We start from the raw sequence: 53,034 nt of genomic DNA on the forward strand, positions 1-53,034 counted from the left end.
AACACTGTTTTTCCCGCTCAATATCGGCATTTTCAGGAAAATCTGGCCCAGGGTGTACTGTCTAGCCACCAGCTGTTAGGAAAGATTCCCTGAAGTGCCAAATTTTGTAGCCAACTCCAGCAGCCATTTTACCAGCCATCAAACAGGATGTTGGGTTCTGCACATCCACAAAAACTAGTCTCTTTAATCAGGGCTTACCATATTTAACTCTTAACATTCATTCATAGACTGACTAAACAGTCTACATTTCTTGTTAGGCTTCTGCAATGTGAATAATTATTAAAATGCCTTTGTTGCTGGTGACATCTGCCCTAGGAGCTGATAGCCTAAACATAAGTTTGAAAACAAAGTTTGTCCTCTGCTGCATTTCAGTCAATTGCTTGTGAATACTACCGTAAGATATAGGAGCAGAATTAGGTCACTGGGTCCATCGAGTCTACTCCGTCATTCAATCATGGCTGATATTTTTCTCATCCCCATTCTCCTGCCTTTTTCCCATAACTCCCGATCCCCTTATTAATCAAGCACCTATCTATTTCTGTCTTAAAGACACTCAATGAACTGCCCTCTGCAGCTTTCCGCAGCAAAGAATTCCGCAGATTCGCCACTCTCTGGCCGAAGAAATTCCTCCTCATTTCTGTTTTAAAGGATCGTCCCTTTAACCTGAGGTTGCATCCTCTGGTTCTAGTCTATAGTAATAGCCTGACTCAGAAAAACTTTTGTATCTGACATTGCCTGTAAAATTTATAAACTTTTACAAAGCTTTATTATGAAACAAGTAAAATTATTTTAACATGCATTCTTCATTTTTTATTAATTTCATCCCAACTATTCACATACAGAAAGCCAAATATTTTGAAATACTGCAGTCCTGATATGCAGTATTCTAATCAATCTAAACAGGTTAACTTCCAGTTGGTTTTCGATAGGTCCGATTAAGACTTTGATACACACACAATTGTTATTTATTGAAACCGATATTGGTTAAATTTAGTTTATAGTTATGAGAAGTTGAGAGACTCCTAAAGATGATTGCTTTCATCAATGTACTGCTCTGATTTTTGAAGATTTTCCTTAAGCTGAAGAATTTCGTGTTTGCTTTCAAGAAGCTGGTATTTTGCTTTGATCATATTTTCTTCCTTGGTGATGAGCTGATGTCCCAAAGCAATCATTCCTTTTAAAAGTTTGGTGAAGAAGATATTGCTGCAGGAAGAATTGAAAACTATTATTTGCAGTTTTTATTTAAATGTACACAGATGGATTTTGCTCTTAAGAGTGTAGTCATGGACATTCGCAATGACTATTCTGCTCTGCATTGGTAAGTATATTCACAGTAACCTGCAGATTAGTCAACTAATCATTGTGGTAATAAAGAGAGAGCCACTTGGTGTGAACAAAATCTTTCTTGAAGTTGTTTCAGCTGTACACATGGCTGCAACATAAAAGTACAATTTCCACCACTGAGCTTTTGGCGCAGACCATAAGAAAAATGGGCACCCAAGCTATGAATTTTTAAAACAGACCTATTTTTAAGGGGGCAGAAAAGGAAAATTCGTCTTCTGGCTCAGCTGAGGTTAGGTCTTCAGCCTTATCATGATGGAATGGACTTTTGCTTCTCAAAACAAAAGGCTGGTGATAAGGCCGCCCCACTGATTTGTTTTCTACGTAAAATGAAGCCGTACAGTGCCTTACGTAATTAGCCAGTTCTCATGTGTGAATGTTGACAATGAACATAAAATTACTATTTGAAGGCTTGGAATTTTATAGTCAAGCCTGATCTTGATACGTATACATCGGTTCAGTTCACAGAATTACATCTTTGTAATTGTGTTGATGCACTCAGCAAATGCTAGTCTGTATTGATGCAAAACATTCATTTGAAGGTAACTGAGTTTTTGTTTTGTCATCACCAAGTGTTTCACATGGGCTGATCAGGGATTAAGAATTATGCTATTATTTTCACCTTCCTATTGATTCCAGAAATGAAAATTTGTAAGAATAAAGTTCAGGCCATTAATAGCAGTTTAGCTACTCCAGATGAAGGGAAGACTAACGTTATGGCAATAATTATACCAGGATTGATACACAAGACACATACTGAGTTAAATCATGTCACTAAGGGAAAATGGACAAATTAGGATTTCTTCCAAAATATATACAAATGCACAGACTGTACAAAATAAAGTGAGTGTAGAATTAATCATTATTGAGACATGATTGTGAGTTAAATATTCTAGGGAAAGTGGAAGAAGGGGTAGCCTTATTGATTAAATATACTATTAACAAATCAGTAAGAAGGCTGTTGGCAGACTCAATAGTACAGTACAGAAGGTGACCATTTGGCTCATAGAGCCTGTGTAAGTTCCATTGAAGAGCAATACATTAAGACCCTTCCATTATCCCCTGGCCCTGCATTTTTAAAATTTTAATCCAGTTCCCTTTCAAGGGCTACTATTGAATCTGCATCCACCATCCTATTACAAATCCTAGCAATTTATGTAAGAAAATGTTTTTTCTCATGCCACCTTTCATTTTTTTCCCAATCACCTTATATGTCCCACCAGCCCTTATACAAACACTTCATGATTTTAAATACACTTTGTCGAATGTGCTCCATGATTTCAAACCATCTTTATTGAATCTTCTCCAGATTTCTCTGCTCTAAGGGGAATGATTCCAATTTGTTCAGTTTGTGCATGGAATTCTCCCATTTTGGACGAAGTTTCACATGCCAAACTTTCCATCTCTGACCTCATGAATCATGTAAATAGGAGTTGTGCACTGTATTCCACACAGGCAACCCTGATGGCATGTTGTCTGCCATCATATCCTGGTGCCTTATTGAAAAGGTGTCCAACGTCACTGACCCACAACTGAGGAAAGAAGACAGACTTCCTGAAAATAAAGATGGAACCGTGTCTTACAGTGTTCGCCCTTTCTTTGGACTGGAAACAATGCTGCAGGAAAATACCTTGAATGCATTCCAAGAACTCTTGTCCCGCTTTTTGTACTACACCCCAGTCTAATTCAGATAATCAAAGTCCCCCATCATATTTACTATTTAATTCTTGCAGCTCTTTAAATTCTTTGCGATTTTGTTTCTCTATATCCCTTCCAATAGTTAGTGGTCTAAAGACTGCATCAACCAATGTTATTGCACCTTTTTCATTACTTACCTCTAACCAGAAAGATTCTGTACTTCTTCCCTCTAACATTCTCTCTGTCCAGTACTGTAATGTCATCTTTAATCAATAATGCTACTCCCTGCCCCACCCCCCTCCACCCGCAATGATACTTTTTTTTTCTTTTCCTGTCTCTTCAGAACACCTTGTACCCAGGAATATTTAACTCCCTTCTTTGAGCCAGATCTCTGTTATAGTAATAATACCTTAATTCCATTCATCAACCTGTCTCTGTAGCTCACCAATTTAATAACCACATTCCGTGTATTCACGTTAGTGTGAGGATAAGGTGTTTCACTCCAGGTGTGATTCTATTAACTCACTATGAAGCTTTTATTAAAACAAACTTTATACATTTTAACTATAACAAAAAGAATTAGTACAACTTTTACCAGTTGAAATACTTAAACATGACAAGATATAATTCTTAACCGCTAGTCTGTCTCTATTAGTTCCAATTTAAGAAATATTCCTCACAGACATAGACTCCTCTTCAAAATCAATTATCAAACAGGCTTACCATGACCATGACTACATCTGCAAGAAGTGTCACCATTTTCAGAAACATAAGCTGCGGGTTGGAAAAGCTGAACGGCAGCTAGAGGCGCTGTGGTACTTTTGCAGACTGAGGATTACCTGGATAGCATGTTTAGCGAGGTGGCCCCACATCAGCTGAGGGGGAATGGAGGTGCACTCAAATACTAAGAGAAGCAGGCAATGAGTGCAGGAATCCCCTGAGGCTATATTGCTCTCTAATAACTTTTTCATTTTTGATAATGCAGAGCAAGATGGTTCCTTAGAGTACTGGAGCAAGAGCAAAGCTTATGGTCGGACAAATGAACAAGATAACCTATGGGGAATTCCTGCATTCATTGCCTGTTTCTCTTACAAACTGTGATGGTCATGTCACTTCAACATGTGTTGTAAAGATTAAGTTATATTTTAGACTATTTATTTCTATTGAACTTAGAGATAATTTGGTATATTTTACATAGTGGAAAATTCTAAAGCATGTCCTCTTAGCTTTTAGAACCAGTGCAATTTTTATTTTATTTGCTAATTATCATGAGCTCAAAGAGGGCAATGAAGCTGAGTAGAAAATGAGCTGAGCTTTCTGCCAGTATCATAAGAAAAACTATCGAAATAACATGTTTTATATCAAAGAAATAATAAATCTCATTTAAGAAATGACCACACTGTTACTCATTAGGTTATTAATTACTACGAAGCTTAAACTTTAAAACTATTTAGATAGTTGGGGCTGGGATTTTGCAGTTAGTGATGAAAAAAGCAGGCTTGCCAATGACCACATTGCAAGGCTTGTTGCAAGGTCAACAATAATCTGGGTCGATACTGCAACAGATTGTCATGTTTGCTGTGGAACTGGAGTGTGATGTCATCAGGCTGTCCAAGCAGCCAACCACATTAAAACATTTTCAGGGACTACCCCCTCCCTCACACAAACAAGAAGCTAAAAGAAAATAAAACTTGTACTTATTTTAACAGGAAGTAATTTTAAGTTGGGACATTACATGGGAAGAAAATAAAAGCCAAGAAAAAAACATTAGCTTGAAAATCTATTATTTAAAGCATTCCCAAAATTATATTTTTTTTAAGTACACATTTTTTTCAAACTTTATTGATCACTTTGCCATTAAAAACCCAGTTTACACCTGACATAACATTTTGATTGTGTTTGAAATAGCATGTGAAGGAAGGAAAATTGAAATTCTGATTGGCTCCCCTGAGCTATGAGGAGAGGCTGAATAAACTAGGCTTGTACTCGTTAGAGTTTACAAGAATGAGGGGAGATCTCATTGAGACATATAAGATGATGAATGGGATGGATAGGATAGAGGTGGAGAGACTCTTCCCGCTCAGAAAGGACAGTAGGACTAGGGGGCACAGCCTCAAGATAAAGGGGGGGGCGGTTTAGAACGGAGTTGAGGAGGAACTTCTTCACTCAAAGGGTGGTGAATCTCTGGAATTCTCTGCCCATTGAGGTGGTGGAGGCTGTCTCGCTAAATATTTTTAAGACGCGGGTTGATGGGTTTTTGATAAGCGAGGGGATTAAGGGTTATGGGGCGAGGGCGGGAATGTGGAACTGAGCCACGACAGATCAGCCATGACCTTACTGAATGGCGGGGCAGGCTCGAAGGGCTAGATGGCCTACTCCTGCTCCTATTTCTTATGTTCTTATAAATACTGAAATCAGTGTAGCCTACGAGTGAAAGACCACAACTTCAGGATTTCTACATTAACCTGAACATGCTGGTCAGAGGGAAAGCGAGAGTGAACACTGAAGCAGCTCACTAATAATCTGCCTCCCACCCCCACCAAAGAACTTGGCCTATTGTTTAAACAGACATTACAGAATTCAATACAGAATTAATTCAAATTTAAGAGTTGGTTACTCACGTAATTTGCAAATAGGTGGCGGTGGTACAAATATGTTATTCTCATTGCATTCACTAAAGCCACGGCCAACCATGACATAACCTGATTTACAACTGTAGATGATGTTGTCCCGATATTTGTATGTTGGTCCAAATCCAGACACGATAAAGACATTTTCAGATAGTGGAGGACGCTGACAACTAACAACTGGAAAAGAACAGCATTAGATAACTTAAAGACAGCACAATTGAATATTATGAACTCCTAATAACCAGCAAAAAAAAACCAAGTTCATTCTGAAGGCCACAAGCACTGCCTTTCAAAGTATGAACTGTGCGACATAACCAAAAACTTTTGAATTCAACAAAATGCCAAATAAGATCATCCAGTATTTGAACCACCCTCAACTTTACTGATTAGTCCAAAAAGCTTTCTTTTTACAAGATGAGCAATTATTTATACTAGCTGCAATTTTTGACTTTTCATCCTTGAGGTTTGAGACAATAATTGGAACTGACCACATCTATAACATAAAACATTTCACATAAACTTTACTGAGGTATCCCCAAGCATGTTTTATCTAAACTAAAGAATTTAAGTTTCTCTAACACTTAACATTCACACCACCCTCCTCCAATGCTTCTTCATTAGCATCTAGCTTGGTGGGATTGCACTGCAATTGCCTGGTTTCATTCTTATCTGTATAGTTATTGCCTAAGTAGCACTTGCAATAACTTTGCTTCCAACCTGGCCATCATTAGATCTGGTGTCCTTCAAGAAGTGGAGATGCTGGTGTTGGGCTGGGGTAAGCACAGCAAGAAGTCTCAGAACATCAGGTTAAAGTCCAACAGGTTTATTTGGTAGCACAAGCCACAGGCTTTCGGAGCACTTCCCCTTCATCAGGTGAGTGGGAGTTGTGGTCACAAACAGGGTATATATAGACAAACTCAGTTTACAAAATAATGGTCGGAATGTGTGTCTTTACAGGTAATCAAGTCTTAAAGGTACAGGCAGTGTGAGTGGAGAGGTTAAGCACAGGTTAAAGAGGTGTATATTGTCTCCACCTAGGACAGTTAGTGAGATTTTGCAAGCCCAGGCAAATCATAGGGGCTACAGATAGTGTGACATGAACCCCAGATCCTGGTTGAGGCTGTCCTCGTGTGCGGAACTTGGCTATCAGTTCCTGCTCAGCGATTCTGTGTTGTTGTGAGTCATGAAGGCTGCCTTGGAGAACACTTACCCAAAGATCAGAGGCTGAATACCCATGATTGCTGAAGTGTTCCCCAACAGGAAGGGAACATTCCTGCCTGGTGTTTGCCGAGCGGTCTTCGTAGCATATGAGTAGAGCCCAAACCTATTTAACCTTTCCTCATTAAGACAATCCCTCTGCACAGGGAATCATCCTAGTGAACCCTCTGTATTGCTGCCAATTAAATATCTTTCCTTAACTAAGTGAACTAAAACTGCTCACAGTCCTCCGATGTGGTCTCCCTAGTACTTTGTACATTGCAGCAAGACTTCCCTGCACTGATACTCCAACAACCTTGAAATAAGGGCCAATAATCCATTCGGCTTCGTGATTATCTGCTGCAGCTGTATGCCAGCTTTGTGTTTTGTGCACAAGTACTCCCAGATTCCCTTTGTGTTGCAGCTTTCCTCAATTTAAATAATATGGTTTTGTTCTCCCCATCTAAAATGAACTTCACATATTCCCACATTAGCTTCCATTTGCCATTTTGTCTGCTTACTTAACCAATCAACACTTCTTCGTAAACTGTTTCCCTCTCAACTTGCCTTTCCACCTTTGTCTCATCTCAAATTTGGCTTTGGTACATTCACTTCCTTCCTCCAAGTCACTCATCTATATTGTAAACAGTTGCAGTTCCAACACTGATCCTTGTGGAATTCTGCTGGTTACAGGTTGCCAACCTAAGAACCCCTTTATCCCCACTCACTGTTTCCTGCCCATCAGTCAATTCGCTATCCATGCCAACAGACAACCTCTCACACCATGGGCTCTTATGATTTAACCTTTTGTGAGGTATCTTGCTGAATGCTTTCTGGAAGTCCACATACATCTACTAGTTCCCCTCTATCCACTCTGCTTGAAGACTTCCTTGAAAAGCACTAATAAATTAGTCGTTAGGTATTTTAATTGCTTTCTGTTTCAACTAGTACTTGAAGAAAGGCAATGGCATTAAATATTAGTCTGCTTTTGCATCCTAAGAACTGGAAGACTTATGGATCACAGCTTGGTGAGGGACTTGGTATGTCAGGACATTACAAACAAGTAAATTTATATGAGACAATGATAACAGCAGAGCCACAGGTTTAGATTGCCCTTAATTTCCTACATAATAAAAAATGTATTGAAATGCTAAAACACCAAGCAGTAACCTTTGTAACTCTTGGTGAAAAGAGCAATTGAAACTGATTCAGATTATGTACTTGAATACCTTTGCATGATGGTGGCTTCTTGTTCCACTTCCCAGAAGAAGTGCAATCAATATCTTTATCACCAATCAATGTGTACCCATCAAGACACGAATATGTTGCTATCATTCCATATTGCCATACATCTCCGGTGGTGGGTGATGAAATTATCCCATTACTGATGGGTTCAGGATCATCACATGTGACAACTGGAGATAAAAATGAAAATCAGTTAATATTCTCACTGTCAGATCGAAACTTCACTGAGGGATTAACATCTGTCAAATACAGTGACAGTATATATGTGAACGAATGCACTGCCACACAATGTAGAATATTTTTTCAATTCTCTCCTGTATGTGTTCAATCACGAGCAATTAAGTCCATCCAGCCTGTTCCAGACCGAGAATAACGCCAAAAGTGTTATCTCCAGTAAGGACAGAAAAAAACTAAGGGGAAATCCCTCTCCATCACATCTCTGGTTAAAACTCGTTCAGAACACCACGCACCCTGAATTGCAAGTACCACCTAGTGTAAGAGGGGATGCCCACCCTGAAAAGAAATGTATTTTACTCTCGTTTGAAGAAATTTAGCAAATCAGCATCCACAACATGAGTCTGCAGACTATTCCAAAGGTCCAGTGTTCTCTAGAAGAAGTACCATCCCTTGACATTTGTTCCCCTAACCATACCCACAGCAAAGACCCAATCATAAATGGTAACAGAATCTGACCAGGGCGCAGAGGGAGGAGAGTGTAGCCTCCTTACTTTTGTCCTGCATTCCCTTACACTAAAAAAAATTCTATTAGCTTACCTAATTACTTGCTCTGCCTGTGTACTAACTTTTTGAGATTCATGCACTGGGACACCCAGATCCTTCTGCATCAGAGCTCTGCAATCCTTAACTATTTGGATATTTTTTATTCTCCCTGCCAAAGTGAACATTTTTGCATTTGCCCACATAGTCCATCATTTGCCAGATCTTTGCCCATTCACTAATATAAATAACCTGTTTTAGAGATGTTGGTTGAGGGATCAATACTGCACAGGGAACATATTTGTAACGCCTTGGGACCTTTCACACTCATCTGAGGACAATTGGGGCCATAGTGTAATGCTACATCTGAATGACGACATCTCAGACAGTGCTCCCTCAGTACTGCACTGGAGGTTTTTGTGTAAGTGGGTCTTGTACCACACATCCTTTGTTTCAAACAAGGACATTACCAACAGAAACATGGTTCATTTGCTTTCGGTTTTGCTTCCATGAAAATTCCTTTGGAATGGTAGGATCATTAGCTTGCTCAGACAAGCGTGGGTATTGATGGGGGGACATGGCGTGAATGCTTGGTTACAGATTAGGGCATTAGTGCAGCCCCTTATGTTCCTGTTGGAGAGAGCAAACTGTGCACTGCATCATGGAACACTGTCCAATCCATACAGTCAGTGGAGGCCTTTCTGCACTAGAAACACAACCAGAAAATGCTGCTTGCCTTATGGGCTTTGCATTTCCTAAACAAAATGAGTATGGCTCACTTTGCACTATTCTTCAAACAATATTTCAGTCTCCTGCAAAGAAAATCACTATTCAAATAAAATTCTAGCTGTGAAAGCCGCCTAAAAGACATTGGTGACACAATGCCCTGCAAGTCTCTGCAGAATGCTTCTTGTTGGACACCTCTTCATACTTGGGATGGAAAGCAATAGAATAGAAATGGCAATAAGACCCCTTAGACACCAAGAACATGTGCCTTACCCCACCTCCTTCCGAAGTGGGGAGATGGTAATATTGTGACAATGTCACTGAGCCAGTAATACAGAGGTTAAGATTAATGACCTGCGGACTCAGGTTCAAATCCCAACATATTAAGGCAGCACTTTGGCACAGAGGTTAGCACTGCTGCCTCACAGCACCAGAGACCTGGGTTCAATTCTGGCCTTGTGTCAATGTCTTTGTAGAGTTTGCACATTCATCCCCGTGTCTGTAAGGGTTTCCTTTGGATGCTCCAGTTTCTTCCCACAGGCCAAAGATGTGTGGGTTAGGTTGAATGGCCATGATAAATTGCCTCTTACTGTGAGGGGGATGGGCTGAGTAAATACATGGGGTTACAGAGATAGAGCCTGGGTGGGATTGTTGTAGGTGCAGGTTTGATGAGTCAAATGGCCTCCTTCTGCACTGTAGGGATTCTATGAAGTATGGACGGTGCGATATACCAAAAACCTTTAAGTTCAATAAAATGCCAAATAAGATCATCCAGTATTTGAACCACCCTCAACTTTACACAGGTTAGTTCAAAAAACTTTATTTTCACAAGATGAGCAATGATTTATACTTGCTGCAATTTTTGACTTTTCATCCTTGAGGTTTGAGACAATAATTGGAATTGACCACATCTATAACATGAAACACTTCACATAAACCTTACTGAGGTATCCCCAAGCATGTTTTATTTAAACTAAAGAATTTAAGTTTCTCTAATACTTAACATTCACCCACCCTCCTCCAATGTCTCGTCATTAGCATCTAGCCAAGTAAAAATATAATTTGATATAATTTACATTTTGCAAAATTCTAAAGCATGTTCTCTTAGCCTTTAGAACGAGTGCAATTTTTATTTTATTTGCTAGTATCATGAGCTCACAGAGGACAGCAAAGCTGAGTAGAAAATGAGTTCAGCTTTCTGCCAGTATCATAAGTATAAGCAATCGAAATGACATGTTTTATATCAAAGAAATAATAAACCTTATTTAAGAAATGACCACACTGTTACTCATTAGGTTATTAATAACTATGAAGCTTAAACTTTCAAACTATTTTTATAAAAGAAGCAGAAGAGAAAATACCCACATCAAAGTATATACTTTTTTAAAATTTATTTACAGGTTATGGTATTGTTGCCTGGGCCAACAATTATTGCCCATCCCGCGATGCCCTTGAGAAGGTGGTGGCGAGCTGCCTTTTTTAACCGGTGCATTCTCTGAGGCGTAGGTACAGCCACAGTTCTTTTAGAATGTGAATTCCACGATTTTGAACCAGTGACAATAAAACTACGTTGATGCATTTCCAAGTCAGGAAGGAGTGGGGCTGGGATTAAAATATATATATAAATTTTTTTTTTAAATTAATTTACGGGTTCTGGGGGTTGCAGGCTGTGTCAGTTTTTATTGCCCATCCCTAGCTGCCCTTGAGAAGATGGTGGTGAGCTGCCTTCTTGAACTGCTGCAGTCCTTTAGGTGTGGTTACACACACAGTGAATTTAGGGAGGGAATTCCATGATGTTGAACTAGTGACAATAAAAATAAGTCGATGCGTTTCCAAGTCAGGAAGGTGTGGCGCCAGGAGTTTGATGTGATGAAACAAGCATGCTTGCCTCTGACCACGTACCAAGGCTTGTTGCAGGGTCAACAGTAGCCTGGTGATAATTTCACCTGGGTCGATACTGCAACAGATTGTCATGTTTGCTGTGGAACTGGAGTGTGATGTTATCGGGCTGTCCAAGCAGCCAACCACATTAAAACATTTTCAGGGATCACCCCCTCCCTCACACAAGGAAGAAGCTAAGACAAAACTAAAACCTGTACTTGCATTTACAGGGAGTAATTTTCAGTTGGGACATTACATGGGTTGAAAATGAAAGCCAAGAAAAAAACATTAGCTTGAAAATCTATTATTTAAAGAATTCTTAAAATTATAATTTTTTAAGGACACATTTTGTTCAAACTTTATTGATCACTTTGCTATTAAAAACCCAGTTTACACCTGACATAACATTTTGATTGTGTTTGAAATAGCATGTGGAGGAAGGAAAATTGAAATTCTGATTGGCTCCTCCTAAATACTGAAATCAGTGTAGCCTACGAGTGAAAGACCACAACTTCAGGATTTGCACATTAACCTGAACATGCTGGTCAGCCTCAGAAGGAAGGCGAATGAACACTGAAGCAGTTCACTAATAATCTGCCTCCCACCCCCACCAAAGAACTTGGCCCATTATTTAAACAGACATTACAGAATTCAATTCAGAACTAATTCAACCCTCAAATTTAAGAGATGGTTACTCACCTAATTTGCAAATAGGTGGCGGTGGTACACATGTGTTATTCTCACTGCATTCACTAAAGCTACGGCCAACCATGACATAACCTGATTTACAACTGTAGGTGATGGTGTCCCGATATTTGTATGTTGGTCCAAATCCAGACACGATAAGGACATTTTCAGACAATGGAGGACGCTGACAACTAACAACTGAGAAAAGAACAGCATTAGATAACTTAAAGACAGCACAATTGAATATTAACTCCTAATAACCAGCAAAATAACAACCAAGTTCATTCTGAAGGCCACAAGCACTTCCTTTCGAAGTATGAACAGTGCGACATAACCAAAAACTTTTAAATTCAACAAAATGCCAAATAAGATCATCCAGTATTTGAACCACCCTCAACTTTACTGAGATTAGTCCAAAAAGCTTTCTTTTTACAAGATGAGCAATTATTTATACTTGCTGCAATTTTTGACTTTTCATCCTTGAGGTTTGAGACAATAATTGGAACTGACCACATCTATAACATGAAACACTTCACATAAACCTTACTGAGGTATCCCCAAGCATGTTTTATCTAAACTAAAGAATTTAAGTTTCTCTAACACTTAACATTCACATCACCCTCCTCCAATGCTTCTTTATTAGCACCTAGCTTGCTGGGATTGCACTGCAATTGCCTGGTTTCATTCTTATCTATACAGTTATTGCCTAAGCAGCACTTGCAATAACTTTGCTTCCAACCTGGCCATCATTAGATCTGGTGTCCTTCAAGAAGTGGAGATGCTGGTGTTGGGCTGGGGTAAGCACAGTAAGAAGTCTCAGAACATCAGGTTAAAGTCCAACAGGTTTATTTCGTAGCACAAGCCACAAGCTTTTGGAGCACTTCCCCTTCATCAGGTGAGTGGGAGTTGTGGTCACAAACAGGGTATATATAGACAAACTCAGTTTACAAAATAATGGTCGGAATGTGTGTCTTTACAGGTAATCAAGTCTTAAAGGTACAGGCAGTGTGAGTGGAGAGGTTAAGCACAGGTTAAAGAGGTGTATATTGTCTCCAGCTAGGACAGTTAGTGAGATTTTGCAAGCCCAGGCAAATCGTAGGGGCTACAGATAGTGTGACATGAACCCCAGATCCTGGTTGAGGCTGTCCTCGTGTGCGGAACTTGGCTATCAGTTCCTGCTCAGCGATTCTGTGTTGTTGTGAGTCATGAAGGCTGCCTTGGAGAACACTTACCCAAAGATCAGAGGCTGAATACCTATGATTGCTGAAGTGTTCCCCAACAGGAAGGGAACATTCCTGCCTGGTGTTTGCCGAGCGGTGTTCGTAGCATATGAGTAGAGCCCAAACCTATTTAACCTTTCCTCATTAAGACAATCCCTCTGCACAGGGAATCATCCTAGTGAACCCTCTGTACTGCTGCCAATTAAATATCTTTCCTTAACTAAGTGAACTAAAACTGCTCACAGTCCTCCGATGTGGTCTCCCTAGTACTTTGTGCATTGCAGCAAGACTTCCCTGCACTGATACTCCAACAACCTTGAAATAAGGGCCAATAATCCATTCGGCTTCCTGATTATCTGCTGCAGCTGTATGCCAGCTTTGTGTTTTGTGCACAAGTACTCCCAAATTCCCTTTGTGTTGCAGCTTTCCTCAATTTAAATAATATGGTTTTGTTCTCCCCATCTAAAATGAACTTCACATATTCCCACATTAGCTTCCATTTGCCATTTTGTCTGCTTACTTAACCAATCAACACTTCTTCGTAAACTGTTTCCCTCTCAACTTGCCTTTCCACCTTTGTCTCATCTCAAATTTGGCTTTGGTACATTCACTTCCTTCCTCCAAGTCACTCATCTATATTGTAAACAGTTGCAGTTCCAACACTGATCCTTGTGGAATCCTGCTGGTTACAGGTTGCCAACCTAAGAACCCCTTTATCCCCACTCACTGTTTCCTGCCCATCAGTCAATTCGCTATCCATGCCAACAGACAACCTCTCACACCATGGGCTCTTATGATTTAACCTTTTGTGAGGTATCTTGCTGAATGCTTTCTGGAAGTCCACATACATCTACTAGTTCCCCTCTATCCACTCTGCTTGAAGACTTCCTTGAAAAGCACTAATAAATTAGTCGTTAGGTATTTTAATTGCTTTCTGTTTCAACTAGTACTTGAAGAAAGGCAACGGCATTAAATATTAGTCTGCTTTTGCATCCTAAGAACTGGAAGACTTATGGATCACAGCTTGGTGAGGGACTTGGTATGTCAGGACATTACAAACAAGTAAATTTATAGGAGACAATGATAACAGCAGAGCCACAGGTTTAGATTGCCCTTAATTTCCTACATAATAAAAAATGTATTGAAATGCTAAAACACCAAGCAGTAACCTTTGTAACTCTTGGTGAAAAGAGCAATTGATTTAGATTATGTACTTGAGTACCTTTGCATGATGGTGGCTTCTTGTTCCACTTCCCAGAAGAAGTGCAATCAATATCTTTATCACCAATCAATGTGTACCCATCAAGAACGAATATGTTGCTATCATTCCATATTGCCATACATCTCCGGTGGTGGGTGATGAAATTATCCCATTACTGATGGGTTCAGGATCATCACATGTGACAACTGGAGATAAAAATGAAAATCAGTTAATATTCTCACTGTCAGATCGAAACTTCACTGAGGGATTAACATCTGTCAAATACAGTGACAGTATACATGTGAACGAATGCACTGCCACACAATGTAGAATATTTTTTCAATTCTCTCCTGTATGTGTTCAATCACGAGCAATTAAGTCCATCCAGCCTGTTCCAGACCGAGGATAACGCCAAAAGTGTTATCTCCAGTTTGTTACTCACTGTTACTCATTAGGTTATTAATAACTATGAAGCTTAAACTTTCAAACTATTTTTATAAAAGAAGCAGAGGAGAAAATACCCACATCAAAATATAAACTTTTTTAAAATTTATTTACGGGTTATGGTATTGTTGCCTGGGCCAACAATTATTGCAAATCCCACAATGCCCTTGAGAAGGTGGTGGCGAGCTGCCTTCTTTAACCGGTGCATTCTCTGAGGCGTGGGTACAGCCACAGTGCTTTTAGAAAGTGAATTCCACGATTTTGAACCAGTGACAATAAAACTACGTTGATGCATTTCCAAGTCAGGAAGGAGTGGGGCTGGGATTAAAATATATATAAAAATATTTTTTTTAAATTAATTTACGGGTTCTGGGGGTTGCAGGCTGCGTCAGTTTTTATTGCCCCTCCCTAGCTGCCCTTGAGAAGATGGTGGTGAGCTGCCTTCTTGAACTGCTGCAGTCCTTTAGGTGTGGTTACACACACAGTGAATTTAGGGAGGGAATTCCATGATGTTGAACTAGTGACAATAAAAATAAGTCGATGCGTTTCCAAGTCAGGAAGGTGTGGCGCCAGGAGTTTGATGTGATGAAACAAGCATGCTTGCCTCTGACCACGTACCAAGGCTTGTTGCAGGGTCAACAGTAGCCTGGTGATAATTTCACCTGGGTCGATACTGCAACAGATTGTCATGTTTGCTGTGGAACTGGAGTGTGATGTTATCAGGCTGTCCAAGCAGCCAACCACATTAAAATATTTTCAGGGATCACCCCCTCCCTCACACAAGGAAGAAGCTAAATCAAAACTAAAACCTGTACTTGTATTTACAGGGAGTAATTTTCAGTTGGGACATTACATGGGTTGAAAATGAAAGCCAAGAAAAAAACATTAGCTTGAAAATCTATTATTTAAAGAATTCTTAAAATTATAATTTTTTAAGGACACATTTTGTTCAAACTTTATTGATCACTTTGCTATTAAAAACCCAGTTTACACCTGACATAACATTTTGATTGTGTTTGAAATAGCACGTGGAGGAAGGAAAATTGAAATTCTGATTGGCTCCTCCTAAATACTGAAATCAGTGTACCCTACGAGTGAAAGACCACAACTTCAGGATTTGCACATTAACCTGAACATGCTGGTCAGCCTCAGAAGGAAGGCGAGTGAACACTGAAGCAGTTCACTAATAATCTGCCTCCCACCCCCACCAAAGAACTTGGCCCATTATTTAAACAGACATTACAGAATTCAATTCAGAACTAATTCAACCCTCAAATTTAAGAGACGGTTACTCACCTAATTTGCAAATAGGTGGTGGTGGTACAAATGTGTTATTCTCACTGCATTCACTAAAGCTACGGCCAACCATGACATAACCTGATTTACAACTGTAGGTGATGGTGTCCTGATATTTGTATGTTGGTCCAAATCCAGACACGATAAGGACATTTTCAGACAGTGGAGGACGCTGACAACTAACAACTGAGAAAAGAACAGCATTAGATAACTTAAAGACAGCACAATTGAATATTAACTCCTAATAACCAGCAAAATAAAAACCAAGTTCATTCTGAAGGCCACAAGCACTTCCTTTCGAAGTATGAACAGTGCGACATAACCAAAAACTTTTAAATTCAACAAAATGCCAAATAAGATCATCCAGTATTTGAACCACCCTCAACTTTACTGAGATTAGTCCAAAAAGCTTTCTTTTTACAAGATGAGCAATTATTTATACTTGCTGCAATTTTTGACTTTTCATCCTTGAGGTTTGAGACAATAATTGGAACTGACCACATCTATAACATGAAACACTTCACATAAACCTTACTGAGGTATCCCCAAGCATGTTTTATCTAAACTAAAGAATTTAAGTTTCTCTAACACTTAACATTCACACCACCTCCCCCAATGCTTCTTCATTAGCATCAGACTGGGTGGGACTGCACTGCAATTGCCTGGTTTCATTTTTATCTATATAGTTATTGCCTGAGTAGCACTTGCAATAACTTTGCTTCCAACCTGGCCATCATTAGATCTGGTGTCCTTCAAGAAGTGGAGATGCTGGTGTTGGGCTGGGGTAAGCACAGTAAGAAGTCTTAGAACATCAGGTTAAAGTCCAACAGGTTTATTTGGTAGCACAAGCCACAGGCTTTTGGAGCACTTCCCCTTCATCAGGTGAGTGGGAGTTGTGGTCACAAACAGGGTATACATAGACAAATGCAGTGTACAAAATAATGGTTGGAGTGCGAGTCTTTACAGGTAATCAAGTCTTAAAGGTACAAGCAATGTGAGTGGAGAGGTTAAGCACAGGTTAAAGAGATGTATATTGTCTCTGGCCAGGACAGTTAGTGAGATTTTGCAAGCCCAGGCAAATCGTAGGGGTTACAGATAGTGTGACATGAACCCAAGATCCGGGTTGAGGCTGTCCTCATGTGTGTGGAAATTGGCTATCAGTTCCTGCTCAGCAATTCTGCGTTGTTGTGAATCATGAAGGCCGCCTTGGAGAACACATCCAAAGATCAGAGGCTGAATGCCCGTGATTGCTGAAGTGTTCCCCCAACAGGAAGAGAACATTCCTGCCTGATGATTGCCGAGTGGTGTTCGTTCATCCGTTACCGTAGCATATGAGTAGAGCCCAAACCTATTTAACCTTTCCTCATTAAGACAATCCCTCTGTACAGGGAATCATCCTAGTGAACCCTCTGAACTGCTGCCAATTAAATATCTTTCCTTAACTAAGTGAACTAAAACTGCTCACAGTACTCCAGATGTGGTCTCCCTAGTACTTTGTACATTGCAGCAAGACTTCCCTGCACTGATACTCCAACAACCTTGAAATAAGGGCCAACAATCCATTCGGCTTCCTGATTATCTGCTGCACCTGTATGTCAGCTTTGTGTTTCATGCACAAGTACTCCCAAGTTCCCTTTGTGTTGCAGCTTTCCTCCATTTAAATAATATGGTTTTGTTCTCCCATCTAAAATGAACTTCACATATTCCCACATTAGCTTCCATTTGCCATTTTGTCTGCTTACTTAACCCAACACTTCTTCGTAAACTTTTTCCCTCTCAACTTGCCTTTCCACCTTTGTCTCATCTCAAATTTGACTTTGGTACATTCACTTCCTTCCTCCAAGTCATTAATATATGTTGTAAACAGTTGCAGTTCCAAGACTGATCCTTGTGGAATTCTGCTGGTTACAAGTTGCCAATCCAAGAACCCCTTTATCCCTATTCACTGTTTCCTGCCCATCAGTCAATTTGCTGTCCATGCCAACAGACAACCTGTCACACCACGGGCTCTTATGATTTAACCCTGAGGCTGTTCCTCTCCAAAATAAGTACTCTGTTTTGGATGCTGTTCGGGAGGTAGACTCAACCGGGGTAAGCCATGGAGTACAGGTCTGGGAAGTAGAGCCTGTCCTTGATGCTCAGGTGGGAAGGGGGAAGAAAAGAACAGGATTAGTGATTGGGGATTCCATAGTTAAGGGGACAGATAGGAGAGTCTGTGGGAATGAACGAGACTCACGGTTGGTATGTTGCCTCCCAGGTCCCAGGGTCCATGATATCGCTGATTGAGTGTTCGAGATCTCAAGGGGGAGGGGAACCAGCCCCAAGTTGCGGTTCATGTAGGCACCCGTTACATAGGTAGGAAAAGGGACGGGGATATAAAACAGAAATTCAGAGAGTTAGGGTGGAAGCTTAGGGCTAAAACAGAGTGGTTATCTCTGGTTTGTTACCTGTGCCACGGGATAGCATGGAGAAGAAGAGAGAGAGAGAACATTTGAACTCGTGGCTAAAGGGAGGGTGCAGGAGGGAAGGGTTCAGATACTTGGACAACTGGGGCTCATTCTGGGGTAGGTGGGACGTCTACAAGAGGGATGGTCTGCACCTGAACCAGAGGGGTACTAATATCTTGGGGGGGAAATTTGCCAATGCCATTTGGGGGGGTTTAAACTGATTCAGAAGGGGGTTGGGAACCTGAATTGTAGCTCCAATGTACAGGAGGATGAGAATAGGGAGGTCATGGATAAGGTTTCCAGGTCACAGCAGTGTATTGGCAGGCGGGAGGGTGGTATGAAGTGTGTATACTTTAATGCGAGGAGTATACGCAACAAGGTGGGCGAGCTTGCAGCCTGGATTGGTGCCTGGGACTTTGGTGTTGTGGCCATTTCAGAGACATGGATAGAGCAGGGACAGGAATGGTTGTTGCAGGTTCCGGGGTTCAGATGTTTCAGTCAGAGCAGAGAAGAGGGGGAGGCGTGGCATTGTTAGTCAAGGACAGTATTACAGTGGCAGAAAGGACGTTTGATGTGGACCTGTCTATTGAGGTAGTATGGGCTGAGATTAGAAACAGGAAAGGAGAGGTCACACTGTTGGGAGTTTTTTATAGGCCTCCAAAAAGTTCCGGAGATGTCGAGGAAAGGATTGCAAAGATGATCCTGGATAGGTGCGAAAGTAACAGGGTGGCTGTAATGGGGGGCTTTAACTTTACAAATATCGATTGGAAAAGCTACAGTTCAAGCACGTTAGAGGGGTCAATTTTTGTACAATATGTGCAGGAAGGTTTCATGACACAGTATGTAGATAGGCCAACAAGAGGTGAGGCTACATTGGATTTGGTACTGGGTAATGAACCAGACCAGGTGTTAGACTTGGAGGTAGGTGAGCACTTTGGTGATAGTGACCACAATTTGGTTACATTTACCTTAGTGATGGAAAGGGACAGGCATATACCGAAGGGCAGAAGTTATAGCTGGGGGAAAGGTAATTATGAGGCTATTAGGAGAGATTTAGGATACATAGGGTGGAGTAGGAAATTGCAGGGGCTGGGAACATCTGAAATGTGGAGCTTATTCAAGGAGCAACTACTGCAAGTCCTTGATAAATATGATAAATATGTAACTGTCAGGCAGGGAGGAAGTGGTTGAGCGAGGGAACCGTGGTGTACTAAGGAAGTTGAATCTCTGGTGAAGGGTAAGAAGGAGGCGTATGTAAAGATGAGACATGAAGGCTCAGTTAGGGCACTGGAGAGTTATAAATTAGCCAGGAAGGAGCTAAAGAGAGAGTTAAGAAGAGCTAGAAGAGGACATGAGAAGACTTTGGCGGATAGGATCAAGGAAAATCCTAAAGCTTTCTACAGGTATGTCAAGAATAAAAGATTGGTTAGGGCAAGATTAGGGCCAGTCAGAGATAGCAGTGGGAAGTTGTGCGTGGAGCCTGAAGAGATAAGAGAGGCACTGAATGAGTATTTTTCATCCGTATTCACGCAGGAAAACGTCAGTGTAATCGAGGAGAATACTGCAATACCAGGTAGTAGACTAGACGGGATTGAGGTACATAAGGAGGAGGTGTTAGCAATTCTTGAGAGTATGAAAATAGATAAGTCCCCTGGACCGGATGGGATTTACCCTAGGATTCTCTGGGAGGCTAGGGAGGAGATTGCAGAGCCTTTGGCTTTGATCTTCATGTCGTCATTGGCTACAGGGATAGTGCCGGAAGACTGGAGGATAGCAAATGTTGTCCCCTTGTTCAAGAAGGGGAGTAGAGACCATCCTGGGAATTATAGACTGGTGAGCCTTACTTCTGTTGTGGGCAAAGTTTTGGAAAGAATTATAAGGGATAGGATTTATAATCATCTAGAGGGAAATAAATTGATTAGGGATAGTCAACACGGTTTTGTGAAGGGTAGGTCGTGCCTCACAAACCTTATCGAGTTTTTTGAAAAGGTGACCAAGGAGGTGGATAAGGCTAAGGCAGTTGATGTGGTGTATATGGATTTTAGCAGTGTTTGATAAGGTTCCCCATGGTAGGGTACTGCAGAAAATGCAGATGCATGGGATTGAGGGTGATTTAGCAGTTTGGATCAGGAATTGGCTCGCTGATAGAAGACAGAGAGTGGTGGTTGATGGGAAATATTCAACCTGGAGTTCAGTTACAACTGGTATACCTCAAGGATCTGTTTTGGGGCTACTGCTGTTTGTCATTTTTATAAATGACCTAGATGAGGGTGTAGAAGGATGGAGTAGTAAATTTGCTGACGACACCAAAGTTGGAGGAATTGTAGACAGTGAGGATGGATGTTACAATTTGCAGAGGGACATAAATAAGCTGCAGAGCTGGGCTGAGAGGTGGCAAATGGAGTTTAATATGGAAAAGTGTGAGGTGATTCACTTTGTTAAGAGTAACAGGAGTACAGAATATAGGGCTAATGGAAGGACTCTTAGTGTTAATGAGCAGAGAGATCTCGGGGTACATGTGCATAGCTCCTTGAAAGTTGGCACCCAGGTTGTTGAGGTTGTTAAGAAGGCGTACGGTGTGTTAGCTTTTATTGGTAGAGGGATTGAATTTTGGAGCCATGAGGTCATGTTACAACTGTACAAAACTCTGGTGCGGCCGCACTTGGAGTATTATGTACCGTTCTGGTCGCCTCATTATAAGAAAGATGTGGAGGCATTGGAAAGGGTGCAGAGGAGGTTTACCAGGGTGTTGCCTGGTATGGTGGGAAAGTCTTATGAGGAAAGGCTGAGGGACTTGAGGTTATTTTCATTAGAGAGAAGAAGGTTACGAGGTGACCTAATTGAGGCATACAAGATGATCAAAGGATTGGATAGGGTGGACAGTGAGAGCCTTTTCCCTCGGATGGTGATGGCTAACACGAGGGGACATAGCTTTAAATTAAGGGGTGGTAGTGCTAGGACGGATGTCAGAGGTAGGTTCTTTACTCAGAGGGTAGTAAGAGCGTGGAATGCCCTGCCTGCAGCAGTTGTGGACTCGCCAACTTTAAGGGCATTCAAATGGTCAGTGAATAGGCATATGGATAATGTTGGAATAGTTTAGGTTAGAGGGTCATTAGATTGGTTCCACTGGTCGACGCAACATGGAGGGCCAAAGGGCCTGTACTGCACTGTAATGTTCTATGTTCTATGTTCTTAACCTTTTGTGAGGTAGCTTGCTGAATGCCTTCTGGAAGTCCAAATACATCTACTAGTTCCCCGCTATCCACTCTGCTTGAAGACTTCCTTGAAGAGCACTAATAAATTAGTCATTAGGTATTTTAATTGCTTTTTGTTTCAGCTTAAAACTAGTACTTGAATAAAGGCAATGGCATTAAATATTAGTCTGCTTTTGCATCCTAAGAACTGGAAGACTTATGGATCACAACTTGGTGAGGGACTTGGCATGTCAGGACATTACATACAAGTAAATTTATCGGAGACAATGATAACAGCAGAGCCACAGGTTTAGATTGTCCCTAATTTCCTACATAATAAAAAATGTATTGAAATACTAAAACACCTTTGTAACTCTTGGTGAAAAGAGCAATTGAAACTGATTCAGATTATGTACTTAAATACCTTTGCACAATGGTGGCTTCTTGTTCCACTTCCCAGAAGAAGTGCAATCAATATCTTTATCACCAATCAATGTGTACCCATCAAGACACGAATATGTTGCTATCATTCCATATTGCCATACATCTCCGGTGGTGGGTGATGAAATTATCCCATTACTGATGGGTTCAGGATCATCACATGTGACAACTGGAGATAAAAATGAAAATCAGTTAATATTCTCACTGTCAGATCGAAACTTCACTGAGGGATTAACATCTGTCAAATACAGTGACGGTATATATGTGAACGAATGCACTGCCACACAATGTAGCATATTTTTTCAATTCTCTCCTGTATGTGTTCAATCACGAGCAATTAAGTCCATCCAGCCTGTTCCAGACCGAGGATACTGTAACACAATGTATATTCTCCAACTTAACCAAAAGTGTTATCTCCAGTAAGGACGGAAAAAAAACCAAGGGGAAATCCCTCTCCATCACATCTCTGGTTAAAACTAGTTCAGAACACCACACACCCTTAATTGCAAGTATCATCTTGTGTAAGAGGGGATGCCCACCCTGATAAGAAATGTATCTTACTCTCGTTTGAAGAAAATTTGCAAATCAGCATCCACAACATGAGTCTGCAGACTATTCCAAAGGTCTAGTGTTCTCTGGAAGAAGTACCATCCCTTGACATTTGTTCCCCTAACCATACCCACAGCAAAGACCCAATCACAAATGGTAACAGAATCCTGCAAGGGCGCAGAGGGAGGGAAGAGAGTGTAGCCTCCTTACTTTTGTCCTGCATTCCCTTACACTGAAAAAAACATTATTCTTTTAGCTTACCTAATTACTTGCTCTGCCTGTGTACTAACCTTTTGAGATTCATGCACTGGGACACCCAGATCCCTCTGCATCAGAGCTCTGCAATCCTTAACTATTTGAATATTTTTTATTCTCCCTGCCAAAGTGAACATTTTTACATTTGCCCACATAGTCCATCATTTGCCAAATCTTTGCCCATTCACTAATATAAATAACCTGTTTTAGAGATGTTGGTTGAGGGATCAATACTGCACAGGAAACATATTTGTAACGCCTTGGGACCTTTCACACTCATCTGAGGACAGATAGGACCATGGTGTAATGCTACATCTGAATGACGACATCTCAGACAATGCTCCCTCAGTACTGCACTGGAAGTTTTTGTGTAAGTGGGTCTTGTAGCGCACATCCTTTGTCTCAAACAAGGACATTACCAATAGAACCATGGTTCATTTGCTTTCAGTTTCGTTTCCATGAAAATTCCTTTGGAATGGTAGGATCATTAGCTTGCTCAGACAAGCATGGGTATTGATGGGGGAGCATGGCGTGAATGCTTGTTTACAGATTAGGGCATTAGTGCAGCCCCCTATGTTCCTGTTGGAGAGAGCAAACTGTGCACTGCATCATGGAACACTGTCCAATCCATAGAGTCAGTGGAGGCCTATCCGCACTCGAAACACAACCAGAAAATGCTGCTTGCCTTATGGGCTTTGCATTTTCTGAACAAAATAAGTATGGCTCACTTTGCATCACTCTTCAAACAATATTTCAGTCTCCTTCAAAAAAAATCACCATTAGAATAAAATCCTAGCTATGAAAGGTACCCAAAAGACATTGGTGACACTATGCCCTGCAAGCCTCTGCAGGATGCTTCTTGTTGGACACCTCTTCATACTTGGGATGGAAAACAATAGAAGGGAAATGGCAATAAGACCCCTAGAACATGTGCCTTACCCCACCTCCTTTCGAAGTGGGGAGATGGTAGTATTGTGACAATGTCACTGAGCCAGTAATACAGAGGTTAAGATTAATGACCTGCGGACTCAGGTTCAATCCCAACATATTAAGGCAGCACTTTGGCACAGAGGTTAGCACTGCTGCCTCACAGCACCAGAGACCCGGGTTCAATTCTGGCCTTGTGTCAATGTCTTTGTAGAGTTTGCACATTCGTCCCCGTGTCTGTGTGGGTTTCCTTTGGATGCTCCAGTTTCTTCCCACAGGCCAAAGATGTGTGGGTTAGGTTGAATGGCCATGATAAATTACCCCTTACTGTGAGGGGGATGGGCAGAGTTAATACATGGGGTTACAGAGATAGAGATTGCTGTCGCTGCAGGTTTGATGGGCCAAATGGCCTCCTGTACTGTAGGGATTCTGTGACGCATGGAGAGTGCGATATACCAAAAACCTTTAAATTCAATAAAATGGCAAATAAGATCATCCAGTATTTGAACCATCCTCAACTCCCCAACCTTACTAAGCAGATTAGTTCAAATAGTTTTCTTTTTTGCAAGATGAGTAATTATTTACAATGACTGCAATTTTTGACCTTTTATCTTTGAGGTTTGAAGCAATAATCAGAACTGATCACATTGCTGCCATGTAACATTTCACATAAACCGTATTGAGGTATCTATCCCTAAGCATCCTTAAGTAAGGGGAAGAATGATTGACAGGTTTGGTGGTATCTTGGAATGGTTTTTTTCCATAGGAAAACCCAAGAGTTAGTTTCAGTTTGTTAGAAGCTGTTTGGACTGCAGACTGGAAGCAGTCTCTCTCGCCTCTCTGGAATTGAAATTTTGCTGTCACTAGTTTGCTAGCTGGAAGCTAGAGGCAAGCAGTAGTTCTATCTCGACCTTGACATGCACTGGAAGCTCCAGAACAGGGAAAGCAGAGTTTCAAGTCTCCATCCAAAGGACTGATTCAGAGCGGGCGCTGCAAAACTGTAAGATCCAGCTTCACATGAGCATACTCGCTTTCTGTGCGAAGCCTGTTTATAGGGGCGTGTTTAGTTGGAACAGTATATTTAAGTGTTAAGATTTATACAATGTTATAGCTGTATTTTTGTAATATGGTAAAAATTATTGTTGATTTTTCTTGTTACGTTTTAACTGTATTCTTAAATAAACTTTTATTTGATAAATGCTCCTTAGCGGGTCATTTGAATCATACCTGGAGGGAAACACCTTTGCCGGGATTTTATGACTTTGCTCGGGTGAGGCTTGTAAAACGGAGAATTCTATTCTGCGAGCATCACCTGCCCCAATTCCGGAGCAGTAAAATTCCGGCCATTATGCTTACCTGCACCAAATTCAAAGTGCAAAACTTATGTCTAGGCTGACTTCGTAAAACACCATGGAGTTTCTGACCTGGATTATAACAGTTTAAAATTAAGAATGTGCTTAACCGGGATGCAAGTTAGTGAATTGAAATGCTCGTTACATGCTGGAAATAAGTGTTGGACGCTTTTATAAACTGACTGCATTGCAATTACTTAATTGTAATTGCAGCATGTTATTGTTTCAGTAGCTTCAATTTTCAGGTGATTTGCTTCATTTGTGATAAGGTCAAATCACAAGCTCTGCCATCAACTCAATGTGTAGTAAAGGATTAGACGACGTTTTAGATTATTTTTATTGAATTTAGAGATAATTTGATATATTTTACATAGTGCAAAATTCTAAAGCATGTTGCCTCAGCCTTTAGAACCAGTGCAATTTTTATTTTATTTGCTAATTATCATGAGCTACAGAGGTGAGCAAAGCTGAGCGGAAAATGAGTTGAGCTTTCTGCCAGTATCATAAGTATAAGCTATCGAAACAACATGTTTCTTATCAAAGAAATAATAAACCACATTTAAGAAATGACCACAGTGTTACTCGTGAGGTTAATCACAATTAAACTTAAACTTTAGAACTTTTTAATTAAGGAAACAGAGGAGAAAATTCCCACATTAAAATATATATGTTTTAAAATTAATTTACGGGATGTAGTGGGTGCTGGCTGCATCAGCTGCCCTTGAGGTGGTGGTGGTGAGTTGCCTTCTTGAACTGCTGCTGTCCCTTGGGTGTGTAACCACACCCAGTGATTTTAGGGAGGGAATTCCATGATTTTGAACCAGTGGTAATAGAAATAAGTCGATGCATTTCCAAGTCAGGAAGGTGTGGCGTCAGGATTTTGCAGTGATGAAACAAACATGCTTGCCACTGACCGTGTAGCAAGGCTTGTTGCAGGGTCAACAATAGCCTGGTGATAATTTCACCTGAGTCGATACTGCAACAGGTTGTCATGTTCAGTGTGGAACTGGAGTGCTGTCATCAGGTTGTCCAAGCAGTTAACCACATTAAAGCACTTTCACAGACCACCCCCTCCCTCACACAAACAGGAAGCTAAAAGAAAATAAAACTTGTATTTATTTTTGCAGGGAATAATTTAAAGCAAAACACCATTAGCCTGAAAATCTATTATTTAAAAGCACTCCAACGATTATAATTTCTTTTCAGGACACAGTTTGTTCAAACTTTATTGATCACTTACTGTATTACTGTATTAATACTGAAGACATCTCTCCTCTGGTATTCATTCCTAATGTCTGGATTAAGGTTTGGACTACTTTCATTCAAGGACTACTCAAACTAAGCAGGTTACGGGTAAGAAGGTGCATGCAGGCAGGCCACTGAGATTGGAAATAACATTGGGAGCCTAGACAATTATTCTGACCATAAAATATCCACAGAGTTAGACTGGTAAGGGCATCAGCTCTCAGTTCAGTAGCTGCCCTTATTCTCATAGCAAAAAGCTTTCCCACATTGTCAGCAATCAGACCTTAGCAGGATTAATCTCCTGCAGAGCTTTGGATAATTGGATAGGATTCCTGCCACAAATATCATTATACATTTAAATTGACTTTCTCAAATAGGAGCTGGATGAATATCTGGTTCAAAGTGAGATAAGCAGAGAAAATCAAATTTTCCCTGGAACACAAGCAATCCTGTATTACTTGGATAAAGGAGCAAGCGACATAGGCATTATAGAGATGTGGGGGCAATTATCCAGTCAGAAGCTTTACTTAGTTGCTTTTACTTAGTTGCTTTTAGGACTCGGAGAGATGAAACAAAAGAGAAGTGGAGGATTGACTGATTGGAAGTCATATGATTGGTTAATGGCCATTCCTTATGCCAATCTCTGAAATCTCGAATCAGAATATTGAGCAAGAGTTATCTTGCTATCTGTAAGAGAAAACGTGTTAATTCTTTTTTTTATTGGTACCTTTTGGTACACCGGGGGCGATTCTCCCATCTAATTTTATAGTGTAGCAGGGTGGGAGAATGTCACATCTGGGCATTCACAGGATTCACACATGCATTCCTGCCACACGCGCATCTCCCAGTGCCAGATTCTGACGCCATCTGAATTGGACTGGAAACTGGCGGGAGCACCAGGTAAGTGCTTTACATCGTATTTTAATGAGATTAGCAGGCCCGCGACTGAATTCTCCGGGGCTGCTAGCATCTCCCACCCCGCCAGGAGTATTTCACTTAGCATGGTTCAGACTGACTCTCTCCTTTTAGGGAACTAGCGGCCTGACCCTATTGGAGTAAACGGTGGGGGGAGCAACTGGGGCTCCCCAAGGGGTCAGCCGGTGGGGGGGTGTGGTGCTCCCTAGACATGGGTACACTGGCACTGCCAGCCTGTGCCCCCAGCACTCCGCATGCCCATGCCCAAGGGGATTACCACAATTTCTCACTATTCAGGAAAAAAAGACATTATCAAAGACCAAAATCACCAAAGGATTTTTCTATGTAATTCATAGGAATATAAACATTAAAGCTGCTTAATTGTTCCAGAATGTTGGGTTTATTTTCAAAGTGTTGGCAAAACAAATACATAATTCAATCTTATGATCCAAAAACCCCATGTTAGCAACATCCTGCCTTCAAACTACGTTTAAACAAAACACAATCAACTTTTGCACAAATGTGGGATTACTTCCATCAGCCATCAGAAACTCCAGTGGTGTGAAGCCAAGGATATTTCAGTGCAGGGCATCTGCTGTGATGTCCTAGGCCTGTAATGTTCTGCTATGATAACCACAAACTTGCCAGCTACTCTTGTTATTGGAGGCTCCTTCCTTTAACTCCCACAGATCTCAGTTGTATAAGGGATCCATTAGTGTCTTACTCACTTGAATATTGCTTTGATATTGAGAGCATCGACTGTCACCTTTTAAGGCCCATTGCCCCAGTTTCCCTTGTTTTGCCTTGATTCTTACATTTTTTAAAGTTTATTTTATTTATTAGGGTTATATTGACACTGCAATGAAGTTACTGTGAAGATCCCCTTGTTGCCTGTTGGCGTGCACCGTGACTTCTGTGACCATACAGTTAAAAGCTACGCAGCAAAGCGTGATGGTTGAGATTGCTCCAAAATGTTAAAATGTAGTTATAACTTTACCCTTGCTATCGACATTCTCAGCAGTTGTAGAAGGAAAAATGATATGAAACAGGTGAGCTAGGAGTTCTGTAATATAAATAATATTGGAGATTGCATGTGAGGCGAGATCAAGTGACTTGATACAGTGATAACACAAAATTGTAGAAACTGGTTGATGTTAGCAGACGTGAGCTTTGAATTGTCTGCAAAAAGGGGGAAAAGAGGGAATATCGGTGAGTGATGGGGAGGTGGGGAGGGGATGTGTGAGGAGGGGGGATGGGATTACATGTTGACCCAGGACATGAATATGGACATCCATGAGGTAATTTTGGCCCAATCATGATAACCAGAGATGACGATAACTTAATATGGCTTGAGAAGGATTTCTCAACAGGATGAAAGACATTGTTGACAAACGTCAAGTGAAAACAAGACTATGGTTGGAACACTATCCAGAAGATGATGCCCAGTGACTCTGGAGAATAAGCATCAGGAATCGCCAATTATACCACTGCCATTGTTAAGTATCAATGGGGTGTGTGCTAATTGAGCTTGTTAAACTCATACTGCTAATCGACAAATTCAGTGTCCACGTCTGTTGGGTCAAGCAGATGTTACAATCCTAATATCCACCTCATTTCCTCACAATATACTTTAGTATGAAAACACTGAGCCCTACATTCATTTGAGGACATGCTTAATTATGTTTGCAATTTGTTTCTTGTCAATGCTTTCTTACTGGGCTGATCAGCCTTGTTTTCTCAGTAATCCTCTGCCTAGTAAATCCGACCTAGTAAATAATACAGGCAGCCTAGATGCCTGTGTGACAAAGGCATTTTGACTGCTTGTTTTCATTACATTTCTGTGTATAGAGTAACGGAACTTTAACTGAATGGAAGTGCTTTCTATTCGTATTGGAAACAATCCCAAATTTAACACTGTGGATGGATGGCTGTGCAAGTGCCATTAGATTGTAGCCAGCCTCAGTGAAAATGTCGCAGCTCGTTGAGCTGATGCCATCTTTTTGCACCGAATGCACGGAATACTCGGGGAACTCTAGAAGAATTACCATCTGCAGTGCTTTACATGCTGCAAGTTCAACTTCAGCAGCAAACAAACAATGAAGCTGGACCACAGCATTGGAAATCGCAACACCTGCCACAGCAATGGAACCTGTCAGTCAAAGGGGAATGAAACTAATGTGTCACCATTGTTCAGTTGTCACTTTCCTGCCTTTGAATCTGATATAATTGGTTGGCGCCTGCTTTGCTGTCTGAGCCAAAGGCCAGGCGAGGGGCGGACAATTGGAAAGGTCCATTGATCTTGGGCAGGTTTCGGGACGAGCGAGGCCATAAAATCCCGCCCACTGCATCTTCAAGCTGTGGCAACATGCCCCAGTCCACAACGGGAACAGTAAAGTCAGAGCATGAAACTGTTTCTTCCCTTAAAAAAAAGGCATTTAAGCACTCCTTTTCTAACTTAACTGATTCTAATTATCTCCACCTAGTTCATGCTGGCCCAGTGATTAGCACTGCTGCCTCACAGGGATTCAATTCTGGCCTTGGATCACTATCTGTGTGGAGTTGCACGTTCTCCCTGTGTCTGTGTGGGTTTCCTACGAGTGCTCCCGTTTCCTCCCACAGTCCAAAGATGTGCAGATTAAGTGGATTGGCCGTGGTAAATTGGGTGGGGTGGTGGACTTGGGTAAGGTGCTGTTTTGCAGAGTTGATGCTGACTCGATGGGCCAAATGGCCATCTTCTGCACTATAGGGACTGTGGGGATTCTACAGTTCTATGGTTCACCACTGCTCTAATGTGCAGGCTCTAATCTGATCCTATTTGATGAAATAGTTCATTCCCTTGGTCTTCTCTTCAGGAAGTGTAGGACAATATCTTGAAGCAGCATAAACCAAACTGTTCCTCAAGCAGAGAAAAGAAAGAAGAATCTAAAGAATGTTCTTAACACTTTAAAAAGCACACAAATCAAATAGCCATCACACATGCACACTCAGTACTATTCAATTTTTAGCCTTTATCTAGACATTTGTCTCTGTCAGTACCAGAAAACAGTACTGAAAGTGAGCCCTTGTTCCCTATGAACTGTATTGACATTACATGCACAACATTTGACATTGCCTGGTGTTGAACGAGAATGCTAGTTGCTAAATTTAGGATACTGAATCAGCCATTTCACTTCTCAGATTATCAAACCATTGCTGAAGCATTTTTCAGAAACACTGCTGAGTTTAAAGACTACAGAACAAGTTTATTAAAGGCTATAGATAAATAGTAGTAGCCAAGTGATAAAGCAGATTGCAATAGTTTACAGAACATATTTATTCTACTTGAAGTTAGTAAATAATAAACATACGCTAATCATCATTAATTTGCAAACATTGGCCTATGTTAACATTAATTTTGATTTCAGAGTTTTTTTTCTCTTTTCCGTGGTTTTTTTGATATCCTTGGAACTACAAGTGTGCATACTGATTCCCTTTGAAGAATGACCAGAAAGGTGAATCAAATATAGTTGTCAATAATAGAGGACTTCACACAGAAAAGGTTTGTAGTCGCAAAGATGACACACTGAAGTCATGAGTTACAAAAACTATTTTGATTTGGGTAACAATTTATTGGAACAAAGTAAGTGGTTAAAAAAGGTTGTAATAAAATCATTACTATATTAAAGCATTCTTAATTCAACTAACAGAAATGTAGACTTTGTCATCCCAAATTTGCTGAGGGTACAATAGACTGGAACCAATGTATGTCTACAAGATTATGAGGAGCATGGACAAATAGTCAGAAGTTTTCTCCCAGGATGGAAGAGTCAATTACTAGGGGGCATAGGTTTAAGGTGCGAGGGGCAAAGTTTAAAAGAGATGTAGAAGGTGAGTTTTTTACACAGAGGGAGCTGGGTACCTGGAATTCGCTGCTGGGGGAGGTAGTGTAAGCAGATATGATGGTGACTTTTAAGGGGCATCTTGACAAATACATGAATAGGAAGCGAATAAAGGGATATGATCCCAGAACGGTAGAGGGTTTTAGTTCAGTCGGCCAATATGGTCAGTGCAGGCTTGGAGGGCCAAAGGGCCTGTTCCAGCACTTTGTTCTTTCTTCTCATTTAAAACAAGAGATTTTGTTCCAAAGCCAGAGAATAGAGTTGTTTGCATGAAACTGGCAATGGCATTATGCCTGTAAAGAGTATTAGGAGTGCCATGCCTGAAGTGCCACATTCAGACTGAAGAAAGAAGTTCCAGCAAAGCCCTGAACAACATTGCTCTTTGAATCTTCAGCACTCAAAGAAGCAAATGGCTCTCTTTGGGAAAATAATCAATTGCCTTAAGGATCGTCTATCTTTCTTCAGAAAGACTGGCTTCCTCGAGGACTCGGAGGGACACCATGCCTGCCTATTTGCAACAAGGTTGAAGCAGTGTAGATATGAAGAAAAGTTTCCACTTGCTGGAGTGTCAGTAACCAAAGATTTAACATATTGCTAAAAAACAGTGTCCATAGGAATAGGAATAGGCCATTCAGCCCCCTTGAGAAATTAAACTGGACTGTGGCCAATCTGCGCATATGTATCTTAACTTATTCAATCTGTCTTGGGTTCTGTAACTCTTCATACCCCTGCCTAACAAAAATCTATAAAAATCTATCAATCTTGGTTTTGAAATTTTCAATTAATCTCTCCCTACAGTTTTTGGGAGAATTATCCACTACCCTTCATGTGAACAAATGCTTTGTGAAATTGCCCCTGGGTGGTGGAGCTCTAACTTCAAGTTTATGCATCTCTACCTGGCGAGTCTGGTTTATCAAATCCTTTTTTTACTTGTTACAATCTGGAAGGGGGGATTGAAATCAGATTTAATAATAAATTGCAAAACCAGCTCTATTGTAAGTGACTATTGAGTGACTCAAACCCTCAATTGCATTTTTAACTGTTTTAATAAGAACATAAGAACATAAGAAATAGGAGCAGGAGTAGGCCATCTGGCCCTTCGAGCCTGCCCCGCCATTCAATAAGATCATGGCTGATCTGTCGTGGCTCAGTTCCACTTTCCCGCCCTCTCCCCATAACCCTTAATCCCCTCTCTTATCAAAAACCCATCAACCCGCTTCTTAAAAATATTTAGCGAGGCAGCCTCCACCACTTCAACGGGCAGAGAATTCCAGAGATTCACCACCCTTTGAGTGAAGAAGTTCCTCCTCAACTCTGTTCTGAACCGCCCCCCCTTTATCTTGAGGCTGTGCCCCCTAGTCCTACTGTCTTTTTTGAGCGGGAAGAGTCTTTCCACCTCTATCCTATCCATCCCCATTCATCATCTTATACGTCTCAATGAGATCTCCCCTCATTCTTCTAAACTCTAACGAGTACAAGCCTAGTTTATTCAGCCTCTCCTCATAGCTCAACCCCCTCAACTCCGGTATCAGCCTAGTAAACCTCCTCTGCACTCCCTCCAAGGCCAAAATATCCTTGCGCAGGTGCGGCGCCCAAAACTGCACACAGTACTCCAGCTGCGGCCTCACCAATGCCCTATACAGCTGCAGCAAGACCTCCCTACTTTTATATTCAATCCCCCTCGCTATGAAGGCCAGCATCCCATTCGCCTTCCTGACCACCTGCTGCACCTGCAGGCTGGGTTTTTGCGACTCATGCACAAGGACCCCGAGGTCCCTCTGCACCGTCGCCTGCTGCAGTTTTTCGCCACGTAAGTAATAGTCCTTCCTACCATTCTTCCTACCAAAGTGGACCACCTCACACTTGCCAACATTAAATTCCATTTGCCATTTCCTGGCCCATTCGCCCAGCCTATCTAGATCCTTCTGCAGACTCTCCACACCCTCCGCACAATTTGCCTTTCCCCCAATCTTGGTGTCATCAGCAAATTTCGACACCCTACACTCGGTTCCCTCCTCCAGATCATCTATATAAATGGTAAATAGCTGAGGCCCCAGCACCGACCCCTGGGGCACCCCACTAGTCACCATCCGCCAATCCGAATAGCACCCATTGACCCCCACTCTCTGCCTCCTATTTGACAACCAATCCTCTATCCACGCTAACACCCTACCCCCAACTCCATGTCCTCTGACCTTCTGCAGTAACCTCTTGTGAGGTACCTTATCAAACGCCTTCTGAAAATCCAGAAAGACCACATCCACCGGCTCTCCTCTATCCACCGCCCTAGACACATCCTCATAGAACTCCAGTAAATTTGTCAGACACGACTTCCCTTTAATGAAACCGTGTTGCGTCTGCCCTATCAAGCAATTCCCTTCAAGATGCCTCGCAATTTCCTCCTTAATGACGGATTCTAACATTTTACCTACCACAGACGTTAAACTAACCGGCCTGTAATTCCCCGCCTTTTGCCTGGCACCCTTCTTAAACAACGGCGTAACATTAGCCGTTTTCCAATCCTCCGGCACTTCCCCGGAATCCAGCGACGTCTGGAAAATAACCACCAAGGCATCCACTATCACCTCCGCCATTTCTTTCAGAACCCTCGGATGCATTCCATCCGGTCCTGGGGACTTGTCCACAATCAGCCCCTCCAGTCTGTCGCGCACCACCTCTCTAGTAACAGTAATGTCATTAAGACCCTCCAGTCCTACCACCTTTCCATCGCTAACACCCGGCAAATTATTCACGTCCTCCTCCGTGAAGACAGAAACAAAAAAGTTATTCAAGACCTTAGCCATATCCCCATCCCCTACCACTAGGTCCCCTTTCTCATCCGCTAAGGGACCAACGTTCACCCTAGCCAGCCTCTTCCTTTTTATATATTTATAAAAACTCTTGCTATCCTTTTTTATATTAAGCGCTAGCCCAGCTTCATAGCTTCTTCTACCCTCCTTTATCAACTTTTTTGTCAATCTTTGTTGACATTTAAACCTTTCCCAATCCTCTTCTCGCCCACTGCTCTTAGCTACTCTAAATTCCTCCGCTTTTAATTTAACACTTTCCTTCACCTCCTTCGTTATCCACGGCTTATTACCTCTCTTCCTACTGTCCTTTTTAACCATCGGAATAAATTTCTGCTGAGCACCAAGAAAGATCTCCTTAAAGATCCTCCACTGCTCCTCAGCAGACCTACCTTCCAACGCGCTCCCCCAGTCCACATTCGCCAATTCTTCTCTCATCCTACCATACTCCCCTCTATTCAAACAAAGGACACGTGTCCGGGAACCCACTTTCTCCTCCTCCATCTGCAACAGAAACTCCACCATACAATGATCACTCTCTCCAAGAGGATCCTTCACCTCAAGGTCCCTAATTCTACCCGCCTCATTACATAGCACCAGATCCAAGATAGCTCGCTCCCTCGTCGGCTCCAACACACACTGTTCCAGGAAACTATCCCGGCAGCATTCCAAGAACTCCTCCTCGAGCCCACCTCGTCCAACATGGGTCGACCAATCAATATGCAGATTGAAATCCCCCATAACTACTGCCGTCCCATTCCTGCACGCCGCACTTATTTGCGCGTTAACAGCCCGCCCCACCTCCAGATCATTATTCGGGGGCCTATAGACGACACCCACCAGCGTCTTCCTCCCTTTGCTGTTCCTAATCTCCACCCACAACGATTCCACTTTCTGCTCTTTGGCTCCGATATCATCCCTTGCTACCACCTTGATGCTGTCCTTAATCAGCAGAGCTACGCCACCCCCTCTTTCCTCCTGCCTATCCTTCCTAAACACTTGATAGCCCTGTACATTCATCTCCCAGTCCCTGTCACCTTGCAGCCACGTCTCTGTAATGGCCACCAGATCGTATCCATTTGTGTCGATCTGCGCCACCAGCTCATCCACTTTATTCCGAATGCTTCGTGCATTCAGATAAAGCGCTTTCATCCCAGCCTTCACCTGGACCCTATTTGCCGTAATGCCACCACTTGGGACATCCTCAGCCTCTTCCCTTACCTGTACCCTATCCTTAACTGTAGACCTCCTAACATCACCTACCCTCGCACCCTCCCCCCCCCTAATTAGTTTAAAGCCCTGTCTACAGTCCTCTTTACTCGATTCGCCAGCACTCTGGTCCCAGCACGATTCAGACCAACCCCATCCCGCCCGAACAAGTCCCACCTACCCCAATACTGGTGCCAATGCCCCATAAATTCGATCCCATTCCTCCCACACCAATCTCTGAGCCACCCATTTTTTTGATGCTATTGTCATAGAATCATTGAATCCCTACAGCGCAGAATAGGCCATTTGGTCCATCGAGTCTGCGCTGACTCTCCAAAAGAGCATCTCAATCAGACCCTCTCCTGTGCCCCATCTTCATAACCCCTACACATTTACCATGGCTAATCCCCCTAATTTACACATCTTGGGACACTAAGGGGCAATTTAGCATGGGGCAATTTTAACCTGCATACCTTTGAACTGTGGGAGGAAACCAGAGCATCTGGAGGAAACACACGCAGACATGGGGAGAACATGCAAACTTCCCATAGTCAGCCAATTCATCCAGCCAAGTCATTTCTTTCAGGAGAAAAGAAGAAAATTAATCTGATTGCTTACGTTCACAAGTGACCTGCAATGGTATCCAAGTTGAATCTTCCAAACAGGTAGTAATTATTGAAAGTCCATCCTGGGAAACGTAACCTGGGTTGCATCTATAATCAACGCTCGTGCCCACAGGAAATGACATCAAAGAAATGAATTGGTCAGTTGGTGATCCATTTTCTGGTGTTGGAGGTCTGTCACAGTCACCTTGAAATGAAAATCCACAAGGCTTAAGTTAATTGTTTGAAAATCCACGAACAATTTGTCTTCCTGTTGCATTACCTTCACGCTAAACACATAAAAACTCTCTCTTCATTTGAACAAGCATCCCACTAACTTTAAGAAGGTGAATCTGTGCAATCTTCTATTTGTTTAATCATTTTTAATCCTCTGGTCCTTTTCTTTTGCCCAACCTTTCCTTACAATATTACACTACAGAATGCTAACAGGCAGGTACAGCAAACAATTAGGGAGGCAAATAGTGTGTTAGCTTTTATTGCAAGGGGATTGGGGCATACAAGTAAGGAAGTTTTGTTGCAGTTATGTGGGTTTTGTTAAGACCACATTTGGGATACAGTATGCAGTTTTGGTCTCCTTAACTAAGGAAGCTAATACATATCTTCGAGGCGATCTGAGGTCATGTACCAAGTGACTAAAGAACAGCTTCTTCACTGCTGCCATTAGACTTTTGAATGGACCTACCTCATATGAAGTTCATCTTTCTCTACACGCTAGCTATGACTGTAACAATACATTCTGCACTCTCTCCTTTCCTTCTCTTTGTACTTTGTCTGTACAGTGCACAAGAAACAATACTTCTAACAATATACTAATACATGTGACAATAATAAATCAAATCAATTAATAAATCAAATCAGGTGCAAGAAAGATTCACGAGATTCATCTCCGGGATGCGGAGAGATTGGATAAAGGAAAGAATTTTAATACATGCGCCATTCTACTGAGGAGAACCACAAGCAACACCAAGGCCAGGATTTTTCAGATGAAGGCGTTTCCCCTCCTGCCATCCAAAGGGTCAGATGAGGACATCTCCCCATCAACACTATCCATCCCGCAGCCATTTCACACTCCAAAGAGCAGTAGTTGGATGGAGGCTGGACTTCCAGCCCTCACATGGGAAACTGACCTGCCCGAGGGAGCTGCTGGCCAGTGCTGGGTTCAGTCATAAGCTAAACAAGCTACAGCTTAGGGCCTCACAATCCGCAGGGGCCTCATAAAATTTCAGAAGGTTTACAATGAAGAGAACATTTAAGAGCGGATACCAGAAAAAAAGAAAGCACCAGCTTGAAGAGCAGCTCAAAAAATTACCAAAAGTTGACAGTTACTTTACTCCAGAAACAGATCAGGATCGGCAACCCCAAGGTGATCAGCAAAGTCCAAAACAACCACAGCCTATGCCTCTGCTACTGAGACAACAGAGTCTGGAATCTCAGCTGAGGAAAACACTGGAAGTGATGCAAAAGTGAGCATTGCAGAACCGACATCCACAATTGAAACAACAAAATTCATGAAACTCGATGATGTAAATCAATTGGGGTGAATTAACCGAGGATGAACTCTCATAATGGATCCTTAAGGGTCCTTCAGAGGGTCAACACCAGAACAGCCCATTTGAAAACTCAAAGAGGTCATTCAAAAATCAAGATAGATATTGTTCAAAAGGTCATTTTCAGTCCAGAAAAGTTAATGGTGAAATATATGATCAGGAATGGCTAGTGTACTCTCCAACAACTGGCTGTGTTTACTACTTTGTCTTTTGTTTTTTGTGGCGACCCAAGGTCCTGTTTTGGTACACACCTTTGTGAGACCTTTTGGGGTAACTTTTTAACAAGGGGCCTCCAAGCTTTATATAGCTAAGGGCCTCACCAAGTCTAAACCCAGCACTGCCGCTGGCCAATCTGATCCACTCTCTCATCCCTGCAGCATCAGAAGTTTGAGTGGACAGGACTGGGACTCCCCTGTCCTGTCCACTCTGGATTGCTGGAGTCTCAAGATTCCAGGAGGAGGAACATTGCAGAGGTCTCATTGTAAGGAGGGTAGAGAAGACCTGGGGGTTGGGCAAAGGGGACTGGAGTGTGAGCAAGGAAAGAGACAGGGAGATACTGCAGTGCTGGACATTTGGTGGGGAGGGGGCAAAGTTAAATGGGTGCTGCTAATGGTTGCGCACTCCCCCTCCTCCACTTTCCTACTGGACATTTGATTTCTTTTCTGGCGCCTCTCCCATACCACGGATTCCTCCTCTTAAAATTGAGGCTGGCTGGGAAATGGCCCTCAAGTGATTAATATTTGGAGCAAGGGTGGGTGGGCCATTGGAAACCTCATCCACTCAGTGTAAAATTACAGAGAGGTGGTGGCGGGCAGGAACCTAGCAAACAAACTCGCCAGCGGGAGAGGGTAAACTTCTGCCCCTCTTGATGCAAATAATAAACTGCAATCACAGGTCTTGACCAACAGGGGTAGCACTATTCGTGGGTCAAATAAGGACAGGCCCTGGTGTAAGATCATTGCCTCATTGAGTTTTCAGTAAGCATGACTTGCGAAAAACTGCAGCAGGCGACGGTGCAGAGGGACCTCGGGGTCCTTGTGCATGAGTCGCAAAAACCCAGCCTGCAGGTGCAGCAGGTGGTCAGGAAGGCTAATGGGATGCTGGCCTTCATAGCGAGGGGGATTGAATATAAAAGTAGGGCGGTCTTGCTGCAACTGTACAGGGCATTGGTGAGGCCGCAGCTGGAGTACTGTGTGCAGTTTTGGTCGCTGCACTTACGCAGGGATATTTTGGCCTTGGAGGGAGTGCAGAGGAGGTTTACTAGGCTGATACCGGAGTTGAGGGGGTTGAGCTATGAGGAGAGGCTGAATTAACTAGGCTTGTACTCGTTAGAGTTTAGAAGAATGAGGGGAGATCTCATTGAGACGTATAAGATGATGAATGGGATGGATAGGATAGAGGTGGAGAGGCTGTTCCCGCTCAGAAAGGACAGTAGGACTAGAGGGCCCCGGCTCAAGATAAAGGGGGGGCGGTTTAGAACGGAGTTGAGGAGGAACTTCTTCACTCAAAGGGTGGTGAATCTCTGGAATTCTCTGCCCGTTGAAGTGGTGGAGGCTGCCTCGCTAAATATTTTTAAGACGTGGGTTGATGGGTTTTTGATAGGCAAGGGGATTAAGGGTTATGGGGAGAGGGCGGGAATGTGGAACTGAGACACGACAGATCAGCCATGATCTTATTGAATGGCAGGGCAGGCTCGAAGGGCTGGATGGCCTACTCCTGCTCCTATTTCTTATGTTCTTATGTTCTTATTATTAATTCAGAGTCTTGTGAATCTGTGGATCAGTAAAGATTTTTTAATGCTGTATGCTGAAAATGTTGCTGAGCTAACAGGTCACAATGGGACTGAAACACTAACCCTTACAAGGTGACGGACCAAGCATTGGAAAGTGGGATGAGAGTAATGTAAAGGCGTTATAGTCCCAGATGATGATAGGCTGCTCTTCCCTTTGAGGAGGGAGGGCTGACTGGTGGTGATTTAGCCTGAGGATCACCACACCTCAAGTGAGGGGCAAGGTTGAGAAGGTGGGCGTACATGGATAACCTTAGCTGGTGCAGGAACTGAACCCACACTGTTAGCATCACTAACCAGCCAACCTGAGCTAACCCAACCCCCCTAGAGAGGTACTTGACGTTGGGCCTCTTGCTGTGCTGTAAAGCTCAATGGCTGTGAGACAATGCAAGGTACTCCAGATAGAATAACAATGATACTACACGTCCAATGGTTCCTAATGTGCTGATGGTGCACGAAGTCTAATTTCTGACATTGGCCGAGAACTACAGCCACACAACAACCTACACAAGGTGATAACCCCCTTCCCTTCAGCAAAAGGCGTCTGAGCCACGAGATATCACACAGAAACCGGTTTTTATTTTCACGCTGCTGTAAATGTGCCCCCATCAGTGGGGAGTGAAGAGCCCGCTTACCTGTGACCCGGGCCGCCCAGAGGGCTATTAGAGCGAGGATCAGTCTCTCTGACATTCCCCCCAGCAGCTTCCCCCACCGAATGGGACATGGGAGAGACCCAATCCTAACTTCAATCCAACGGAATTCCGACAGCGCATGCACGACAACCCTTAAGCAGAGGTACAGATGGCAAAAGGCATCACTGTCCAGCCCCATATATGTACTGATTAAAATAAGCTCTCTCTTAACATGTGTCCCCTCCCCATGGTCTGTGCTTGTATCAAATGATAAGCCGTCCATCACTTGGCCTCAGATAAGAATAAGAGGGGTGTTTTTTAAAAAATTTGCAGCACTACTTAAAACCCAAATTAAATGAAAGATGCCCTCACTCGGAATAATCAACTTTTCATGCAGTGTAGAAATTGATCTGTTGGAATTGACACAGCAGCTCTGCCCACGTGTGACTGCCTGGTGTTACTGCACGAATGCCAAAGTTTACAGCGGTTGTACAATCCCCCACCTGGAATATAGTTTATCCTAATAATAGCATTGCCTCCCAGTGCCAAGTGCTGTAAAATGATGCCGTGTATCAGAATGCTTACACAGTCCTGCGATCAAATCCTATAAGTTTGTAAATGTTCTGATGGGTTGTGCTGAGTGTCATACGATTAAACAATTCTGCCCTTTTATCACACATTTAACCTGCCTGAGGCTACTCAGGTTATGGCAGAGAACAGTTTGATTGAACTGAATTGTTCAGTGCATAAGTTACTGAGGAGAATATATGTAAACACATACCCCCAATTTTATTTTTTTATATCTTGGTTCATGGGCCACGGGTCACTAGCGCGACCAGTGTTTATTGCCCATGTCTGATTAGCCTTGGGAAAGTAGCAGTGCGTCACCTTCTTGAACTGCTACAGCCCATGTGGTGTGGGTACACCCAGTGTTGCTAGGAGGGGAATCCCAGGATTTTGACACAACAACAGTAAAGGAATGACAATATATTTCCACATCAGGATTGTGGGCAGGGCTAGAGAGAGGAATGGTAGGTCCCAGTGCTTCTCCTGTTTCCAAGCCCCTTATTAGAGTCATAGATAGAGTCATGGATATTTATAGCATGGAAACAGGCCCTTTGCCCCAACTTGTCCATACCGTCTCCTTTCTAAAAAAAACCCTAAACTAATCCCAATTGCCCACTTTTTGCCCATATCCCTCTATCCTCATCATACCCATGTAATGATCTAAATGCTTTTTAAAAGACAAAATTGTACCTGCCCCTATTACCACCTCTTCTTGGTTTGACCTTAAAAGAGGCTAAGCCCCTTATCCTTATCCCCACTCCTCCCCCAACCATTGAACCCATTAACCATCCCCCTCAATCATGGAAAGTTTTGACCCCTTTCAGGGTTTGTCAATCAATTTTTTTTTTAAATCATTTAAGGAATATGGTCCTTGCTGCTTAGGCCAGATTCATTGTCCACCTCTAATTATGAACACGCATACAAACAAGGAGCAGGAATAGGCCATTCAGCCCCTTGATCCTGCTCCTATGTTTAATAAGATCATGGCTCAAATCTGCATTCCGCATTCCCTATGCCCCTTCCCCCAGTTACCAAGAATTTATCCACCTCTGCCTTAAATGTATTCAAAGACTCTGCTTCTCTCCAACTTTTCAAGAACAGACTTTCGAGACTCATGACTCTCTGAGAGAAGAGATATCTCCTTATCTCTGTTTTAATAAGAGATCCCTTATTTTTAAACAGTGACTCTTAGTTATAGGTTCTCTCCACATCCACCATGTCAAGACCCCTCAGGATTTTATTTGTTTCAATGAAGTCACCTCTTACTTTTAAGATTCCGGTGGATACAAGACTCGCCTCTCCAACCTTTCTGCATAAGACAACCTGCTCATTCCAGGTATTAGCGTGGTAAACCTTCTTTGAACTGCTTCCAATGCATTTACATCCTTCCTGAAACAAGGTGACCAGTACTGTATTGGCAGTACTCCAGATGTTATCTCATTTGTGCCCTGTACAACTGAAGCATCATAAGAAGTCTGACAACACCAGGTTTAAGTCCAACCGATTTATTTGATAGTAAAATCACAAGCTTTCGGAGTTTGTTCCTGTGTCAGGTGAATGGAGAGTTCTGGCCTCAGACAGAGCATATAACAGCACAGACAGTTTACAGATTACTGTAGATGATTAGACATTCTAATCAGTAACCTGTAAACTGTCTGTGCTGTTATATGCTCTGTCTGAGGCCAGAACTCTCCATTCACCTGACGAAGGGGCAAACCCCGAAAGCTTGTGATTTTACTATCAAATAAATCGGTTGGACTTAAACCTGGTGTTGTCAGACTTCTTACTGTGTTTACCCCAGTCCAACACCGGCATCTCCACATCACAACTGAAGCATAACCTGCCTACCTTTGTATTCAATTCCCCTCACAATAAGTGATAACATTCTATTAGCTTTCCTAATTACTTCCTGGACCAGCATACCAGCCTTTTGTGATTCATGCACTGAGACACTCAAATTCTCTGAACCTCAAAGCTCTGCAACCTCTCATCATTTAGATAATATTTTCATGATTGCCCTTGAGAAGGTGCAATAAGACTTCCATAAATTAGTGTGGGAAAATATTCAACTTGTTTATGGTTTGGCTCTTTGACATAATAAGAATGTTTCTCAGGGCTTTCTTCTGTACTCTTGTGAGATTTAACTCTGGCTTACATTATATCGGGGACTACAACTCAAAATACCTAATTGGCTTTAAGGTGATTCGAGGCATTGCGGAGGGTATTATATAAATCTAGATTGTGTCTTTCTTTCATTACATCTCATGCAGTGACTGTGGTGGTGGTGAAATTGGAAGCCCAATGCTTTTCTCAGGTAAGGAATCACAGAGCAATCAACTGATGCTAGCAAAGTGGGTGCAAAATAAATCACTGTATTTACAAAACAATTCAACTCTGTAGCTAACCCCCAATACCCTTCCTCTGCAACTCTTCCACTAATCTCCCACCTCCAACTCTACTCTCCAATCCCTTCCAAACCCCCCGAACCTTCCCAATCTCCTTCCCCAAAACCCCCTCTAACCTGTCCCAAATCTCTCTAACTTTCTCCCCAAACCCCCTTTCACCTCCTCCTGAAACCCCCCTTACCTCCTCTCAAACTGCATCTAATTTCCTCTCATCTTCCTTAACCTCCCATCAAGTTTCCTCTGACCTCACCCAAATCCCCTCTAATCTCCCCCAACCCTCTCTAACCTCCCTCAAACCCCCTCTAACTTCCTTCAAACTCTCTCTAACTTCCTTCAAACCCCCATAGCTTCCCTCAAACCCCCCTTATCTCCCTCAAAGCCCCTCTAACCTTCCCCAAACCTCCAGCAACCTCCCCCAAACCTCCCCTAGCCTCCTCAAACCCCCTCAAACCTCCCCCAACCCTTCTCGAACACCCTCCCCCAAACCTCCACTACTCTCCCCCCAAACTCCCTCTAAACTCTGCCAAACCTGCCCTAACCTCCCATCAAGTGTCCTCTAATTTTCCTCTAACTTCCTCCATCAGAAGATGGTGGAAGAAAGTATATTCAGGGTGGGTGGGGTCTTTGATTATGCTGGTTGCTATTCTGAGGCAGCAGGAAGTGTAGACCGAGTCAATGGACAGTAGGCTGGTTTGTTCTGGACTTCATTTGCGAGTCCTTTGTAGTTTCTTGCTGTCTTGGACAGAGCAGGAGCCAAACTAAGCTGTGATGCACCAGAAAGACTGTTTTCTATGATGCATTTGTAAAGGTTGGTGAAAGTCATAGCGGATATGCCAAATTTCCTTAGCATCTTTAGAAAATAGAGGCATCGATGGGCTTTCTTAACTATAGCATGACAAGCAGGGACCAGGACAGGTTGTTGGTGACGTGGACAACTCGCAATCATTTCCACTTCAGACAAGAGTAGATCCTCTACTATGTCATATGTCCCAATATTACTTTCGTTGACAATTTTGATTCTGTTAGCATGAGAACATTCAATGCAATGTTCCCCCATTCAGTTAAATCGCGGTCTGTCTGTGCCTTAACTCCCAGTTTTCACAACGTTTTGGGAACAAGTTTGAAAAAGCACAATTAATTTCTACTGTCAAATTTAGAACTGTTGAGGAATTATTAACTTCCAGATCTCAGTTACATTCCTACATGTCGGGCTGTTTGTCCTATCATGCCGTGTACTAATTGTTGAGTTATTTGTATTACATTTCCCTGAGGGCCCATTGAGCAGAAGTCATGGGCAGGGTTCTCTAGCCTCACACTCCCAAGATCAAAAATTCCCACTTAACCCCAACGGAACTTTATTTTATTGTTCATTCATGGGACATGGGCGTCACTGGCTGGCCAGCATTTATTGCCATTTGAATGGCCTGTCAAATTTTCAGCGTTGCTTGCTGTAATTCCTGTGGGGAGGGGGGTGCTGTGGAATGATAGAATTTCAGCCCACTCCCTTTTTGTTCATGTCATCTCTGTCAATCTGTCTTCTGCCTCCACCTGTTGCTGGTCCACGATCCAGATCCCAATCTCCAACACAATATATATCTCATCCTATTTCCATTTGTCTTCAGGCCTGATGGTGGGTCATCCTGATTTGTAATGTTAGCTCTGTTTTGCAAATGACTGTAAGGCCAGTTGAGATTATCCAGCATAATCTGTTTTTCACATTGGAGCAGAAACCATGTGTCACGCAGTGGAGCCCAAGACAGAAGAGATACTTTATATTATTACTATTTGTATTATGTTGGCATTCTCAAATCCTCAAGCCATCCCCACAGTACTTCTTTGTGAGTGGTCTTTATTGTTACAGAGGCAGGCAAACAAGGAAGCACTTGGAATGCAGTAGTGATCCCACAAGCGGCAGTAGAATCAGCCAGTTGTGACTGGTGGTGGTGTCAGATTATTGGGATCATTTTTGCTCAGAACCCTTTGGACATTTACTTACTCAAGGAAACAGATGGTTGGGGAAGGCGGTAGGGGATAGGGAGGGGGGGTCGGTTTTAACTTTACACCCAGAAACAACACATGCAATAATGCAGCATTTCCTCAGCACTACACCGATGTGGATTAGCCAAGTGAAAATGTATGTTGTTTGTGCTGGCTGAGGTCAGCGAGACATTGATGGGTGTGTTCCCATTATCTCAGTACCCCTGGGCTGACCCGGGGAATGGCGGGGGGGGGGATGTTAAAGTTACAATTCCTGTTTGCTATTTGGAAACTATTCAGAAAGAAAACATGACTGTGAGATTACACCCAACCTGACGAACTTAGCTTTTAAAACATACTTTCCGAGTCTGCACATAATTCATGATCAGCTGACAAGACACTGCAGAGCTGGCGGAAATATTGACTGAGTCAGGAGAAGGGCGGACCAGAGGAACTGCCCATTTACATGTCATGATGCTGCTCCCTTTACCTTTGGCTGTAAAGAGGTGAACAGGATATGAGACAGTAGGGCAGTAGTCTGGTACATTACCGACTAATGTTAACTTTGTAGCGGAAACATTCTGCCAACGCTAGAAATCTGATCCGAAAACAAGGCTGCAAACAGGGCGGAGAACAATGACTTTCCAGCTGTGTAATTGCAATATTTTCCGTCTTCATTTCTGTGACATATTGTGTTGGCTACTTGCACCGCTTGAAATCACAGCTGGGTTGGAAAGATTTGGTTTGACCGGCAAAATTGTAAAAATAAGTTTTTAATCAAGAAACATAGTTAAAGGGTAGAGGAATAACACACGTGTTTCCTAAAGGTGCTTCCATGTACATGAGCGGAGAGTGATGACACTGATACAGCGCCTTACCCAGTCGATTCATTTATTTAACTATATTCTTCCCTGGAATATGGGCGTCGTTGACATTTGCGGCCCATCCCTAATTTTTATATTACTAATTTTTTACTCAGTTTTTAAAGTTACAAAGTCACGGCAGACTGGGCTGACCCGAATTTATCTCCTTGCTTGTTCCAATTTTTTTATTTGCAAAAATAAACTATTTATATAAAATCTGAAAGACGCATTACGGAATATTTCCAACTGTTATAACAGTAAAGCAGAATGATCTTGACATTTCCTCCTGAGATCAAGGTTCAGTCTGAGGTGTTTCAGTTTAGTAATGAAAACATTACAAACATTTCAATATTTTCATTACAGACTACACAATTCTTTTCAAACTAGAAACACTTGGTCATGTTGCGCTCTGCAGTGCCTCAATACAGTTGTGTACGGTTAGGATGAAGCACATAATCTGAGGGATTTTACCCTGTTACTAGCCCCTCAGTGTACATTGGCCAAAAGGCCTGACCCAGTAGTCTTCCCCAATGCGCCTTGGGTTGAGTGCATCCCTCAGCACATGGTCCTAGATCTTGCAATGTGCCAATCTGCAACACTCAGACAAGGACTATTCTTTGCAGTAGAAGATCAAAATGTTTTGGGCAGACCAAAGAACATCTTTTCCAGTTGATGAGCTTTCAGCATCAGGGGCAAGATTCTCTGGCTGGGTTTGCCTCAACGCTGAAGAATCCCCTCTGAGGTCAGTAGACATAAGAACATAAGAACATGAGAAATAGGAGCAGGAGTAGGCCATCTAGCCCTTCGAGCCTGCCCCACCATTCAATAAGATAATGGCTGATCTGAAGTGGATCAGTTCCACTTTAGTGCTTTCTCCCCATAACCCTTAATTCCCCTGTCTATCAGAAACCTATCTACCCGTGTCTTAAATATATTTAGCGAGGTAGCTTCCGCCACTTCAACGGGCAGAGAATTCCAGAGATTCACCACCCTTTGAGTGAAGAAGTTCCTCCTCAACTCTGATCTAAACTACCCCCCCACCCTTATCTTGAGGCTGTGCCCTCTAGTCCTGCTGTCCTTTCTGAGTGGGAAGAATCTCTCTACCTCTACTCTATCCCCTTCATTATCTTATACGTCTCTATAAGATCCCCCCTCATCCTTCTAAACTCCAACGAGTACAGAGCCAGTCTATTTAGTCTCTCTTCATAGGCCAACCCCCTCATCTCCGGACCTGTGCAAACTAGGTGCTTATCACTTTTTAATCATTCTCACCCTCCCACTACATCTAGGTGCTTCCCCAAGATTCGCAGCTGAGGTTGAAGAGGCCTGCTGACCTCCATGTCCTGTTGCCTGAGATGAACTTGGTGGGCTTTCCCTGCAGGGCCTGAACTTTGAGGCTCCTGGCCTGCTATCAGACAGCATGGGTATTGCAGTGCCACCCTCATTACTGTGTGGGGTTGGAGGTGTATCCCTCACAAGAAGAGGAGACTCAGATAAGTCGGACACCCCAAAGGTTTCCTGGGTGGAAGGCCTCGGACTGCGCACCAGAGGATCCTCATCCTTTCGGGTGCTTGACGGGCCTGGGTATTCCTCCATGGGATAGAGGAGCAGCTGGAGTGAGGTTCAGAAGCTCCGCCGTCCTCTGGTGCAGAAACTCATGGATTCCCACCTGTGCCTGCACAGTTCACGGCCTCAGGCATGGAGGTCTTGAGGTGAACCACGGCACGGACATTTTGTTTAAAAGTTTAAAGTTTAAGTTTAGTTTATTTATTAGTGTCACAAGTAGGCTTACATTAACTCTGCAACAAAGTTACTGCGAAAATCCTCTAGTCACACTCCGGCGCCTGTTTGGGTACACTGAGGGAGAATTTAGCATGGTTAACCAGCATGTATCTAATTGGATACAACATTGGCTTTTTGTCAAAAGCCAGAGGGTGATTGTAGAGAGTTGTTTTTCAAACTGGAGGCCTGTGACCAGTGGTATGCCTCAGGGATCAGTGCTGGGCCCACTGTTATTTGTCATTTATATTAATGATTTGGATGAAATTATAGGGGGCATGGTTAGTAAGTTTGCAGGTGACACCAAGATTAGTGGCATAGTGGACAATGAAGAAAGGTATGTCCAATTGCAACGGGATCTTGATCAGTTGGGCCAGTGGGCTGACGAATGGCAGATGGAGTTTAATTTAGACAAATGCGAGGTGATGCATTTTGGTAGATTGAACCAGGGCAGGACTAACTCAGTTAATGGTAGGGCGTTGGGGACAATTCCAGAACAAAGAGATCTAGGGGTACATGTTCATAGCTCCTTGAAAGTGAGGTCACAGTGGACAGAGTGGTGAAGAAGGCATTCGGCATGCTTGGTTTCATCGGTCAGAACACTGAGTACAGGGGTTGTGATGTCTTGTTAAACTTGTACAAGACATTGGTAAGGCCACACTTGGAATACTGTGTGCAATTCTGGTCACAGTATTATAGAAAAGATATTATTAAACTAGAAAGAGTGCAGAAAAGATTTAGTAGGATGCTACCAGAACTTGATGGATTGAGTTATAAGGAGAGGCTGGATAGACTGGGATGTTTTTCTCTGGAGCGTAGGAGGCTGAGGGGTGACCTTATAGAGCTCTATAAAATAATGAGGGGCATAGACAAAGTAGATAGTCAATATCTTTTCCCAAAGATAGGGGAGTCTAAAACTCGAGAGCCTAGGTTTAAGGTGAGAGGGGAGAAATACAAAAGTGGCCAGAAGGGAAGTTTTTTCACACAGAAGGTGGTGAGTGTCTGGAACAAGCTGCCAGAGGTAGTAGTAGAGGAGGGTACAATTTTGTCTTTTAAAAAGCATTTAAATAGTTACATGGGTATGATGGGTATACAGGGATATGGGCCAAATGCAGGCAGTTGGGATTAGCTTAGGGCTTTTAAAAAAAAGGGTGGCATGGACAAGTTGGGCTGAAGGACCTGTTTCCATGCTGTAAACCTCTATGACTCCAAGTCTTTCAGACTGTAGGAGGGAACCGGAGCACCCGGAGGAAACCCATGCAGACACGGGAAGGATGTGCAAAATCTGTACAGATGGTGACCCAAACTGGGAATTGAACCTGAGGCAGCAGTATTAACCACTGTGCCATCATGTGCCGCATTTTCTGCCATGGAGTGCATGTCCTGCCTCCAAGTCTCCATTGTGAATGTAGTCTTTGGTGCACTGAAGTGATGGCACCATCTTCTTGGACATAAGGCTATGGAACTCCTCCAGTCAAACTTGCAGTCCAAGGAGGGATGCTATCATCCCTTCCTGCTGCTCACAATTCTGCCTTGGCAATTCCATCAGCTCTGGGGGATTGGGCTCAGGGCACATCATCAGGGGCTGTGTCCTGGCCTCTGATATCCCCTTGAGTGCCAGTTACCTGAGACATCCCTGCCTCCACCTGCTGTGGATCTTCAGCTGTGTTTGCTCGCCAATGAGTGACCCAGAGCCTGTCTACTTAGTGATTCCACCAAGGTGATGCCTCTTCAATAGTGGGGTCAGAGAAATCTCCCTCAGAGCTGCTCCTGTTTATTGGCTCCATGGGATATGAGGATGGTCCGGCCTGTTTGACTGCTTTGCCTCAAGGGAGATGATATTAGTGCATCGCAGGGGATAAATGAAAGGACATTGAGTACTCACTTGAGAGTTGAGGAATGACAGCATGTCTTGAGGATTCCCACATGATGTCTGCTGCCCCCACTTCACCATCAGGTGCACTCTCCCTGCTTCCCCAGCCTGCTCGAGGGCAGGATCGGGGTGAGGGCCAGACCTGCACCATCTGCAGTAAGACCGAGAGTACCTCACATCTGATGACGACATTCTTACCCACAATGTAGATAATGGGGATCCTGTGGATGTGATCCATCTTGACTTTCAAAAGGCATTTGATGAAGTGCCACAAAAGACACTGATCCAGAAGGTTAGGTCCCAAGGGGTTGGATTGAGGATTCTCTGACTGATAGAAAGCAGAATGCTGGGATATATGAGTCCTTCTTCAGTTGGCGATTAGTAACTAATGAGGCCCTTCAGGGTTCAGTTCTTGCACCACAAATATTTTAAATCTATATCAATGATCTACAAGCAGGGTTTATTGTAACATAGGAAAATTTGCTGACGATGCAAAAGTAGGTGGGAAAGCAGGCTGTGATGAGGAGATAAGAAGTTTACATATGGATATTGACAGGCTAGGGGAATGGGCCGGAATCTGGCAGATGGAATTAATGTGGATAACTGTGAGGTTATCCATTTTGACTGGAAAAATAAAAGGGCAAATTACTATTTAAATAGAAAACAGATTCAAAAGGCATCTGGGTGTCCTTGTGCATGAGTCTCAGAAAATGGGCATTCAGGTACAGAATGTTATATGGAAGGCAAATGCGATCTTTGCATTGATTGCAAAGAATCCCGAGTATAAAAATAGAGAGAAGTGCTGTTACAATTGTAGAAGGCACTAGTGAGACCACACCTAGAATACTGTGTTCAGTTTTGGTCACCTTCTTTGAGGAAGGATGTGGTAGTACTGAAGGCACTTCAGAAGAGGCTCACTGGATTGATTCCAGGTTTGAAGGGCTGTTGTATGAGGAATGGTTGAGTAACTTGGGCTTGTACTCACTGGAATACAGAAGAATGAGGGAGGATTTTATCGAGGTAGGTAAAATACTCAACATAAAGTAAGTGTTAACCAAATGTTCCCCCTTCTAGAACAGTCTAGGACAAAGGGTCATAGCTGTAGAGTAAGAGGGAGGAAGTTCAAGACAGGGATAAGGAGAAGCTACTTCTCACAGAGGATGTTGAATCTTTGGACCTCACTTCCCCAGAGCGCAGTGGAAGCAGAATCAATCAATGGGTTCAAGAAAGTGATCGATAAATATTTGATTTAAAGCAGGATAAAGGGCTATGGGGAAAAGGCAGGGAAGTGGAGTTAGGGAAGCAGGGAGATCAGCCATGATCATATAGCAGGCTCAAAGGGCTGAATTGCCTACTCTTGCTTCTAATTCCTATGTTCCTAATGGAAGGGAAGCCTCACTCCCACATACCCAGTTTCTGCTTTACCTTGGCAATATGCACCTCCCAGTTTTGGCAGATGCTCCAACTGCTCCAAACCATATCGCATCATTTTCAGGTAATCTGACTTGATGGTGAATCTGACAAAGGATCAGTCAGCCCAGTTCCCAAAGAGCATGGCCTCATTCTTGCCACAGTTTATTTCAACTCCAGAGGCCAGTTCAAACTGGTTGCAGACATTCAGCCATCTGTGCACCAATATCAGATCCAAGCAGAAGATGGCAACATGGTCCATGTACAGGGAGACTTCGATCTGTGTGCATTCACTGCCTGGGATTGTCATTCTTCTTATGCCCAGATCCTTCCTGATGGCCTCAGCAGACAGACAAAGAGGACAGAGTGGGCAGCCCTGCCTGATGTCAGATTTAATCCAGAAACTTTTTGATTCCCACACAGATGAAAACTGTTTGGGTCAATTCACCTAACCAGCGAGTCTTTCAGAATGTGGGAGGAAACTGGAGCACCCAGAGGAAATCCACGCCGAAACAGGGAGAACGTGCAAATCCCACACAGACAGTGACCCAAGCCAGGAATTGAACCCAGATCCCTGGCGCGATGAAGCTACCGTGCCGTCCCACACACGATGTATAGGTCTATAGCCAGTGTGTGGATGGGAACCGGGACTGGGACTGGGTACCGGACTGGCAGTGTCCCAGGCTCCTGCCGGAAGCTGCTTCGGGGCCTCTGGCGGTGTGGTTGGTGCTTGGAAAGGGGCAGCGTGACGAGGAGAGGCTGGGGCTCGGATGGCGGCCGTTAGTAGGGTGTGTGCGGCAGAGGGAGTGGAGTGAATGCAGCAGCTTTACCTAGGGAGTGTGGAAGCTCACCATCCACACTGCCTGCTCCCCATTGCCCCAGTGTCAAACCCACTTCTTTTTTTTATCAAGTTGATAGGATGAAAGAGGCACATGTTCTGAGGGAAGATGTATTAGCAATTTTGAAAAACCTGAGGGTTGATAAGTCCCCTGGGCCAGATGTGATACATCCTAGGATACTTTGGGAGGCAAGGGATGAGATTGCAGAGCCTTTAGCTTTGATCTTTGGGTCCTCACTATCCATGGGGACTGTGCCAGAGGACTGGAGAGTCGTGAATGTTGTTCCTCTCTTCAAGAAAAGAAATAGGAATGATCCTAGTAATTATAGGCCAGTTAGTCTTCAGTTGTCAGTAAATTAATGGAAAAGGTCCTAAGGAATAGGATTAATGACCATTTGGAAAGACACAGCTTAATCCGGGCTTGTCAGCACGGTTTTGTGAGGTATAAGTCTTGCCTCAAAATTTGATTGAATTCTTTGAAAAGGTAACTAAGTGTGTAGACAAAGGTAAAGCAGTTGATGTCGTATACATGGATTTTAGTAAGGCATTTGATAAGGTTCCCTGTGTTAGGCTCATAAAGAAAGTAACGTGTGGGATAGAAAGAAATTTGGCCGATTGGATAAGTAATTGGCTGTCTCATAGAAGACAGAGAGTGGTAGTGGAGGGAAACTTTTCAGACTGGAGGCCAGTTACCAACGATGTACCATAGGGATCAGTGCTGGGTTCTCTGTTATTTGTGATTTTTATCAATGGCTTGGAAGAGGGGGCTGAAGGGTGGGTTATTAAATTTGCTGATGACACCAAGATGGTGGAGTAGTGGATGAGGTGGAGGGCTCTTGTAGGCTGCAAAGAGACATTGATAGGATGCAGAGCTGGGCAGAAAAGTGGCCGATGGAGTTTAAACCTGATAAGTGCGAGGTGATTCATTTTGGTAGGACAAACTTGAATGCGGATTACAGGGTCAATGACAGGGTTCTGAGGAATGTGGAGGAACAGAGAGATCTTGCGGTTCACATCCACAGATCTCTGAAGGTTGCCACTCAAGTGGATAGAGACATGAAGAAAGCTTATAGTGTGTTAGCATTTATTAACAGGAGGTTTGACTTTAAGAGCTGTGGGGTTATGCTGCAACTAGACAGGACCTTGGTGAGACTACATCTGGAATATTGTGTGCAGTTCTGGTCACCTCACTATAAGAAAGAATGTGGAAGCATTGAAGAGAGTGCAGAGGAGATTTACCAGGATGCTGCCTGGTTTGGAGGGTAGGTCTTATGAGGAAAGATTGAGGG

At 42.8% G+C, this 53,034-nt stretch overlaps 1 protein-coding gene across 1 annotated transcript; it reads right to left on the reverse strand.

Moving 5' to 3' along the window:
- Positions 1 to 1,022: 1,022 nt before the first annotated feature.
- Positions 1,023 to 40,139, reverse strand: LOC145356764 (C4b-binding protein-like). Its single transcript, XM_080209632.1, has 8 exons — positions 40,037 to 40,139; positions 36,061 to 36,252; positions 22,289 to 22,474; positions 16,224 to 16,409; positions 12,075 to 12,260; positions 8,036 to 8,221; positions 5,597 to 5,786; positions 1,023 to 1,203 (listed from the first exon to the last, which is right to left on the reverse strand). Exons 1-8 carry the CDS (start codon positions 40,089 to 40,091, stop codon positions 1,023 to 1,025), a joined length of 1,362 nt encoding a protein of 453 aa, XP_080065758.1. The 5' UTR covers positions 40,092 to 40,139.
- Positions 40,140 to 53,034: the final 12,895 nt, after the last annotated feature.

The sequence above is a fragment of the Carcharhinus amblyrhynchos genome, chromosome 22 (assembly GCF_965287045.1).
Source record: "Carcharhinus amblyrhynchos chromosome 22, sCarAmb.v2.hapA, whole genome shotgun sequence".
NCBI classification, from domain to species: Eukaryota; Metazoa; Chordata; class Chondrichthyes; order Carcharhiniformes; family Carcharhinidae; genus Carcharhinus; species Carcharhinus amblyrhynchos.

Coding starts and splice junctions, on each gene's coding strand:
- LOC145356764 (XM_080209632.1), bottom strand. CDS start 40,091: ATGTCAGAGAGACTGATCCTCGCTCTAATAGCCCTCTGGGCGGCCCGG. Junction 12,261..16,223: donor ACCACCTATTTGCAAATTAG/GTGAGTAACCGT, acceptor TTCTTTTCTCAG/TTGTTAGTTGTCAGCGTCCT. Junction 5,787..8,035: donor GAAGCCACCATCATGCAAAG/GTATTCAAGTAC, acceptor GTTCTTTTCCAG/TTGTTAGTTGTCAGCGTCCT.